This window comes from Cryptotermes secundus, unplaced genomic scaffold (assembly GCF_002891405.2).
Source record: "Cryptotermes secundus unplaced genomic scaffold, Csec_1.0 scaffold641, whole genome shotgun sequence".
NCBI lineage: Eukaryota > Metazoa > Arthropoda > Insecta > Blattodea > Kalotermitidae > Cryptotermes > Cryptotermes secundus.
Genome location: NW_019720713.1, coordinates 380,569 through 452,657, shown reverse-complemented (window position 1 = coordinate 452,657; position 72,089 = coordinate 380,569). Strand labels below are relative to the sequence as shown.

Genomic DNA, 72,089 nt, shown 5'->3' with positions numbered 1-72,089 from the left:
GGCAAACAATTTTTCGCATTCATTCTCATGTACATAATCGAATTCGCATTGGACAGTGGTTTTAATAAAAAGGGAAAACGGGCAGAATCCAATACAGTACTTTTAAACGAGGAATATTTGCCTGGCTAATTTCAAGTACATTAGCGATGACCACAAAAACATAATTAACTCCATTCTAGTCCGTCATACTAGCGAATTAAATATAGAATAATTGTTGACACCGTCTAGTGATTGTAGATATTTATTGCCTTTACATGTTTCGGTCAGCTGACCAGCTTCAGAAGGCATAAGACCAACATATCCAGGAACTACTGTTACAAAGTTCATAATACGTACAAACTCAGAAGATTTTATATAAAAGTTATTTACAATTATTTGGATTAAAATCTTATTAATGTTTAATATCTAAGCCCTTGGACCGATTTTTTTATCCTTGTGCCTCTTCTGTTAAAAATGAAATGTTGGGGTGTTATTCGGTGCCCTCAGTGGCCCTCGCAGTGATAGTCTCCCTTTTTTTGTTTGTTATGGTTCTGCAGTTATATTACGGGTATTATACACTCGTTGTACTTCTGTACCCGAAATTTATTGAGGTTTATCTTATGCGTTCCTATCTGTATCGTTGTGATGTCTGTCTGTTTCCGTTTTACCGTGTTTTGAGGCAATACGTATCTGTAAATTGAACCACACTGGACGTTGTTAACAATTATTATTCTACTATAATTTAAGAAAAACAGAACTAAACAAATGAATCATAAAGAAATAAAGGCAAGGAAAACAAGAAGGAAAATGGAACAGAAAATGAGCATAATTGATAAACATATATGGAGGCTCTTATGTACATAATTTTCTGTTTCAAACTCCTAGTCCAAACGTAAGAAAGGCGGATGCAGTCCCACCTGGTGGAAAGTAGCCACATCCTCAGCCGAAAAATTATCAGAGCTTATTACAGCCTGCCGCAATCTAGATTTCTTTTTTTGGCATTTCTAATTGGCTGTGGTAACCCGCAATTTCCTGTTTATTATTGCCAATAAACAGATTTCCTGCTCGTTATTAAACATACCTTCAGAACTGCAGCTTCTCGTTGCACGTTACCAAGAGTGACACTGTTCATTCGTCGCAAATGTGAAAGCATGACTCCTCTGAAACAATCAGCGCTCCCTTCTGTGCTCTTATTGACAGCATTATCAGCTTACCAGAATTTTCCAGACGTCCAAGCAACAGAATTTGGTAAGGAATTTCTTGATTTTTAAAACTAAGGATCTGTTAATAATGTTTTAACAAGTAATACTATTTCAGACTTCTGTGTTTTCTTGCTTGAAACATATTAAATTAATTAACCTATTTTGTCTGGGGCACGCTGTAGTTCAGGTGCCTGAGACACAATGCTACAAGCCAGAAGGTCGTGAATTCAATTCCCGATGAGATCACTGGGCTTTTCAATTTACCTAATCCTTCCAGCCACACTATGACCCTGAGGTCGACTCAGCCTTTAACAGAAATAATTAACCAAGAATCTTTCTGAGAGTAAAGGGTAGCTGGCGTGTAAACTGGCAACCTCACCGCCATCTGTGAGTCGATTATCTAGAAAATGTGGGAGCCTTCACGTCTCACAACCCCATGGGCCTTTAAGGCCTTGTCAGTTTTATAGTTTGGCTTACATCTGAAAGTGAATCTACTTTCCGAATCAGGCATGATACGTCGTTTCTTGTGTAGGCAACTTTGAGCAGGGGATTCCGTGTGTTGGTCTCAATTTCCCACTGGAGTGCGAATAAAGGAAACGCGTTTAAAATAGAATTTAGTTACTCTCTAATAATGACGTAACGGTCTACATCACTGACTGATGATGGCGCAACTGTTTTTCATAGTAAATGGAGTATAGTATTTTCTACTTATTAAAGAGTACTTTATTAATATTTATAGAGTAGATTGTTACGTTTCTATAACAGAGAACTTTATATGAAAGTAAGTTAGAGGGTAGAAAGTCAAGCAGCTTCTTGTTACTCGATAATTTTAATAAAACTGTTTGCTTTTTCTGTATGGAATATTTATTATATTATTACTAAAATTAAAAGTATTATTTTTTTCCCTGGCACTACAGCCCCAGTGGGCCTAGGCCTACCTCCATGAACTTCAAAAATATTATTACCTACTATTATATATTTATTTTTCATCCTTTGCTGAGCACAGGGGCCACTCACCCTGAGGCGTGTATTGTCCTCTCTCTCTCCTTCGCATTCGAAATCTGGTATCATGGGTCCGAATTCCACTCCGGGCGTGAGTGTATATGATCTCTGTTTGTGTGTAGGTGTGTTTTGTCTTTTTTATATAGAGAACTTGCGACAGACCGATCCTACCAACTACCTATACAAATATCCCAAAATCTGGAAAACCGGAGGCCTTGGACCTCATAGATCTGTAATACCATACAAGAAGATGAATTCTCCGTAATTTTGTTAAGCCTACTTTTATATTACAACAAAATTTGCATACATCTGCTTATCTCTTAAGAGAACAAGTGAAATTTCAAGATGAAAAATGCAATGGAGTAACTTTCAATAAATTATCATTTCGTCATAATTTCTAAAATAATTTCCTCCAGTGCGTCTCTAAATCTTAATGCGATTCCGTAAAGAGTGATCTTCAGTTTTCTTTTCTGATATTGTATTTGTCTTAATATTTTGAATAAGACATATTTTCTGACCGGAGTGAGTGGTGTGTGCTTGTGGCGGAGAGACCCAGTTAGAGAGTGAATGCCTGCTCTAGTCACTCCCAGTGGAGGAGTGACCAGTAGTAATCGGACCGCTTCTCTCGTCGAAGAGGAGGCCCCATTTCAAAACATAAAAGCCTTGGAAACCAAGACTGACTCTACTGGCGAATACCAGTAACATTTTACTCGACCGAGGTAGAGTAGCCGTGGCTCAGCCCAGGCAAGAGGATTTGCCGACAGGTGTCTCGTTGTTCCCTCCGTCTCTCCAAGCAAATGACAGAATATTATTCAGATTTCACCATGAGGCCTTCTTTCTCATCTCTAACCAATGTACCATTCACCATACACCATAGTTAGAAGCTGTACGTGTAAGGTCTAGATACTGACAGCGTCCTAGAAACACACAAACCAAAACAGCTATGATCTGTTTGGGATTAAGAAACTAAATACACGGCTCAACGGAGAAATATTTCTCAAGACATCAGGACGTACTTTGGTGAACTCAAGTATTATAAACATACAACACACACGCAGTCACAGGAGCAAGACACAACACAAAGCACAATACACACGAAAGTAGGAAGAGTGTTCCGATAGAAGAGGATAGGTGTGACTCGCGTATTGAGATGCGACGTAGGGATAACAAATCCTGAACAGTTTTAATATTTTTAATATATAATATTTTTCAATATATATGATGAACATATATTTTAGTTATTTTAGCATGAAGACGGCAAGGCATGAAGTGAAGTAGTTTAACGTAAATCGAAAAGCACCTGAAGATGGCACCTTTGTGCCGAAACATGTAGTGCAGGAGTGAAGAGTGAGGTGGATCAGTGTATGCACTGTAAGACGGCTGGAATAAATCATGGACATTGTAAACATATTTAATCTTCTAAGACATGGCAAATATCTTAATATGAGACATTAGCGGTACTTCTGAAACGTAAGTGCATAGTCACCTTTGATAATATGATAGTAAACTAGTTAGAAGAAGAGTTTAGCCTTCTGGGATATGATGCCGTGTAGTCTGGTGAACATGTGGTTTCCATCTTCAGAGTTTAAGAGTGAGGGCACACCAAGGAAACTGGCAACCGCAACGCAACCACAATTTCCGAGAATTGTTATCAGCCTGAGTTGAATACGTGTTACTGAATGGAGAAGCGAAAATTGAGGAAACGACAAAGCAATTCTCGGAAATTGAGGTAGCGTTGAGGTTTCCAGTTTCCTTGGTTTGCCCTCGCCCTAAGAGTTAACCAATTAAGAAACCAGCATGAAAGAGGTAGCAAACAGAGTCTCATCCTAAGGTTTTCCCTGAACAAGGAGGCATACATTCCTCCGAAAAGTCAATGAACTTCTACCGAACTACAACATACCCCGTCCCAGTAGACAGTGCTCTTCATAACCACCGTTGCAAGAACCTGAATCCTACACAATATTACGACAACTGAGGTAATCATGACTGTGAATGTTAAGAACAAAGTCTTATGGAACCTAACTTAGTGTACTTTGGAATATACGTGTCTTGACAGCGGCATTTTTTCCGCGCCATGCAGAAACGGATATAGAATTTATAAAAATCGTGACATGTTCCCGGGACTTAATGCTTATGTTTCACAACATCTCGGGATGCTAGCGGTTCCATAATTTTGCTGAAGGCCGTGGTCTACGAAAAGTTGATAGTCACTGCCTTCTGAACCCTGTTCCAAGTTAGCATATTCAAGTTGCATGTAAGTTTTCCAGTCACCGCAAATCAGCGGTTTTGCCTTGCCCTTCTACAGCCTCTCATTACCGCATTTACATGGCTTTTCATAACTTCCAAAAAGAAATGCGAAATCTGAGGTCCGCCGACCACATGCAACCCCCGAAATAATGTTGTATTGAATTCATTATTGTTATTTTAAGTGTAAGCCCTATTCTTTTAAAATTGTGTTACAGGTCTCATTATCCGCACTTACTAAACCAGTTGTAGGCCAATAAGTATTTTGCTACTCTTCAATACACAATGCACACAAACTTTACTTGACTCAAGTAAAGAGGTTGGTCTAGAAGTAAACACAGAGAAAACTAAGTATCTGTTACTGTCTCGTCACCAAAATGCAGGGCAAACCCATGACATAAAGATAGGAAACAGATGTTTTGAAAATGTGGCACAGTTCAGATATTTGGGAACGACGGTAACAAATCAAAACCTAATTCAGGAGGAAATTAAGAGGAGACTGAACTCTGGTAATGCTTGCTACCATTCAGTCCAGAAACTTTTGTCTTCTCCGCTGCTGTCCAAAAACATAAGAATCAGAATATACAACACTGTAATTTTGCCTATAGTTCTGTATGGGTGTGAAACTTGGTCTCTGACGTTAAGGGAGGAACATAGACTGAGGGTGTTTGAGAACAGGTTGTTCGGGAGAATATTTGGACCGAAGAGGGATGAAGTGACAGGAGGTTGGAGAAAACTGCATAATAAGGAGCTTCATAACTTGTACTCTTCTCCAAGTATAATTAGAATGATCAAGTCAACAAGGATGAGATGGGAAAGACATGTAGCATGCATAGGAGGGAAGAGGAACACGTATAGGATATTTGTGGGAAAGCCAGAAGGAAAGGAATCACTGGGAAGACCAAGTCGTAGTTGGGTGGACAATATTAAAATGGACTATATATATGAGACAAACTCCGTCTTAAGTGCAACAGTTTAATTGTAGTTCTTTCTTCTTCCCTTCCTCCACACTACATGTTTCGGCCCTAAATGGCCATCATCAGGTGTGTATTCTTACGTAGCTGCTACACTGCCCGTAGTTTAAAATTTAAGATCACCAGTCTTTCCAATTGTATGTATGTATAAAATCTTAGTTAACCTACAAGCGTCAATTTGATTTCTAAAATTGACACTTTTTTAAAACTTCAATTCAAATTAAAATGTCTATAAATTTTCTGTTCTTTTTCTTTTTCCAAATTTTTAAAAATTAAAATTATCTTATCTTTAATACGTGTGCACACGTATTAAAGATAAGCAGCGACACACACAGAGAGAGCCTACACAGAACAATACCTGAACAGCGATAAAACAAGAAGTGGCCGCTGCAGAAATATAGACAAAGGGCGTGTACCCCGAGAAAATTTTATTTTTTAAAAATTTGGAAAAATAAAAAGAACAGAAAATTTATAGATTTTTTAATTTGTATTGAAGTTTTAAAAAAGTGCCAATTTTAGAAATCAAATTGACGCGTGTAGGTTAACAAAGATTTTATACATACACACAATTGGAAAACTGGTGATCTTAAATTTTAAACTACGGGCAGTGTAGCAGCTACGTAAGAATACACACCTGATGATGGCCATTTAGGGCCGAAACATGTAGTGTGGAGGAAGGGAAGAAGAAAGAACTACAATTAAATTGTTGCACTTAAGACGGAGTTTGTCTCATATATATTGTGTGAGTGTAACAGGATGCTTAAATATAATATTAAAATGGACCTTAGAGTGATAGGATGGGATTGTATGGATTTCATTGATCTGGCTCAGGATAGGGACCAGTGGAGGGCTCTTGTAAACATGGTAATAATCCTTCGGGTTCCATAAAATGCTGGGAAATTCTTGAGTAGCTGCACAATTGGCGACTTCTCAAGAAGGGATCAGCTCCATATGCGGGTGAATACCTAATATTAAGAATTTCATTTTTAGTGATTTATTCTCTATAAAATATAATCTAATTTATCTTAATTGTGTAAGGACTGGAATAATGGGAAACAGCCATGTGCTCAGTCCAGTTATATGAAAATGCACAGTGATTTCGAGGCCAGCCGCTCATGTTACCCACCATGAAGGATACGTACAGTTCACTGTGGCAATGTTGCAGGTTGCAGTGTCCCCATCTCCAGCATAAGTGTGGACACTCCGCTGATCCTCCAACACCGATACCGCAATGGGATGGCGCCCTTCCACATGCCAAGTAACCCGGGATCTGATTCCCTGACCTTTGGTAGTGGAGATGCCGTCAGGTTCGCTTGTCCTGACGCAAACAAGAACCTGCTGCTGATCCCCAACTCCCCGCTCACGGTCTATGAAGTCATAGCCTTCTGCATTAAAGGTGGGTTCTACGAGTGCCTTGGTGGAATCTGTTCATGCTTCTTCCCGTTCTTAACTAATTGAGCACTACTCCATGAAGACATAAGGGAGAGTTGATATATAAATGCATGCTTTCTTGATCTCAGCACTAGTTGGAAGTGACTGGGCAGCTTAACGCTCAAACCGATTTACACCAGGGAAAAGAGCCCAAATTATCCATCGGGTAGGAGGACGAATAGAGAGAATAGAGAGGAGAAAAGTCTTGCTCCTACTGGGACTCGAACTCCGACTCCTCGGGTCGTCAGGCCCGTAGCCAGTCGCTATCACGACTGAGGTATCCCGGCTCACATGTTCAGTAGGGTATCAAATCGTTAAGACTCATTAAGTCAAGCGCGCTGGGATGGACGGGTTTGTGGCACGCATAGGAGCAATAACAGGCACATATGGAATTTCAGTCAGAGAGCCTGAAGGGAAGCCTATAACAAAGAGGCATGAGGTATGGATTAGATTTATGTAGATGTAGATAATGTAGAGAGAAGTGGCGATTTCTGGTGAAGGGCTTAAGAAGCTGACGAATCTCTGGCTGGATACAAGATGGCGACTTTCTTGAACGGGCGAGAGACTCTTAGCTTCTCGAGAAGGACTACGTTCTACGGAATTAGTTAATTGACAGCTATGACGGTGATGATGATAATAATAATAATAATAATCATTGGGCCAAAGCCTTTTTTGAGCCAATGCCTTCCTTGGAAAACTGCCAGATGGGCAGTGAAATAGGCTACCCAGCTTGCATTTCTTTCGATTTCGCAACAATAAAGTTTAAAAAATTAGGTCGTCAGCCTTGCGTCCAACCCCCAACCTGGAGGGTCAGGTCTTTGTACATACGTCCCGCAGTGATAGGGTTGCCAAGTTAGACCCCTTGGCACCGGGATCACTTTACATCGCCTTCTACACCTCACAGGGCTACAGTGGAGGTACTCTAACCCTTCCTCCACGCGAATTAATAATAATATGCATAATAATGATTATAGGAAATTCATACGTTTTTGCAGGTTTCCCACAGTTACTATAAGTTCACTTCAGTTGAGCATTGGCCACAAACAATGTAAAACAGTAAGGACTTATCTAATCACAATACATTTGATAGTTCTTGGTTCGACTAAATAATAGAAATTATCGTAATTTTCCTCAGTTCCTCGCCATTTAGTTCCTTCTTTATCTCCTCCACGGCCTACAGTCCTCGCTTCATTGAGTCACAAAATAAAGATAACCGTTAAATCCCTCTTAAATTCTCGACACTCGCCGATGCCATAAGTAGTCACCCAGGTACATGTCTTAAAGTAAGAGTTAAGTTTATTCCGCGAATCAAAAGAGATTTTTGAGTCTAGTTAGTAACCAGTACTTTCACAAAAGCTATCTTCTCTGTAATGATCTCAGAAGCTGCTTTTAGTATGAGACCAACACGAAATTATATAACTTTTTTTCTTCCTTGGCACTACAGCCCCAGTGGGCCTAGGCCTACCTCCATGAACTCCGTTCACTTCGGTTTTTCTAGATCTAACACATACGGTAGGACTCCTTGGGCGGGTGATCAGCTCGTCGCAAGGCCTCTACCTGTAGACAAACACAGAAAAACGCACACAAATATCTATGCCCTGAGTGGGATTCGAACCCACGATCCCGGCTTCCGTGCGAGCGAAGACAGTTCATGCCTTAGACAGCTCGGCTACCGTGACCGGCGAAATTAGATAACTGGGGACGCCAAATTTGTATTCTGGAAATTTTACAGATAACCTCAAGAAACTACGAGGCCATAATAACCAGTATAAAAACTGAATCTTTTTACAGGTTCCATCTTCAGTATCAGTGGAACTTCCCACGACTTTAGCAGCATCAGGTGCAAGAAACCGCCGCAACCAACAATTAAACAAGAAAAGCGATGTGCTGTAGGAAATGGGACCCAATATAATATCGGATTCAATCTCAAACGAAAGTTCCTGGGACTTATCGAGATTTGCTATGACATTGCAAAGCACAGCACTATAAGCACTAGGTATATTTTAAGTAAAAGTGTTGGCAATCATGATGTTAATGATTATACAAACATCAGTTTCTCCAGCTCCAACTTCGGCAGCGGTAACACAGGATCACCTGAGGACTTATACACCTGCAAGAATCAAATCAGAACACTAGGACATATATTAGGATCAATTACTCAGGCTAACAAATATATTAATTGTGACTACAGAAGCAATAAGTATCTAGATAGATGCCATCTTGCGCCATATGAAGACTTTTTATTCGGATACCAAAAGAAAGCGGCTTCCTTTTATATCAACACAGCACCTCAGTGGAAAGCGATTAATATCGGAAATTGGGATATTTTAGAGAGAAGAATAAGAAGATACGCAAGCAAGCAGAAGGCCGATCTGACTATCGTAAGTGGGACGATTAATGTAACAACACTCCCAGATATATTCGGCACCGAAAGGTATGTTTATCTTCCTGAGGACCCTAGGAGCAGTTCCGTGGTACCAGTGCCCGCTTTGTTCTGGAAACTGGTTCACGACAAGGCTAGAAATGCTGGTATAGTGTTTGTAGTTGTCAGTAATCCGTACCATCATGACTTGCTTACACGTGGATATGTTGCTTGTACCGATGTATGCAGCAGCACACCATCCTGGTTTGGTGGCTGGAACAGGTTGGATGTTAGCTCTGGTTACGTGTACTGTTGTACTGTGAATGAATTTGGAACCAAGTCTGGCATTAAACCTTTCCCCTTCAGGGCCAAGCATGTCCTTGGTTAATACAACAAACAGGGTCAGGTTCTCCTTAATAGCTTCCTTTCTTTCATTAATAATACAAAGAAATCAAGGGCACACAGTGGCGTATATGATTGAGGAACTTTACTACAAGCCGGAAGGTCACGGATTAGAGTCTCGACGAGGTCATAAGACTTCTTTCTGTTTACCTAATACTTCCAGCCGCACTATGGCCCTGGGATCGGTTCAGCCTCTAACAGAAATGAGTACCAGGAATCTTCCTGGGGGTAAAGGACGGCCTGTGCGTAACGCTAACATCCTCACCGCCATCTGTGAATAGACTGTCTAGGAAATGTAGGAGCCTCGTCGTCTCACAAACCTATGACGAACTGTAACAGGGACAGTTCTACCTTTTTATCTTCTTTTTATTTCTAGTGGGGTGGGACTAAGTCCCTTGTACTGCGGCCACTTCTGGCCTACTGTACCTGTCTCAGATGATAGGTGAGGGTGATTGTGGAGCAATTGGTGGAATGAAGATTGGCAAGGGAAACCGAAGTACTCGGAGGAAACCTGCCCCAGGGCCATTTTGTCCACCACAAATCCCACTTGACCAGAACCGGGATCGAACCCGCGCCGCCGCGGTGGGAGCCAGGGACTAAACGCTTGAGCTATGGTGCGGCCACCTTTTTATCTTACAAATGAATGAAATGGTGTAACTGGTCTAGTGCGTGACTCTTTGAAAGGCCAGAGTTCGAAACTCTGACTTCGTTACATCATTGTACGATTAGCGGTATGCATGTCTACTTCTGGAAACATATTGGAACTTGTTCGGCATATGTGGGAGGTTTGAGTAAGGGGGTGAATTTCGAAGAGTTAACACAAAAAGACACACGCCAAAACCCCTCCTTCTGCCCAGTCAAGATACAATACTCTACTGCAATATTGGCTGGGACCTTATTGGCAAGGCCACTGCCGAGGTTAATATACCGAACCCTCTTGAATGAGAGTTCCAGCGATTTTATGAACTTCACATTCAAAAACGTAAAGCTGTGACAGGCCGTGGAGGCCCATAGAGTTATGGACGTCGAGGCTCCCACATTTTCAAGACAATAGGCTCACAGACGTCGGTGAGGTTGTCAGTCTTACCCGCCGGCCGCCTTTTACCCCCAGGAAGATTCCTGGTACTCATTTCTGTTAGAGGTTGGGTCGACCCAGGGCCATAGTGCGGCTGGAAAGATTAGGTAACTGAAAAACCAATGACTTAATCAGGAGTCGAACCCGCGACTTTCTGGCTTGTAGCACAGTGCCTCAACCAACTACATTACCGTGTGCCCATTCACAGTTATAAGCACCAAATCAGTGTGTCCGCTCCCAAAGACAAATGGAAGCCTGCTACAAGATCTGATTCAAGCTACCTTCAGATTATGTATTTTCAATATTAAGCACTTTCCGTGCATAATTGCACATACAGTTTAATAGAGTTCATTGTGTTTACGTTAAATACATGCACAATAGTGAGTGCTGCTTACATCTTACAGTAAAGAGAAAAGGGGAAATGCTTTGACTAAACCCTCCTATCATTTCATCCTGCGTTAGCCTATATCCACGCATATATTTCCCACATCCGTGAACCACCCCTCCACCGCTATAAGCTACGTAATCTTCTTCCAAAGTCCCGTCCGACCCTGAACCCAAGAACTCGTGCAAGGATACCGCTCAGTGAAGAGAACATCTACAGTTAACCAAGCACTGAAATGCAACCAGTCCACTGGCGCCCATCCAAATCTAGAAAAGCATACAAACAAGCCTAAGCAGGAAACGAGAACGTTGCAACGGGGCGCAACGTGCAGAGGGTTTTACTGTTCTGCTAATGTTCCGTCACCACAGAATATGTATAGTTACACCATACGTCATATTTCGGCCATTATCAGGTACACACAACCTCAATACCGTTATACTGTTCTATTAATGTTCCGTCACCACAGAGTGTATATAGTTACACCATACGTCATATTTCGGCCATTATCAGGTACACACAACCTCAATACCGTTATACTGTTCTATTAATGTTCCGTCACCACAGAGTGTATATAGTTACACCATACGTCATATTTCGGCCATTATCAGGTACACACAACCTCAATACCGTTATACTGTTCTATTAATGTTCCGTCACCACAGAGTGTATATAGTTACACCATACGTCATATTTCGGCCATTATCAGGTACACACAACCTCAATACCGTTATACTGTTCTATTAATGTTCCGTCACCACAGAGTGTATATAGTTACACCATACGTCATATTTCGGCCATTATCAGGTACACACAACCTCAATACCGTTATACTGTTCTATTAATGTTCCGTCACCACAGAGTGTATATAGTTACACCATACGTCATATTTCGGCCATTATCAGGTACACACAACCTCAATACCGTTATACTGTTCTATTAATGTTCCGTCACCACAGAGTGTATATAGTTACACCATACGTCATATTTCGGCCATTATCAGGTACACACAACCTCAATACCGTTATACTGTTCTATTAATGTTCCGTCACCACAGAGTGTATATAGTTACACCATACGTCATATTTCGGCCATTATCAGGTACACACAACCTCAATACCGTTATACTGTTCTATTAATGTTCCGTCACCACAGAGTGTATATAGTTACACCATACGTCATATTTCGGCCATTATCAGGTACACACAACCTCAATACCGTTATACTGTTCTATTAATGTTCCGTCACCACAGAGTGTATATAGTTACACCATACGTCATATTTCGGCCATTATCAGGTACACACAACCTCAATACCGTTATACTGTTCTATTAATGTTCCGTCACCACAGAGTGTATATAGTTACACCATACGTCATATTTCGGCCATTATCAGGTACACACAACCTCAATACCGTTATACTGTTCTATTAATGTTCCGTCACCACAGAGTGTATATAGTTACACCATACGTCATATTTCGGCCATTATCAGGTACACACAACCTCAATACCGTTATACTGTTCTATTAATGTTCCGTCACCACAGAGTGTATATAGTTACACCATACGTCATATTTCGGCCATTATCAGGTACACACAACCTCAATACCGTTATACTGTTCTATTAATGTTCCGTCACCACAGAGTGTATATAGTTACACCATACGTCATATTTCGGCCATTATCAGGTACACACAACCTCAATACCGTTATACTGTTCTATTAATGTTCCGTCACCACAGAGTGTATATAGTTACACCATACGTCATATTTCGGCCATTATCAGGTACACACAACCTCAATACCGTTATACTGTTCTATTAATGTTCCGTCACCACAGAGTGTATATAGTTACACCATACGTCATATTTCGGCCATTATCAGGTACACACAACCTCAATACCGTTATACTGTTCTATTAATGTTCCGTCACCACAGAGTGTATATAGTTACACCATACGTCATATTTCGGCCATTATCAGGTACACACAACCTCAATACCGTTATACTGTTCTATTAATGTTCCGTCACCACAGAGTGTATATAGTTACACCATACGTCATATTTCGGCCATTATCAGGTACACACAACCTCAATACCGTTATACTGTTCTATTAATGTTCCGTCACCACAGAGTGTATATAGTTACACCATACGTCATATTTCGGCCATTATCAGGTACACACAACCTCAATACCGTTATACTGTTCTATTAATGTTCCGTCACCACAGAGTGTATATAGTTACACCATACGTCATATTTCGGCCATTATCAGGTACACACAACCTCAATACCGTTATACTGTTCTATTAATGTTCCGTCACCACAGAGTGTATATAGTTACACCATACGTCATATTTCGGCCATTATCAGGTACACACAACCTCAATACCGTTATACTGTTCTATTAATGTTCCGTCACCACAGAGTGTATATAGTTACACCATACGTCATATTTCGGCCATTATCAGGTACACACAACCTCAATACCGTTATACTGTTCTATTAATGTTCCGTCACCACAGAGTGTATATAGTTACACCATACGTCATATTTCGGCCATTATCAGGTACACACAACCTCAATACCGGTTATGCTGTGCTATTAATATTCCGTCATCACAAAGTGTGTATAGTTGCACCATACGTCATATTTCCGCCATAATCAGGTACACACAACTTTTTTTATATTCACCTTCTTTTTCGGTCCTCTACTTTCGCTGCGTTGGACAATGCCTACAGAATGGTAGCGTTTATTTTCAGTCTTAAAGTTTTATGTAATGCCTCTTTTGTGTAAGGTGAATTGTATATTATGTTATTAAAAGTGAAGTTAAAATATTCATGTATTAAATATGAAAGCATAACATTACAAAGTATTAAAACATTAATACTTTTATTACGATGATGTGTCTTGTATCTCGATTGTGTCAGATTCAAAGTCTGTGCTCTGTGTCCTTGTGGAACTGTTCTCCGTGCAGTCCGGCTCTGTTGGTCTAGCTGTGCATTCCACTGATCTGATCTGTTCGATGTTTATCTACGTGTCCTACGTTCCTTTCTCTTCTGATTTTGTCTCATTATGGGGGATGTGACGAACAAGTCAAACACATCAGTGACATACATTGTAATATGGTTCATGTCGTACACCGTACAGTTAAAAATTGTGAGAGGACGCCTGAAAGCCGGAAGAGCGGAGCCAGAATAGACGTTCATTTCTAGGTATGGACTCTATAAAATTTTCCGCGGCAACGAACATGTAAGCAACAATCGAAGTAGTATTGGGTTATAACGATGGAGACAGTGTTTTCTGCTGTGTCCGCCCCGAGGTTATATAGCGAGGACCTCAGGTGAGCTCTTGAGAGAGTCTCTTGAAGTGGCAGTTGAATGACTAAGAAGGGACGGCAAGAAACGAATTAGACTGTACAAACAAGACTTCATGTGTGCTGCAGTTACAGTGAGACTTGTACAGTTACTGTGACGAAATCAGTTGCCAGGATACGACTAGTGAAGACTGAGAACCTTAGTGTGTGTGTGTCTGAGACGGTGAATTGTATTAGTTCTAGTTACGAGTTCGGTGTATAAGTGCAATAAATACAATAGTTCATTCCAAACCCCGTCTAATAGCCACACATCCCTGAAAATCGTGATAATACATTGCTGAAGTGCCTAATTTAACCGAAGATGCCTGCATCTGGAAACGGATCTATCGCTATACTGGCAGTGTTCACATTAGTGTTATAATGGAAAATTTTCTTCTGTGGACTATCGTCTCTATTAAAATATTAATGAAAATTTGGAGGATACCTCTACCTCCGTGTTCAGGTAAAAGAGACGAGTATATGCCATTCGGTACCTGTTGGATATCTAGTGATAATAATGGGCTTTATGCAACTGCCCCAATAAGCAGCTGCCCTTTGCTTTCCACTCATTTGTGGCGCACTATGTAGTCCTGCTTTTAGTTTGTAAACCTTGTAAAGACAGCTTCTGCATCTTCTAATTCAGAGAATGGACCACGTTCTAAAGGCAATTGTGCAGCACTTTAACGTTCATGGCCCTTTAAACCCCACCTGTTAAAAATCTTAGCATCAAAACTTCAAAAAAAATTATTTCCCATAATTGTAATAGAAAATGCATATATGATATTGGTGGGAAAGCCAGACGGAAAGAGAGCGCTAGGAAGACCAAGAAGTAGGTGGGTGGATAATATTAAAATGAATCTTAGAGAGATACGGTAGGATGGTATGGACCGGATCGATCTGGCTCAGGACAGGGAACGGTGGAAGGCTCTTGTGAACACGGTAAAGCACTTTTGGGTTCCATAAAATGTTGGGAAATTCTTGAGTAGCTGCACAATTGGCGGCTCCTCATGAAGGGCTCGGCTCCATGAGTGAGTGAGCGAGTGAGTGATTTATAAGAGAAATACTGTTAATATAATTTAATTTTAAGAGTCTGGAGTAAACTTATGAAGTATTTTAATTTCAGTTTATACCTCACAAGGAACACACTGTGGGTCCAATTTATAGACCAATCTAAAAATGACGTTTAAAGAAATAATACTGACGTCCCACTAACAGACAATACGCTAATGGCAACATTCGCGATGACACAGCAATAATGTCATCAGACCAAGATCCAAACACAGCCTCCCAAAAACTGCAGCAACACCTCAACTTACTCCAAAACTGGATGGAACAATGGAGAATCAAAGTAAATCCTGCAAAATCCTCCAAAATAACATTTACAACAAGAAGAGCTGTCTGCCCGCAAGTTAGTATCAACACGCTCATACCCATCAAACAGGAAGTTAAGTATTTAGGACTCCACCTTGACGAGAAACTAAGGTGGAGAACGCATATAAAAGCTAAGAGAAGACAACTAGAGCTCAAAACCAGAAATATGAATTGGCTGATCGACAAAAAATCACAGCTATCTCTTGAAAACAAGATAATCCTATACAAAACGATAATCAAACCAGTCTGGACCTACGGGATAGAGTTATGGGGATGCAGCAAACCTTCCAAATCAAAAATTCTCGAAGCGTTCCAATCAAAAACGCTAAGAAACCTAGTTAATGCTCCCTGGTACGTACCAAACGCTACCTTACACAATGATCTAAGCATACCACATGTAACAGAAGTCATCAGAGCATACGCGGAGAAACACAAAAACCGGACCACTCAAAACAACAACCAACTAATAAGAAACCTCTTCAACCAGCCAGCAATAGAAAGAAGACTAAATAGAATGTGGCCAGAGGATCTCATTAGATAAGCACCAGAGAATCATCGGAGGATGATACCTGCTTCATTAATACACACACCCATCCCTTTTACTAATTACTCTATTTATGTATATTGAGTAGATTGTAAAATTATTTCAAGATAAAAATAATAGTTGTTTATGCTGAGAATTATATGAAACACACAAATACATCATTGGGGCCGAAATGCAGGCTGTGTATGCGCTAAAACAAGTAGCCCATATAATTTAAATGTGATTTAGATGGTTAATACTCCCACTTATAACTGATTGTGTATTTCGAGGAGTATGGATTTAATTAAATTTATGAGAAACCATTACAGTCCACAAAGTCATATGGAACAGTAGGGCTACGTTTTCTCCCTGTTGAATTTAGCATCATAACATGAGAACTATGGAAGTGTGGAGGTATAGTTCCACATGTTCCTGACCTCAGAACAAGATTCACAAGGCTCCACGTTTCTTTTAAATTGAAGATAACATTTTTGTTTCTAATTTCAATACCAATAATACTGATCCTCAAACCAGGCAAAAGTCCTAATAGTGTGTCATCTTGTCGTCCTATAAATTTATTACCCATCATATCTAAGCTCCTCGAAAGACTTCTCTTAAAAAGAATAAGGACTGACCCAAATACAGAAGAATGGATACCATCACATCAATTTGGTTTTAGAGAAAACCACTATATTGTACAGCAGATACATAGAATAACATACAAAATACACCAAGCAATAGAAAATAAAGAATACTGCACATCGGTCTTCCTCGATGCAAGTCAAGCCTTTGATAAGGTATGGTATCTAGGACTACTGTACAAAATCAAAAAATGTTTCATAAACCTCCTTTTCCTATATAACAAGGAAGGAAGCGTATATTCCGTTATTATGCTTATCATGCAACCAGATACAGGAAATTAGAACTGGCTTGCACATATGAATATGATTCATAAACTTAGACGGCCACCGCAGTTTCCCGGAATTATACCACTGTTTGGATGCTATCTCATCAAGGTCAGTACAGACCGACACAGAAAAGTTAACTTCGAATTTTAGAAGCTGTAACTGATTATTGTCTTACAGTGTTTGAATGTTCAGATCTGAACTTAATGGAACTAGTGGAGAAATAAATATAGGTGTACAGAAATGATACGGCTTACTGAGTCCAGTTACTTAAAGTGAGCATAAAATTGTTCCTGTGCTTAATTAAGCGTCATATTATGTAGAGATATGGAAGACAATACATAGCCCCCGCGCTATTCTCAATTTTTTTCACTAGATGGAGAGGAGCGGTTAGGTTCACGCTTCGGCTGCTTTACCTTTGGGCAAATTGCCACTGGTACCCATTGCAAGGAAAGCTGGGTGGCCCTCAGAACATGTTTGGGGGCTGTGAAGAAAGGATAAATCTCTTGAAGAATGCCGTCTTCTGGGATGCTGCGCCGTGTAGATCCTGTGTGAACCGACATTTCGGAGAAACGTATCGTCTCCATCATCAGGGTAGAACTATCCGTGAAGGAAGAACCAGCTTGAGCAGGTGGTAGCAGAATTCTTCATAGTCACCGCCGTGAAAACCTCAAATCTTACATAGATAAATCACTTGTTCAATCAAGATGTCAAATTGCATATATTTATCGTATAGAAATAAATTGTTCTATAGTTAATACAGGCCTATCTGTATATCAAGACCGCCTCTGTAGTCTACAGAGTTTCTGGCTACAGATCCAGAGGTCCCGGGTTCGATTCCCGGAGCTACCAGATTTTCTGAGAAGTAGAGGGTCTAGAACGGGTCCACTCAGCCTCGTGGGGATAATTGAAGACCTACTTCGAGGAAATAGAAGCTCCGGTCTAGAAAACAGAAATTAACGGCCGTGAAGATTCGTTGCGCTGATCACCCGACACCCTCTATCCGCTAAAGTTGGCACTAACTTCGCCGACAAGCGGCAGTCGCTCGGTCGGTATATTTCGCTTGCGGACTACAGGCCGCGGAGTTTTCTTTTTTTGTTTTGACTAGGGCCTCTAAAACGTTGCACAGGCCGGGTCGAGTAAAGCCAGTGCTGTTTGTATGCAGCAAACATAGACTCCACACTTCCCTTCATTGGAAATACAGTGGACATTATCATGCACACCACTCTTGCTCGTTCATTTGTGTCTGAGTGAAAAGCTGCGCAGGCGTCTTCTCATGAAACGCGTGACGGAGTACCTCCGCGCCATCAGTACGCCGCAACAAGTGAGCGGGTAGGGTTAGTGTCTTAAGGAATCTCCATTCTTAATTGCATCCTTACCTTCACATGACGTACTCCGGTAAACACAAACAAGCTTCAGCAACCGAGTCGTACCAACATAACTAGCACAGCAACAGATCAAAACAAACACGTCCTTTCGAAAGGATTTCGATAGTTTGTATTTTATATCAAACCCATGTATTTAATTGTTACTTTATTTATTTGCTTGTGGTTTATTTAACTACAATGTCAGCAAATCAGACCATAAATACATAGTGTGAGTGATGGCATGTTTACTGATAAAGAATTGAAGAGGATGTAGACAGAAACTGTCGAAGTATAATCAGGGTTACTGCCCCGGTATTTTCCCGGAAGGAAGAAGGAAAACCACACGAAAGCCGGTCTTTGTGTACGATGTACTAATGTTACTCTTTTTATCGAGAGCTTCGTTAAATTATATTACAACTACGTTCCACGTAGGGTGAAAGGTAAGGTAAAGTTGTCCCTGCGCTTAATTCGTTAAGCACTGTGCCGTGAAGGCGTATGGGGCAGTGGAGTTATAGCTCCAACTTCTTTGACCTCGGCACTAGTTAGAGGTGAGTGGTCGGTTTCACGATCCTGCCGCTTTAACCCCAGGGAAAGAACTCCCGATACCCATCAAATAGGAAACTGGGTGTGACCCGGATTCCGTCTGGACGCTGTGGAGAGGAGGAAAACCTTGCACTGAGCAAGAATAATCCACCGCTACGTAATGGACGGTCTGCAAAACTTTGTCATGCTTCCTGTGATGCACTGACGCTCAGGAAGTCAAAACGAGACAATAAAATAGAGCGAAAGCAACGACCGGATGATCAAGCAGATATTTTCCTGCGAGAGTTCTGATAAATAGAATTGGAAATTCTGCTTTCATTCCACAAAATTCGCAGACTTTTCTATTAACGTTCGAAAATTATTTCAGTTTCGGGTTAAACTGTAAGCAAAGACTACACATAAAGGGTATGTAGGAACACTGGTGTTATTAGAAAATGTGAGACTCATTACAAACAAATTTTTAAGTTTCATTACTAAATGGTGTATAATATAATTACAATAGGCCTATATGTAAGGTAAGTTAAAAGTGAACTTAATTCGAAGTTTAATTAATTAAGATTCAAATTAACAGATCGAAACCTGATTCAGGAGGAAATTAAGATGCAATTGAACTCGGGTAATGCTTGCTACCATTCAGTCCAGAACCTTCTGTCTTCTCGTCTGCTGTTCAAAAACATAAAAATTAGAACATACAAAACTATACTTTTGCCTGTGATTCTGTATGGGTGTGAAACTTTGTCTCTGACATTAAGGGAGGAACATAGACTGAGGATGTTTGAGAACAGGGTGTTGAGAATATTTGGACCGAAGAGAGATGAAGTGACAGGAGGTTGGAGGAAACTGCATAATGAGGAGCTTCATAACATGTACTCTTCTCCAAGTGTAATTAGAATGATCAAGTCAAGGAGGATGAGGTGAGCAGGTCATTTAGCACGAATGGGGGAGACGGGGAATGCGTATAGGATATTAGTGGGAAAACCAGAAGGAAAGGGATCACTGGGAAAACAAAGTCGTAGTTGGGTGGACAATATTAAAGGGGACCTTAAAGTGATAGGATGGGATTGTATGGATTTCATTGATCTGGCTCAGGATAGGGACCAGTGGGGGGCTCTTGTAAACATGGTAATTATCCTTCGGGTTCTATAAAATGCTGGGAGATTCTTGAGTAGCTGCAGAATTGGCGGCTCCTCCAGAAGTAAGTAATTTATAGAGACGTATGGGAGAGTGGAGATATAGCTCCCCCATTCATGACCTTGGAACTGGATAGAGGCGAGTGATCAGCTTCATGCCCCGGTTGCCTTATCCCCGGGGAAGGGGCATCCGTTATCCAGTGGACAGGATGCTGGTTGTGACCCAGAGTCGGTCTAGACGTTATGGAGAAGAGAAACACTTTCTCCTGATGGCGTACAGATTGAGGTACAACGGTTTCGCCTTTATTTTAGGTCTAATGCATTTTTAGTGCCAGCAAGTCACTTAGTAGATACAGCCGTAGGTAGAACGAGACTTTGATATTAAAATAAATCTTAAGAATTATAGGATGAGAAGGTGTGGAGTGGATTCATCCGGCTCAGGATAGGAGCCAGTGAGGGGCGCTTAATATTAAGTAGCCCGAGTGTTCCAAGGAAAAAGGGGTATGTGACTGGTTCAGCTTCTCAAGAAGGACGGTGCAAATACAGTTAATTAGCTGAATTGACTAACTTAATTACGCTTAAGTGATCAGTCATGACATGTCTGCCTTGATGTTGAGAGGAACTGCTCCTCGTATCCGAACACAGTCCGTCAGGACCTCAGACCCCCTCGGACGTGTCTCTCTGTGCCGTGACGATGTGTAGTCCCGAGGAGAAACTTGTCGCCTAAAAGTTCAGGGTCGAAAGGTAAACCGATGAAGCAAGGTGCAAGTATTCGTAAATTTCATTCAGTGTACACGGCGTCATATCCGAGAAGATAACACTTTTCAAGTTCAAGACTTTTTATATGGATAGACGACCATTTTACCTAATCCTTCCTGCCTCACCTTGGCCTTGAGGTCGACTCAACCTCTAACAGAAATGAGTACCAGGAATATTCCTGGGGGGTAAAGGGCGGCCGGTATGCAAGGCTGACAAACTTACCGCCATCTGCGAGTCTACTCTATATAGAAAATATGAGAGCCTCGACTTCTCGAAACCCCAATGGGCCTTCACGGCCTGTTACAGGGAGAGCTTTATGTTTTTTTTTTTTTACAATATAATTCTAAATTATTGTCGGGGTTTCCGTGGCCTATACTGTTCAAACCAAAAGCAACACTGTGCTACTAAAGGCGAGCAAGTTGAAGATGTTTGACATTCTGTAGTATTGATTCTATAAGTAAGGAAACTGTTTTCAGTTACGCTTTCACATTCTATAAGAAAGTTTATTTGTTCCTCACGCTTTGTAAAATATAGTCCATAGAAAACCCGACAATAATTTAGAATGACCCTGTAGTTTCGTGAATTTAGCTTCGAGGGCCGAGAAATGGCCTGTGACAGGAATCACAATTCCGTACTAAACTCTCGTAGAAGGGGAGTCGATATATCTCAGCTGGTATAGTGGTTAGACTACGGGACGGAAGAACGAGGTATTTGGCTTCGATTCCCGAAACGGGCAATGTGGTTTTCTCGTCTATGAACTCCTCGCATTCATCCTCCTATCCAAAGTATAAGGGGGCCTTTTTACCCGGAGAAAAAACAGCCGAAGCGTGAATCGTACCACTCACATCCATCTACTACCTAGATTACGAATGCATAGAACTATACAGAAACCTTCCCATACGTCTTCATGGAGTGGTAATTGCGAGTAATTAAGCCACAGAAACAAATATACATTTACTTTACGTACATATTCGTAGATCATCAGCTGAGTTCCTTGTACACTGAAGAGATTATGTCCTGCATTCATTCTCGCAAACTTTTCCTAGAGTATCTTTCAGTGAACGTCACATTGGGCATGCAAAGTTACGGAAGAATAAATCCTATGATTTCAACGAGATCTCTGTTATAAAAATATCGGCCCACATCACATATTTAAAATATAATTTAGTAAGTTTCTAATGATGATGTGACAGCCTGCCTCACTGTAAGATGACGACGTAGGAACAGAAATGCTGAGACAGAATTCAATTGGTTAATCTCTTTAAGTACTCCGTCTTTAGCCTGCAGGTTATTAGCAATCTGCAATAAGTTATCAGAAGGCCAAGAACTTCGAACATTCATGCGCGTCTAGTAATCAGACAGTACTTATTCTCTGTTAACAAACAGTTTCGCAGTTAACTGTAAGCCTATTACATGCAGTTTTCTGCTGAAACAACTGTGACCACTGTTTTCTCTCTGCTCCAGAAATCAACAAATTTCATCGCATATTCATTAAGTCAAGATAATAAGAGAATATGGTGGACTTACAAGCAACAGGAGGAGTGATAACCATTCTCATTATCCTCGGTATATACGTGGTCCAAGGAGAATCAGGTAAGATATGGTCACGTGATTTGGTGACTATAGACGGGGTTTGGATTAGTAACTGGATTTATTAAACTCTTGCAGGTCCATGACTACAAGTATTTATAACGTTTCACTAATTCACACACTTTACAGTTCACTAGAGCACACACTTATGTCTTCTCAGCCTGCTATGTCTTAACCAGTTTTCTGGTAACGGCTTCCAACTTCCAAAGTTCCCTTCCTCTGCGTTCCCAAACTGTCTCCGGTCTCAACTACAGCACCTCGCCACTTACTGACTCAAATCACCAATGAACTTACACCACTCCACCAACTGTCTCTCACTAACTGTCCTTATAATATCTCGGCACGGACAGAAGGTTAAACAACATCCATTACTGCTGTGCAATTGATGACATGGAAACATTCTGGTTTACTCGGCCGTTACTTAGCAGCGGTTGTTGCATAGTCATTTATTTCGATGTCGTTGCCTAGCAATGGGTCTACATTCCACAATATTGTTTTATTTGTATGTCGCAACAATACGCCTTATTAAACAACTAAAATAATAAGATTTCTTTTTCGACTACAATTGTTTTTGTCACAGAAGATACTTCTTATATAACATTAATTTTGCCTTCAGTGATGCATAGAACTTCCAAGGATTTTATTAGAAGATATTCTCTTTTCGATCTTAGAATTGTGTTGAAGATTCAGATGTAAATAGATTCAAGGGATGTTGTCTTTCTTCGGTTACGTCGCTGAGGTCTTACCGACAGAAATATCCGGAGATTAACTCAATATTGCGAATATGTGCAGTATGTAAACACAGGCAAACTGGAAGAGTAGTCTTTTCGAAAGTGACACCGTGTAGTCCTATACATACTCGCGGACTATTCGTAAGAAAGTTCTACCTACATCTTCAGGGTTAAAAATAAAGCCAAATAACAGTAAACAGTATGTAAGATTTGAGGCTTTCACGGCGGTGACCATGGTGTTAACCGACGTTCCTCCGAAACGTCGGTTAACACCACATGTACACGGTGCCAAATCCCAAAAGACTGCTTTCTTAACAGTAAACAGAGCTGCTACCTGGTTGCTTACTCATTTACGTACTTACATATGGAGCTGAGCCCTTCTGGAGGAACCGCAAATTCTGCAGCTACTCAAGAATTTCTCAACATTTTATGGAACCCGAAGGTTCATACCGTGTTCACAAGAGCGCTCCACTGGTCCCTATCCTGAGCCAGATCTATCCAATCCATACCATCCCATCCTATTCTCTCTCTCTACAATCCACTTTAATATTGATCACCCACCTACGCCTTGGTCTTCTCAGTGGTTCTTTCCTTCCGGTTACCTGGTTGCTTGCTTAGTTTAATATTCGACCCTAGAAATGGGGGCAGTTTCTCCAAAACGCCTGCGAAATTCTACCAGACTCTATGAATTCTCATAACAGAAGACAGTGTGCATCACAGTCATTGCTGTGAGAACCTCAAATCATACAAATGTCTTGCCACACTGGCTCCTTTCAAAATGTTATGTTGTCTGTAGAGTGCATCGTGAACGTCGGGTCTGACCTCCAGTACAAATCTCCGTTACTAATCAGTCCTGATGATGAAATTGTGCTGGATGGATCACGATTCGTGCTGCCAACTAAAGCATCACGGAGAGTCAGCTTGCAAGAAGGAGAAGGGGTGGAGTTGTGGTGCCCCGGAAACAGCAATCAATTGAACATCTCTGGGACGACAAGGGATTTCAAAGAAACCAGCATCACTTGCAACTCAGGTACATACTAAATCGGCTATACATTTGTAATTAATGACGTAAATATTTATACGTGGGTCCCTTGTCACCATGGCAGGGCGCGTCCTCAGGTTGCGGAAGGAGGACACGCACTCCAGGTATGGAGGGAAGCTGCGAATATATTGAATAAGTAGTCGCGGACAGCCGACAAGGAGTGGTCCTCCAGCTTGGGGGTTGGGCGTGGGGCTAACAACTTCTCGCCATTCAAATTAAACTTGTTACGAAAATTCTCAAGAAGCCTCGGACCTGGATGCATTCCTTGGATTAACGACCTAAGAGGTAAAGCTATCCCTGTACCAGGCCGTGAAGGCCCATAGGGTTGTGAGATGTTGAGGGTCCCACACTATCTAGACAATCGGCTCAAAGATGGTCTTAAGGTTGTCAGCCTTAAGCGCCAACCACACTTTACTCTCCAGGAAAAGTCATTTAATTAATTCCCGGTACTCGTTTCTGTTGGAGGCTGAGTAAACCCCAGGGCCTAGTGCGGCCGGAAGGATTAGGTGAACTGAAAAAATCCATTAGCCTCATCGGAACTTGAACCCGCGACCTTCCGGCTTGTAGCATAGCCCCTCAACCATCTTGTTGAACTTATTCAAGCAGGAGGCGAAATATTACGTTCTAAGATCCACAAACTAATTACTTCTATTTGGCATCAGGAAAAATTGCCTGATCAGTGGAAGGAGTCTATTAATATACCAGTTCACAAAAAGGGTGATAAAACTAACTGTAGTAATTATCGAGGGATATCACTGCTATCAATTTCATACAGAATTCTGTCCAATATTCTTCTCTCAAGGTTAAGTCCATATAGAGATGAAATTATTGGGGATCATAAATGTGAGTTTAGATGTAACAGATCAACTACAGATCAGATCTTTTACATTTGTCAGATATTGGAGAAAAAATGTGAGTACGATGAGACAGTACATCAGCTATTCATAGACTTCAAGAAAGCCTATGACTCAGTTAGGAGGGAAGTATTGTACAATATTCTTATAGAGATTGGGAGACCCATGAAACTAGTTAAGCTGATTAAAATGTATTAAAAACGAAACGTATAGTAAAGTCCGTGTAGGTAAACATTTGTCTGATAAATTTCCTATCCAGAATGGTCTAAAACAAGGAGATGCTTTATCGCCACTCCTTTTCAACTTTGCTTTAGCATATGGCATTAAGAAGGTTCGGGGAAACCAGCTGGGACTGAAATTAAACGGGACACATCAGCTGTTGGCCTATGCCGATGATGTGAATCTACTGGGTGATAATGTAGATACCATAAAGAAAAACACACAAACTTTAATTGACGAAAGTAATGAGGTTGGTCTAGAAGTAAACACAGAGAAAACTAAGTATATGTTGCGGTCTCGTCACCAAAATGCAGAGCAAAATCATGACATAAAGATAGGAAACAGATGTTCTGAAAATGTGGCACAGTTCAGATATTTGGGAACAACGATAATAAATGAAAACCTGATTCAGGAGGATATTAAGAGGCAATTAAACTCGGGTAATGCTTGCTACCATTCAGTCCAGAACCATTTGTCTTCTCATCTGCTGTCCAAAAACATACAAATCAGAACATACAAAACTATACTTCTGCCTGTGATTCTGTATGGGTGTGAAAGTTGGTCTCTGACATTAAGGGAGGAACATAGACTGAGGGTGTTTGAGAACAGGGTGTTGAGAATATTTTGACCGAAGAGGGATGAAGTGACAGGAGGTTGGAGAAAACTGAATAATGAGGAGCTTCATAACTTGAACTCTTCTCCAAGTATAATTAGAAAGATCAAGTCAAGGAGAATGAGGTTGGCAGGTCATGTAGCACGAATGGGGGAGACGAGGAGTGCGTATAGGATATTTCTGGGAAAACCAGAAGGAAAGAGACCACAGGGAAGACCAAGGCGTAGGCGAGTGGACAATATTAGAATGGATCTTAGAGAGATAGGATGGCATGGTATGTATTGGATAGATCTGGCTCATTATAGGGACCAGTGGAGGACTTTTGTGAACACGGTGATGAACCTTTGGGTTCCATAAACTGCTGGGAAATTCTTGAGTAGCTGCAGAATTGGCGGCTCCTCCAGAAGGGCTCAGCTCCGTAGGTAAGTAATATACGTATTGACAGCCTCTGTGGTCTAGTGGTCAGAGTTCCTGGCTACAGACTTAGAGATCCCGAGTTTGATTCCCGGCGCTAACGGATTCTTTTTTAAGTAGTGGGTCTGGAACGGGTTCCACTGAGACTCGTGAGGATAATTGAGCTACTTAAATGGAAAAGTAGTGGCTCCTGTCTAGAAAACCGAAATTAACGGCCGTGGGGATTCGTTGCGCTGACCACGAGACACCCTATATCCGCTAAAGTTAGCACTAACTTCGCCGGCAAGCGGTAGTAGTTCGGTGTAGTTCGCTTGCGGACTAAAGCCAAGGAATTTGATATATATACATTTGTTTATTTAACGACGTTGTCAGTAGTTAAAAAATATGGCGTCAAATGGTACGATGATAGATGAATGGTGAAACGGAAAACATCTGGAAGGAAACCACAGTAACCTGAGCGAGGTGTTATCCTAGAATTTGCAGGAAGGGACTGAATAAAACCACAGAAAACCTCAGGATGTCCGATGTTGTAAAATATTTGAACAGAGAACCTATCGCTTACAGAGCGTTACCACAGCGATAACATGTCTTGTAAGTTTCCAAGACAGGAGAGACGTTAGAATTAAAATATCTTAGTTTCGGCAGTTCGGAGCCTATGGAGCTGTGAATGCAAAGTTATGCGTTGTTAGAGGCCGAGTCGACCCCAGGGCCTAGTGCGGCTGGAGGGATTAGGCCAATTGAAAAAAATCCAATGACCTCATCGGGATTTGAATGCGCGACCTTCCGGCTTGTAGCATAGTGCCTCAGACAACTAGGATACTGCGCGCCCCAACAGAAATGAGTACCAGGAATTAATTAAATAATTCTCCTGGTAAGTAAAGCGCGGCAGGCGCGTAAGGCTGACAACTTTACCGCCATATTTGAGCCGATTGTCTAGATAATGTGGAAGCCTTATGGGCCTTCACGGCCTGTTACAGGGATAAATTTACTTTTTTTACTTCAAAATTTTTTCACTTCTTGACAAAGTACTCAAAAATGATTTCTTTAAGATTTTCATTGAGGTAAAAATAAAGCTGTTCCTGCAACAGGCCGTGGAGGCCCATAGGTTTTTGATACGTTGAGGTTCCCATATTTTCTCTAGACAATCGGCTCACAGATGGCGGTTAGTTTGTCAGCCATAAATGCCGATCGCCCTTTACCCCCAGGAAGATTCCTGGTACTCATCAGAGGCTGAGTCGGCCCCAAGACCCTAGTATGTCTAGAAGAATTAGATCAATTGAAAAAGAAAATCAATGATCTCATCGGGAATCGAACCCACGACTTTCTGGCTTATGTCATAGCACCTCAACCAACTAGTACATCGCGTGGTTCCTTGTATAGGAGGGTGACTGTTGAAATTCATTGATACATATAGTAATTAGTGCAATATCGCTAAATTTTAACATAATATTTATTTTAACTTTTACGTTTACGGGCTCAGATACTTTAAGTTCTCCATGTTTATATACACAGTGTGACTGAAATGTGTGGGCAACGTTCTGGAACAAGTTCCACATAACAAAACGAGAAAAAAATGTCCATATTAACACGTGTCCCGAAACATTTAATCTCTGAGTTATAACTGAAAGAGCACATTTAAAATAAGTGCTCACAATGTCCTCCAAGAAATTCAATGCACGCCTCCACACGTCTCGTCATGGACCGACGCATCCGTTCACAGATGTCGGGGCAGTTGCAGATAGTCTGACAGGCATCCACAGTGCGGTGGTGAGGTGGTGAGGTGCCTCTTCGTTGCCAACACAGAAACCGGCTAAATGCTTCAGTCATCTTTGAACGGATGCGACGGTCCGTGACGAGATGTGACGAGTCGTGCATTAAACCTCATGGAGGACATTTCGAGCACTTATTTTAAATGTATTCTTTCAACTATATCTCACAAATTAAATGTTTCTGGACACGTGTCGATATGGATATTTGTTTTCGTTTTGTTATGTGGAACTCATGACCAAAATTTTTCCGCACTTTTCTGTTATACTCTGTATATAAATACTAAGTTCCATTTAATATGGCACACTCCCTGAAGATGATCTTGTGTGACCGAAACATATCGGGATTTTAATATTGTAGCGTGTACAGCCGTTGTTAGGAAATAGACGGAAAAACAAAGGTGTTACACCATCCGTTTCCAGGTAAAGGTTTGGTAAAACACAAGTTCCCGCGGCAAAGAATACGCTCATAATAATAGAGTTACTGTTGTAAATGGTGTTTTCTAATGGGTCAGTGCAAAGTGATTATTTGGAAAACAATTGGGGTGATCCAGTTACTGTCCATTCCCCACCTTTAATGACACCACCTTTAGATATTTTATATACATTTATTAATATGTCTAACATGTAAAATGTAAATATCCTTTACATTAGGACACATCACTTACTACTGTAATGACTCTGACAAAACACAGACCAGTCTTCTAAGCAGAGAGGGTGCCCAACAATAACAAGTCCGTAACTGTCAAACGGTAACAAATATCTGCTTATGGACCCAAGATGGAGCTAGGAACCAAGACTGACTGACTGACTCAGTGGCGTAAGTCGCAATGTGACTTTGACTTTGACTTTGACCCAGTTAGTTGTCAGTTGAGAGTTGAGTTCTGCACGAGAGGCTGTTAAGAGAGGACCTGAGCGCAGGAAGCTGAAGAATCTTCACCATAAGAAGCCGTTGCTAGGGAATGGCTCATGAAGCCATAAGAATCTGGGAAAAGACTTAGCGAGTGCTGTAGTGATTCGTAAGTGATGGAGACGAGCGATGACACTGTAATTGTAGTTCNCGCGAGCGTTACGTTACCGCTGAGGGGTGGGAGGGGAGCGCTGACTCACCAACCGCGTCACTGCTGGTGTGTGGGGGGGGGGCTCGGCTTTGCGCGACATGTCACAATATTTTATATACATTTATTAATATGTCTAACATGTAAAATGTAAATATCCTTTACATTAGGACACATCACTTACTACTGTAATGACTCTGACAAAACACAGACCAGTCTTCTAAGCAGAGAGGGTGCCCAACAATAACAAGTCCGTAACTGTCAAACGGTAACAAATATCTGCTTATGGACCCAAGATGGAGCTAGGAACCAAGACTGACTGACTGACTCAGTGGCGTAAGTCGCAATGTGACTTTGACTTTGACTTTGACCCAGTTAGTTGTCAGTTGAGAGTTGAGTTCTGCACGAGAGGCTGTTAAGAGAGGACCTGAGCGCAGGAAGCTGAAGAATCTTCACCATAAGAAGCCGTTGCTAGGGAATGGCTCATGAAGCCATAAGAATCTGGGAAAAGACTTAGCGAGTGCTGTAGTGATTCGTAAGTGATGGAGACGAGCGATGACACTGTAATTGTAGTTCTGAGTGCTGTTTATAACTGGCCAATAAATCCATTCACCAGTACTTTCCCCGCCTTCAATGGCACCCGTAAATAGTGACAATACAATAAATACGAGGAAATAAAACAGGTATAATGAGATAAAAATCTGAATCTTATATAAAAAAAAACTCCGTTGCTTTGGCGTCAGTCCGTAAGCGAACTATATCGACTGAGCTACCGCTTGTCAGCGAAGTTAGGGTGTCGCGTTGTCAGCGCAACGAATTCCCACGGCCGTTAATTTCGGTTTTCTAAACCGGAACCGCTACTTTTCCATTCAAGTAGCTCCTCAATTATCCTCATGAGGCTGAGTAGACCCCGTTGCTGACCCACTACTTCTCAGAAAATCTGGTAGCGCCGGGAACCGAACCCAGGACCTCTGGATCTGTAGCCAAGAACTCTGACCACTATTCATTATTTAAATACTTTAAAATAATTTCGAAATTAATTTATTCAATTTCTTAAGAGGTTATTCGCACAGGCGCTTACTCTCATAGATTCGTTCATCACCCATCGTCACTGATATGTATTTGCACACTCTCTGCTAGACTCCTGGTCCCGAATTCTCTCTTCATGCTTAGTCATTCAGACAATGAGACTCATAAATGTCCTTCATGAAAGTGAATTTCGCATTTTCAGGCATTGACTTCGAGTTCAGAGGAGCATCTGCCCCGATAACAGAGTTCCAGTGTACAGATGTTCCACAGTCAACTATAAGAGAGGTCGGAACATGCTCCAGTGGTCATAGAAGATTACAAATCGGTTACGAAACATCATTTGGCAAGTTCGTTCGTCTTATCGATATCTGCTTCGATGACACAAACTACCGGGCATCTTACGTCAATTACACACTAGTTGATGGCATTGAGATCCGTCAGAACTTTCAACAAGTCAGCAACTTGAATCAGGACGATTATTTTACCGGACTTCCCGATTCACCGGACATGTATTACACGTGTTCAAATCAACGCAGAGTAATTGGGAAGCTAGTTGGTTCCTCGCGCGTTGGTCAGTTTATTACATGTTCAAATAATATTAACTACTTAGTTGAAGCTCATTTAGCAACCCCTTTAGATTTCGTTTATGTTGCCCAACAAAGATCTACGCAGTACCATGTAAATGTTGTACCAATGTGGCGCAGTATCAGACATGGCAACTGGATTAAGTTAGAGGAGGAAATAAGGAAGTACGCAAGTAACACAAGTCGAGAAGATTCTCACGTTACTGTCTACTCCGGCACCCTTGGCGTCACTGCTATCGGGAGTCGTAACCTTTTCCTTGGCAGACACAACAACGGCAATGACGTATTACCTGTGCCCAAATGGATCTGGAAGCTGGTTTACGAACCCAGTACACAGGAAGGCATTGTATTCTTGGTCGTGAATAACCCATACACGCTAAGCTTCACATGCAGCTGTGTATGTGCCCAGACAAAGTGGACTCTAGCTTGGAACAGAAGAGATAAAAGTAGTGGTTACGTGTACTGTTGCTCAGTGGATAATTTCAGGAGGGTGTTCAGCGGGTTGCCTGATTTTGAAGTTACAGGGTTACTCACAAAGAACAGGCCTTACACACGTGTGTTTCCTGATATTCGAGCAGAATAACATGTCATGGTCAGGATTCCAGAATCAAAGCAGAAATCTGTAAGCCAATAGTGATTGCTATATGCGACATTAGCGCTAAATTTTTGGGCTATAAGCTGTATCAATGCTGAAATAAAAATCAATGTTTCAGAGATCGCGGTCTCCAGTATCGGAGTTGACGTGGTGACTGGCCTTGTTTCGCTAATATTTGTACCATCTGTCAAATATGATGCCTATTCTTATCGGACAGGAGGCGGTCACCCATCGGAATCTAACTTCTCGCCATTTTACTTAACATAGATTACCTTTTGTCAGACTATTTTGTTTTCTTTTTTTCCCATGCTCATCTCAGTGTCTTCTTGAGATTTTCGTGATGTCCTATGTACATTTTTCCGAATGAATGTGAAAAAAAAATATTTTCGCGTGTTTCCTAGGTAACGCGACAAGAAACGATGGTTCTCGAATTAGACGGATACGTGTATTGGACTATTATTTGGTTACACTCGCAATTGCAACCTCTCGAACTTAAAGCGCTTTCAGACGTTTCCTCTACAGCGGCTCTGCTCTTGCGCCGCTAATCTCGGTGAAGCGTCTTGGCTCTTCTTTTATTCCTTGTCGGATCTGAACTGACTTCTGCTCTTGTCGAAGCTGAATTGACTTGGTCAAAGTCAAAGTCACATTGCGACTGACAGTCAGTCAGTCAGTCAGTAAGTCTTGGTGTCGAGCCCCATTTGGGTCTCATGACCAGATATTAATTATTACCGTTTGACAGTTACGGTCTTGTTTCTGTGGGGCGCCTTCTCTGACGAGAGGACGGGTCTGTCTTTTGTATATGTTGCTCGCCCTTGCCAGCGCAGTCTTACTCGGATCCGAGTCCCTTGGGACTCGCGACCATATTTTACTGTCTCAGAACTGAGACTTCCCTTTTCGTCGCCTCCTACGACTCGCAGGGTCACGGTGGAGGTATTCGACCCCGCCTCCACACGGGGTCCAAGTCCAAGTCACACTGCGACTGACAGTCAGTCAGTCAGTAAGTCTTGGTGTCGAGTCCTCTGAACTGTTCTTCGCTTATATCCTACGCTCGGACCGGATAGAGAACACTTGCCGAAAGCTTCAGTTTCGCTGTTGTCATGCAAACGACTCTCTCGTTGCTACGGGAACAAATGTCTGCCTAACTGGCGCTGTTGTAATGCAACTGCCTCAAACAACTCGTTGCCTAGGCATTGTTAGCCTCTTTGTAACGTTAGAAACCCCACTGTTAGGCTTTCGTGTTGTTTAAGCGATTTCCTATGCAACAGGTTGCTTATATTTCGTTGCCTAGGTATTCCTAACCGTTGACCAGCAATGGACACCTTATAGTCCGGCTTTCCTGGCGGCATGTCACAATAGGACAGACAGGCGGATCCATTGTAACAATGTGCAAAGAACATGAACGACTCGTACGTGTGAATCAACCGGACAAGTACACAGTGGCAGAGCAGGGCAGCGAGTCAGGCGTCGGACCCTGTTCCATCAGACCGAAGTACGTACTGGCCGAACCATCAGGCTGCATGAACCGACTTGCCAAAGAAACAATACACATAAGAGTACACCCGGACAATATAAAGAGAGAGGAAAGTTCAAACTCAGCAAAGCAGGAAATCCTATCACCAGTTTATGAAGGCACTCCAACACACACATATCGCGAAATTCCCGAAAAGCAACAAAGAAGATCATGCAAAAAAATAAAATAAATATTTTGACAACAGGGACATCAGGTTAAGCGACAGTGCGTGATTAGGTTTGGATGGATGACCGCACAGTTTGACTCCACCCCCCTGCTACATTATATGCCGACATGTGTTACATGTGTAACACCTGTTTCAACGTCAAGAGTCTACGCATTTTGCCAGTAGACTGCACTTACTTTTGAATTTCGTATGGTTTTCAGAATAAACAGGGATTATTTCCCTGAACATCATTAACAATAAGAATATGCTAGTGTGTTTCCTGTGCGGTAGGTACTGAATTCTTAAATAATATTTAGAATAATGTTTTGCTTCAGTATAATTAGAATGATCAAGTCAATGAGGATGAGATTTACAGGGCATGTAGCACGAATAGGGAGAAGAGGAATGCATATAGGATACTGGAGGGAGAGCCAGAAGGAAAGAGACCACTGAGAAGAAGAAGACGTAGGTGGGTGAGCAATATTAAAATGGATCTTAGAGAGATAGGATGGGAGAGTATGGACTCGATTAATGTGGCTCAGGATAGGGACCAGTAGAGGGCTCTTGTGAGCATGGTAATGAACCTTCGGTTTCCGTAAAATACTGGGATGTTCTTGAGTTGCTGCATAATTGGCGGCTTTTCAAGAAGGGCTCAACTTCGTGAATGAGTTTTGATTCAAAGTTTAAAGCTGTTAGGTAATATATTAGCAGAATGATTCCAAAATATTTGCTATAGTACACCGCTCTGTCATATTTAAAATATCTGGGAGCTATCTTTTGTCCATGGGCTATTCGTTGTATATTTTATCTACATAAACTTTGTGGACTGTCTCGTCTCGTCCTTAAGAGGCTGCTTGGTCTGTTACAGAATGCAGGTTGTTTCCAGTTTTACTTTGATGTTATTTTTAGTCGTGCTTTTCAGACGCATATTTTGTCCCATATGCGCAGGTTGGCGCACTCTCTCTTCCACGAACCCAACACGTGACACTATTTTAGTTTAGGGAGCCATATGTGTAAGGCTGGTTGTTAAACTTGCTTATTGTGAACGTTGTTGCGGAAGATATCTGCGTGGAAGTCATAAACACATGCCCCTCCTTCAAAAACAAAACGAATAAGAAATACGTCGAGAAATGCGTTCATGGTGCAATTTAAAGTACAATTCGGTATTTACATTGAAGGATTTGGAAGAACCGTAAAAATTTTCCTTCAGGATAGACGATTTTCGAAGTCGGGACTTGAACTCAAGACTTCCCAAATATGAATCGCGAAGCTTAGTTTATAGGAAAACAACTTCATTGCTTAACACGGCATAAATTCTCAAGCTGTAAATGTAAACAAGGACACAGGGTTTTATCAATCGGAAGTTTGCTAGTACGAAATGAGGGCACACACTTGACAGTGCGTTATGTTTGGAACTGCGGTTTACACACCGCTCTAGATATCACAGAAACCCTGCAAACACTCACATAACATAGGTCTACGTTTACTGTAGAAGAAAACGTTTTCATCAAGATGGCGTGCTCCTCTGACGGGCATATACACCTGCTTTCATTATGATAACACATGATACCAATGGCAAAGTTGTGAAAGTGGAATACCAAGCAGTGTAAATTCTTCTTTCAATAATACACAAAATAGCACTGGAATCAAATTTAAATGGATTGAGAATCAAGAATCGATCACTATAAAAACAAGAAATTTTTTACTGAAACGCGGTTTCTGTCATTTTAATAAACATTTATATTCAGAATTATTGGGTTTTCGGACTTTATCCATCTACCTGTAACCTAAAAACTAGAAAACACGACGTTTCGGAAACTTGATCTGTTTCCGTGCTCAGGTGAGGAAGGGGGGGAATCCTACTCAGCTGGGTCCCTTAGAAAAAGCTAATCTCAGTCACTAGTCCAGTATTTCTGAGTCTTATACACAATCGTCAGAACCCTTCAGAAACATTTTTATATATTTACTGTTTATGTAACTCATTGGAGACGAGTCCTTCTCGAGAAGCCACCCATCGCTCAGCTACGCAAGAAATTCCCACAATTTTATGGAACCCGAAGTTTCATTACCTTGTCCACATTGCCCCCCTACAGACCCATATCCTCTATCAGATTAATGAACTCCATATCACCCCTATTCTCTTTTCCTAAGATCCATTATAATACTATCCTCACACTTACGTCAATGTCTTCCCAGTGGTCTCTTTCCTTCCGGCTTTCCCATCAAAATCCTACACATATTCATCTTCTCCTCATGCGTGCTATATGCCCTGTCTAGCTCATCCTCTATTGTAATTATAAGTATTTGGCGAAAAACTCAAGCTATGAAGCTTCCAATTATACCGTTTTCTCCAGCACCATTTTAGTTCAAATATTCTCCTCAGCGTAATAAACAATACGTAAACCTACGTAAGTATACGTTTACTCGAATAACAAGTTCTACTGTAAGATACATAGCAGTTATAAGCCTAAAGAAATGAGGGTTATAAACATTGAAAATGTATTTTAAAAATATGTATACTTCAAATAAAGAGTTCATCTTTTACTTCATTCCATTCAGTTTACATCACTTGTAAATCTGTGTAGAGATTATATTCAATACATTTACAATTGTGTTACAGACTTGTAGCACATGTTGCCTCATCTCCTTTTCTTGTTTTCCTTCACACTCCTGTCTCTTGAAGTGAGAAGTGTGGAACCATGTTCATGCCTCCTTTCCCAGTCTACTCATTGCATTAGAGTTCTCTAAGGTTCGGCCACACAGAGCGCTACGCTATGTTCGCTACGTATGCTACGTACGCTGTGTACACTCTGCGACGCAGCTAACATAGGGAACATAGCGTACGTAGCGTACGTAGCGTACGGAAGTCTGTGTGGCCAGTCACATTGGTAATAAAGGGAGATATTTTTCTGTTCGTATAGCGAACATAGCGTACGTAGCGCTCTGCGTGGCCGAACCTCTACACTCACGCCAACTTTCGCAAGGAAATAACTTTAACTACCCAAGGAGACTTACTGGGTATAATATCACTTGCTCATTTTCACCATTTTCTGCAGTTCGTGTTCTTCACATTTCAGAGTGAGACAGTTAATTTCCCATCATCATCATCATCATCATCATCATCATAAAAATATGATTGATTAATCACGTTTGGACCCAAATACTTACGATATAATCTTAAGGATTATAAACATATGACTAAGAAAGGCATTTAAACCCTCCTCAACACTAACAAGTGCCGAGATCACGAAAATGTGGATCAATACATCCACTTCATCATACGCCTTCATGACGTGGTGCTTGATTAGTTAAGCACAGAGTACTTTACCTTCTTAACATATTTACATAACTACAGACGTTTAAATCTGGTAGTTCCGTGGCATTCATGAATTTTTCAGGCATATTTCCTCTTTTGGTCGAGATGCATAAATTATCCTTGGCAAACGGTTTTACATTCTTAGAAATGTTGGAACCATTTTATGTATGTTAGTATCCACATATCATACTTAATAATATTTAATGCTTTTACTTGAAATTCTTGTAAAAAAACAGTAACATTTTCACATGAGCGTTAAAATTTTACCACGGACACATCCGTGTAGACGGAAGTTGTGTTTTTAGACTGACATGCTCTCTTCTGGAATGTTATGACGTCAGTGAAGCGGTCTGGTTTCTCTTATGAGATGAAGGCGCTCAGTAGACTTCCATGTGTTCTGCAGCTTGACTGGGCGTAAATTTTCGAGCGCGTGGTTGTGACTGTACGTAATTATATTAACATAATGACATATGAGAGAGACATGTACAGGCTTGCAGTCAACTGAGGCAAGGACAACAGACATTGCTTCAGAGCTGAACTTACGCTGATACGGAGCAAGTTATGTCGTCTTCACTTCTTCTGACTCAACTGAGTCTATTTGTTTTATTAATCTGTTTACTTTATGGGCACCATTGTGCAGGTATGTACGAGTATTGACCCTGTCTGTAGATTAACTGCCAGTGGTAGAGCTAATCCTAAAATAAGCCTGCAAGTGGAGCAATTCAAGATATTAGTGCATTCTGGTAAGTACTTTGAAAGAACTTGCTGTCTCGAAATGTATTTCTACCCCAAAGTTGAGGTCTTGTTACTCATTTTGCCTGTGATCCAGAGACTTAGTGCCTGCTGTTGTCAAGCGAAGAGTAAAATGTGTGAATTAGCAATAGCGTTATAGTTAATTGTAGTTATGGTCTGTATATACTCAATAAATCCAATTACAAAATCTGGACCCCTTATATATTTACTTCGTCACGTTAAGATATAATGGATTTTAAAGCAAATTGGATATCTTAAATTACATAAAACCCTTGTGAATGAAATTTAAATTATACGTACAACTAATAGGTAAATTATTTTTTAGTTAAATCAGGGATTCATTTTTAGACTGTTAAACCTTCCTGTAATAACTTCCTTTTGACAGGCGCTGGGGGAGTTTTAGGAAAAGCCGACATAAGCGGAAGAGTGAACAGGAGATTTGGAAGAAGTGGACCTTCGGAAACTAATGTAAATCAAACACAAAATCAAGTACAAAATGCAGGTTAGTACTAGCTCTACAACAGCCATGATGGATCCCTCCCATAGGGTATGCACAGATGTTCAAGCTTTGTCAAGATGAGGGAAGCTGGTGCATTGTAACTTTCCCAGGGTCAGCACCGGCATTCATGTGAAGAGCAATGGTTCAAATTATACTTTTGTAATTCTTAAAAAAAAAAAAATCGAGCATACTAAGTTTTTCTTAAGGAATTTCTATCTGTTTCAAAATCAAACAGAACAGAAACTTTCTTTAACGTAACCTAACCTGTACATGTAGCGGGAAACAAAGTTCATAGTTCAGTTATTAAAGGTAAAGTTGTCCTGGGCTTAACTAATTAAGCACTATGCCATGAATTAATATGGAGTAGTGGATGTTAGATCCACGTTTTGTTGACCTCGGCACTAGGTGGAGCACTAGCTTCACTCCCCTGCCGCTTTACCCCCGGAGAAACTGCTCCCGGTATCCACTGGATAGGATGCTGGGTAGACGCCAGAGCTGGTCCGGATGACGTGGAGAGAACAAATTTTTTACCCTACTGGAACTCGAAATCCGCCCTCTCAGTAGTCCAGCCCTTAGCTAATCGCTATACCGACTGAGCTATCCCGGATCTTTACTATGATTTGATATTTACGTCAAAGAGAAACAAAAAAAGAATTGCTCAAACATCATTTTACATTTCTGTGTAAGATGCACCAAATCAGATTAGTAGAAACATTAGTTGTAAGTTGCACAAGTCTTGACCCTATCTTTCCGAAAAAACAAAAAGAAAACCGTACTTCGAAATCAATTCGGATACAAGAGAGAAGAATTCACAGGACGATGGAAGAAATCACTCCCTGAAGAGTCTCGAGGTTTATACTATTCGTCAAATGTTGTTGCGGAGATTATAGTAAGGAAGATAATGAGATAAAGAAGTAAAGTATGTATGAGGAAGACGGAAAGTACACATAAAATTTTGGTTGAAATTTTCAATATGGCATGCAATTTTGGAGCCCTTAGGTTCCACTGCGATGGTAATACTAAACTGGATCCAAAATAAATATGAGGAAATTTACCTACTTACTTACTCATGGAGCTGAGCCCTTCTGGAGGAGCCGCCAATTCTGCAGCTACTCAAGAATTTCCCAGCATTTTATGGAACCCGAAGGTTCATCGCCGTGTTCACAAAAGCCTTCCATTGGTCCCTATCATGAGCCAGATCTATCCAATACATACCATGCCATCCTATCTCTCTAAGATCCATTCTAATATTGTCCACCCGCCTACGCCTTGGTCTTCCCTGTGGTCTCCTTCCTTCTGGCTTTCCCACCAATATCCTATACGCATTCCTCGTCTCCCCCATTCGTGCTACATGAACTGCCCACCTCATCCTCCTTGACTTGATCATTCTAATTATACTTGGAGAAGAGTACAAGTTATGAAGCTCCTCATTATGCAGTTTTCTCCAACCTCCTGTCACTTCATCTCTCTTCTGTCCAAATATTCTCCTCAACACCCTGTTCTCAAACACCCTCAGTCTATGTTCCTCCCTTAATGTCAGAGACCAAGTTTCACACCCATACAGAACCACAGGCAAAATTATAGTTTTTTATATTCTAATTTTTATGTTTTTGAACAACAGACGAGAAGACAAAAGGTTCTGGACTGAATGGTAGCAAGCATTACCAGAATTCAATCGCCTCTTAATTTCCTCCTGAATCAGGTTTCTATCTGTTATCGTTGTTCCCAAATATCTGAACTGTGCCACATTTTCAAAACATCTGCAAATATAAGGTTATAGAGCGAAATTTATTCGCCCGACTCAGCTCAGTGGTGGGCCCGTTCGTACATGGTAACGAAACTTTGGGTTCCGTAAAATGAGGGAAACTTCCTTAGCAGCCGAGCGACTACTATGATTTACCTTCTGCAGAAGGTATCTGCTTCATTGCTTTCAGTCTGCACCTTCACATTCGCCTTGCAATGCTATTATGTGAGCAACTGTCTGTTACATTTGGACTGAAGGGGCCACGCGGTAGCGTAGTGAGTTGCAGCATTTTGCTACAAGTCGGAAGGTCGCGGATTCGATTCCTGATGTGGTCATTCGAGGTTTTAAATTAATCTAATCCTTCCAGCCGCACTATGGCCCCGGGGTCGACTCAGCTTCTAACAGAAATGAGTACCAGGAATCTACCGGGAGGGAGGGGGTAAAGAGCGGCCTGCGCGTAAGGCTGACAAGCTCACCGCAATCTGTGAGCAGATTGTCTAGTAAATGTGGAAGCCTTAATACCTCACAACCCTATGGACCTCCACGGTCTGTTTCAGAGATAGCTTTACCTTTTACCTTTTACTTTTGGACAGAAGGGACATGAAGGGACAGGAGGCTGGAGAAAACTACATAACGAGAAGCTTCATAACTCGTACTCTTCTCCAAGTATAATTAGAATGATTAAGTGAAGGATGATAAGATGAGCGGGGTATGTAGTACGCATGGGAGGGAAGAGGAATGCAAAGAGGGTTTTGGAGGGGAAATGAGAAATAAAATGGCCAATAGGAAGAGACAGACGTAGGTGACAGTATAATATTAAACTGGACCTTAGAGAAATAGTATGGGGTGGTATGGATTGGATTGATCTGGCTGAGGATATGAACCAGTGGCGGGCTCTTGTGAAGACGGTAATTAAGCTTACGGTTCCATAATATTTCGGGAATTTTTTTGAGTATCTGAGCGAGTGGTGGTTCCTGAAGGAGGACAGGACTATATGTTTGTTTGGTTTGCTAATTTGCCCACCACCACTACCACAACGGAAATTTGATAAGCACATGGAACGCTCTTGTTTGCACACACCTACATTACTTTTATATTCGTGTACTATCGAATTATATTAACTTCTCCTGAAACTGTTGACTGCAACTCCTCATGTCTACATAAATGTAGGTTGCAGTACTCAGAGTGCAGTTCATCCAGTATCGCATTTTGAATGAATGTTGCAGGCTGCACGTTGCGGATAAACTCTGACCTTGACAAGGACTCGCCGTTGCTCCTGAAGTCTTCTGGGTCGCTTGATGGCAACCGCTTCTTCCTACCGACACCAGAGTCGGATATTCTTCACTTCAGAGCAAAAGAGAAGTTCTTGCTGGCTTGTCCTGGTACCGGAAACAGTCTCGTTGTTAACAAACGACAAAAAACCTTCAAAGAGACATCAGCATCCTGCGACTCAGGTACGGTACAGCGGCAACTGCAAGAGCATATACGTACTCGTATTATTTTCTGTTCATTTCCAGACTCTGTGGCCCATTCATCTTCCTCTATTTGGGCGGAGACAGACTTGATGGCGGCATAGAACTAGTGTCTCAACTCTGTAAATTAACCTTTTGCTCTCAGGATAGTGTAGCCTGCATAGCGACTGGCTACGGGTTGGATGACCGAGGGGTCGATGTTCGAGTCCCGGTAAGGTCAAGAATTTTATCTTCTCCGCGTCTTCCAGACCGGTTCTGAGATCCAACCAGCCTCCACTCCAATGGAAAATGGAGTTATTTCCCGGCGTTAAAGCGGCAGGGGCGTGAAGCTGACAACTCATCTCCACCTACTGCCGAGGTCAAGAAAATGTGGATCTATATATCTATTCCCCCATACGCCTTCATGACGTAGTGCTTAATAAGTTAAGCACAGGGACAACTTTATCTTACCTTATTTTGCAGTGTTCTGGACTGTGGCGCAACAGAGTTTCTTGGGCGACTATTAGCTGCTTGGAGGAACACGCCGTTTCCACGTTCTACCCTGAATATACAGGCAATCAGTTCCTCCTAAAAGTTGATAAGTTCTTACTACATTACGTAGTGTCTCTTTTATGGTTCATTCTGCAAATCTGTCAGACTACACGGCGTCAAATTGCAAGATGACATAAGTAAATAATTAGAAAATGTTGGAATGAAGCGATAGTGGTCTAATCGTTGTACCGTTCCAGCATTTACCCCAAGTGACTGAGGAAACTTACGAAAGAATTCGGTGAAGATAATGAATGTTTTCGAAATGTGAAATACCGATCTCCAGAACAAAAGCTGCTCAGCGACAGGAGATCGTAGCCCGGGAGATGACAATAAGCTATGAATTTTCAACACCGTGAAAATCTTAGGTTTTATGCAACTCCTGCTGCATTTTATCTCCATGTGCAAAATTATTACGCTCCGATGTACCGAAAGTAAAATGAGATACAGAGGCAGATGTAAACAGACGAGAAAATATAAAACGTATAATCCACAGGATAATGCGACCCCTAGGAAGGAATTATCACTAATGTTTTAAAAATCTATAATTTATATTCGTATGGAGCTTCATTTTTTAAATACCAAGTGAATACGGACAACAAAATTGTTGAATACATGATAACATAACCTCACAGATAGTTTCACAATTAGCACTGCTAGCATCAGAGGTCAGTACACACACTGTATGAAATTTGTGCTACTAGAGGGCAGCACTGGTACTGAAACAACTGCACTTATTTGGAATGTCACACGTATATAATTTTATACGTTATTTACAGAAACGAAAGTACTGTGGCATATAGACCCGTTGCTAAGCGGTGTATCTGTATACAGCGTCCGTTGTTAGGTGAGCCCGTAATATACACGCACGCAGCAATAGAAGTACTGTGTTTTCTATGTGGTCCGTGCAGAGATGTTTAAACCTGAAGGTTCAGAACTTAGGGTAGTCAGTTCTGTACGGGAGTCCGTGAAGAGAGGGCTGGAGCCAGAGGCATTGTTTGAGCCGATACCAGGAAACGCCTAGTAACAGACTGAGAACACTAGACTGTGTCCTCTAGTGAACTGTAAATTATGGAGATGGCGAGAGTGTTATAATTATTTATAGTTACGACCTGTAAGTTGTCAATAAATCTATTAACCAATCCAAACCCAGTCGAGAGTCACCAAATGCGTGTCAGTACTCGTGCATAGTGCATACACCTTTTGTCCCCATGACAACGCAATCATTATAGTCGCCATCTGCGTTCTGAACAGAAATATCATTTGTTTTTAATTCCTTAATTGTAGCCTGTAATCAGAAGAGTTGCAAAGTAAAAAAGCACGATTTAGATTTTCCCAAGTACGTGTGCAAAGTTTCGGTTTTAGAAAATTCTTCGTTCTTGCGTTAGAGCGTTAACATACAAACTACGCAAATTCGTTTGTATTTTCATAATGACTACCTCAGATTATGGGAAATTCGTTAGTAATAATTTTGAAAATACTTTGTAGGTGTCAGCTTAGGAACTGTTGCAGAGAGGGAGATGGAGAGGGGCAGTGTGTGTGTGTGTGAGTGTGTGTGTGTGTGTGATTCCATTATGATAGTTGTACATCCCTTCATAATTCTCATAGGAAGTCATTCCAATCACAGTAAACTAAAGTTGTCCCTGCCGGTCACGGTAGCCGAGCGGTCTAAGGCATGCACTGTCTTCGCTCGCTTGGAAACCGGGATCGTGGGTTCGAATCCCACTCAGGCCATGGATGTTTAGTTTGTGTGTGTGTGTGTGTGTGTGTGTGCGTTTTTCTGTGTTTGTGTACAGGTAGAGGCCTTGCGACGAGCTGATCAACCGCCCAAGCAGTCCTACCGAATGTGTAATATCTAGAAAAAGAGAAGTGAACGGAGAAGTTGATGGAGGTAGGCCTAGGCCTACTGGGGCTGTAGTGCCAAGGGAAAAAAAATATCCCTGTGCTTAATTAAATAAGCACTGTGCCATTAACACAAAGAGGGTAGTAGAGGTATATGGCTCCAACGTTCTTGACCTCGACTTGATGGAAGTGAGTGGTCAGCTCACGCCCCTGCTGCTTTACCCCAGGAGAAAGAGCCTCTGGTACCCATTAGATAGGAGACTGGTTTGGGCCCAGTGTCGGTCGGGACGCTCCCGGGAATTGAACTCCTGCCGTCCAGCTTTTAGTATGCTATACCGTCTGAGTTGCTTCGAGTCCTTCCAGTTTCAGTGAAGAAAGAAAAACGGAGCACTACAGTGAAGTCATGCATGCTTATCAGTATTGTTGCTCTTTCGTGATACTGTGACATACTGTTTGAAGCTGTTACTTTGAAGTGTGTCCATCATCGGAGATTATTAAAACGTCAGCTTTTCAGACATTGGTTATTTGTGTTTTCAGGTGAGCCATTATCTATGGTTTCAAAGTAGTCCTGGTGAGGGATCCAACAGTTAGGTTTCTTTTGCATCCTATTCACCTGAATACAAAATACAATCAATTTCCGAAGAGTGTTTACCAAATGGGGCAGTCAACACAACTATAACCATAATATTCAATAAGACAAAATATTGTGACGTGGATGGCGGAACAGGTAGTAGGTGTCACGTGAACTCTGCGTTTCCACGAGTGACGTCACGTACGCCCACTCCTCCCATCATTACGCAACATTCGGTAAACCCCCTCCCCACTAGGCTGTGACATCACGCAACAGGCGAGTCCTTGCAGCGACTATTGCTAGGCAATGAGTAGGAAGCAACACCTGACAACAATACCTCAAAGTCAAAGTCACATTGCGACTGACGGTCAGTCAGTCTGTCTGTCTTGGTGTTGAGTCCCGACTGGGACTCATGACCAGATTTTTTCTTTTCTTTATATGAAAGTTACTGTCCTGTTCATTTGGGGCGCCCTCTCTGACGAGAGGTCGGGTCTGTCATTTGTCAGTCATAGTCTGTGTTAGTAAGTCTATTGTCAGTATTTACATATATTTACAATTTAATCTTAATTCCTATTTCTATGTACGATATATACAAGTCCTCTGTCAATCCAGGCTCGGTACAGCAGATTTTGCCCTATTTCTAGTAATATTCGCTACCACAGTAGCCTAGTCACTTGAACGGTCGTATGCCTGACCGTCGCCAAGTTTAAGCCTCTTATATTTTCTGTGTCGGGCTTCACCTTGTCCGATGTTGCGGACATCAACAATACCTGATATCTGTTGCCGAGAAGCAATATATTCTCTATGTTGTTCGTGCCGAGCCTAAATAAGAAGCACCACGGACAACATAGAGAACTGGAGGCGGGGTAGAATACCTCCAACGTGACCCTGCGAGTCGTAGGAGACGAAAAGGGAAGTCTCAAATCTCAGACAGTAAAATGTGGTCGCGAGTCCCAACGGACTCGGACCCGAGAAAGACTGCGCTGGCAAGGGCCAGCAAAATATGCAAAAGACAGGCCCGTCCTCTCGTCAGAGAGGGCGCCCCACAAAAATAAGACCGTAACTATCAAATGGTAATGAATAATATCTGGTCATGAGCCACAGATTGGGCTCGATACCAAGACTTACTGACTGACTGACCGTCAGTCGCAATCTGAATCTGACTAAATAAGGAGCAGCGAACACTATTCAGTAGTAGTGAGTATTGAGTTACGAGAGAGTTACTAGTATGGAGGATTGAGTATTCAGTATGAGCTGAAGTCCAGCAGCTACGAGTCAAGTTTTATCGAGTGCATTGCAGTGACTCCAGCAGGAGAAGCAACTGTGATACTGCCGATGACAGTAACTGTGAAACTGTGAATTGTGTGACTGTAAGAGCGAATGTGCAATAAATGCGCAAGATTCAAAACGGCGTGAAGTTATTTGTCGCGTTACACACCCAACACGTGACAATATATATTATCGTATCAGCATTTATTTATTGTGAAGTTCCTTTTGCGATATGTTTCGACATTTTTAAGTCATCCTCAGGCAATACACAACCAATAGAATAAGTCCATGAACTGTGTCAAAGCATTAAATATGGATCCATTTTTTATAGAAATTTAATTAATAAAATTTCCAACTTATAAAATTAAAATTACAAGTTGTGGTTAGAAAGAATGAAAATATTAAATTATTAAAAATATTTTAAATGTTAAAAATATTAAAAGGTATATTAAACAGGTTATGAGTCGGCTAATGATTGAAATGTTCGAACTGCTAGTGTTGGAGGCTTGTAGTGTTGTGGTCCATCTCAATTTCTGTTGCTATGTAAGGTCTGTCTCTGGTATTTTTCTTATTGCTCTGTGAAATCTATCCGCAATGTTTTGGATAGAAATCCCATTCAAGTGTATTTTATGCGGGATTGCGTATTTCGTGGCTATTGTGCTGTGTATTTTCTTAAGTTCCCGTAGTGATGACCGTAATACCATGGCAACGGTTCCGTCACCTTGACGGAACAAGAAGAGTGTAAATTAAAACACGATTTAAAACATTGAGAAGGAGCCCAAAACAGCAAGTCCCCACCAATAGCAGTTCCACCATCTCAACCACAACGAAAGAAAAACAAACAAAGAAAAACTCCGTGGTTTTAGTCCTCAAGCGAACTATACCGACTGAGCGTCCGCTGCCTGTCGGCGAAGTTAGTGCTAACTTCAGCGGCTAGAGGGTGTCGCGTGATCAGCGCAACGAATCCCCACAGCCGATAATTTCGGTCTTCTAGAAACGAAACAGAGCAGACCAAAATTTGCCGACGTATAACGTGTTTTAATATCTTTTAATATTTCCAACACTTTTAGTACTTTTAACCTTTTTAATCACAACTTGTAATTTTTATTGTATAAATTGAAATTTTTAATAATATAATCTCTATAAAAATATGGTCCCATATTTAATGATTTGACACACTTCATTGACTTACGTTATTAGTTGGCTATAATCTGAGGATCACCTAAAAAGATCGAAAAAATTCGCAATAAGAACTGCACAAATAAATACACGTTGATACGATAGCGTATATTTTGTCTAATTGAGTATTATTGTTATTTTTGTGTAGATTGCCCCATTTGGAAAGTATGGTAAGACACACAACGAGATGCATATTGAAGTTCGGAGAAGGAGCGGTTTTAATATTCTCCTTCAGATGAACCTAGAGGAGTTACCACAGGCATGTCTGGATTACAGGCAAGAAGTTCAAGATAGATGGAACATCTACCAGTTTCCCTAACATCACATGTAAAGACACGCCTGAGTCCTCAATTGTAAAAACCGGTAAGTGCAATATGAATCAATACGATAAGCACTCCATCGGATTCAAGGTGAACACAGGGTTCATCGGACTAATGGAGGTGTGTTACGATCCTCAGCGCCACACCACACTGTACATCAAGTTCATCATCGTGCAAGGAGTGGAGAACCGCCAGAGGAATGTACCCAGGCAGAACTACTTCAGAAAAAGCGGCTTCTTTAAGGGTCTTAAACCACCAATTGAATCAGTTTACAACTGCAGAAGCGGGCAGTATGCCATATTTGCGAACTTGCTTGGCTCTGAAGAGCTAGCACAGCGATATATCGATTGCAGCAGTCGAGGAGGAGAGAGTCTCGAGAAGGGACACTTGGCCGCTTACGCTGATTTCGTGTATTACGCTCAACAGAAGGCAACGTTGCATTACATCAACACAGTGCCGCAGTGGCAATCATTCAATGCTGGCAACTGGAAAATTCTGGAAGAAAAAATACGAATATATGCCAAAGTCCATAGTACCAATCTCGTTGTTTATGCTGGATTTCACAAGGTGGCAAGACTGCGTGATAAAAGCAATAAAGAGCATCCGATATTCCTCACAAAAGATCTGAATAACAATGACGCCATTCCCGTACCGGAGCAGATGTACAGAATTGTGTATGACCAAGACATGAGGCGCAGTATCGTTTTCCTTGGAATAAACAACGTCGAGATAAACCCTAACGTTTCGAAGTCCATGATCTGTGAAGATGTATGTGAGCATTCAATGTCATTCTTCACCGGTTGGAACAGAAAGAATGTCTCCAAAGGTTACATCTACTGCTGTAAGCTTCATGATTTCCTAACCTCCAGTGGCCTCAAGTCAGCATTTCCGGTTAACAATGTGCCTCTTCTTAACTGAATCTTCTGTGAACACGACATTCTCTGAGGAGTGTTAAGTAGACTTATTGCTCTTCAGCTGTTCGTAGCGATGATCCTCCAATGATTCTTTTAAGTTACAGCCAGGAAAGGAAATGGTTCCTCAGACTCGATAGCCGCTCCAGACAAGCAGAAGAGGCATGCAAAGACAAGCACAGGTTACGTTCGAGAATTCGCTCTGACGTATATCGTAGTTAGGGATAAGAGTTACGGCGTCTTCAGGCTTCTTTAAGAAGTGGCACTCTGAAACTTAACTGATGGTGTCTGCCTGCACCTGCTTCAATTTCCATTTCTGGTTACAGCCTATAGGCGTGCTGTCCCTCGCAGTCCCAAAAACGGGGGTCTTACATTAGTGAGACATTTTGTCTCGCTTCTGTTGGATCTCTCTGTAGGCTACATAGAATTTCAAACTGAAACGGACACTCGCTGTGTTTAATGTACTGTAGAAACATAATATTAACCTCATGATAATTCAATTCAGTTCTTTATTTACGTGCAAATTTAACAGAGAAGATGCCAATTGCAAAGTTAGCACATGTAAGAAGAAACAACAATAAAATAATGTGGCCTATAAAACCGTTGCTAAGAGGTGACTCTGTAAACAGCAGCCGTTGCTAGGTAAAGTCCGCTACATACACGCAGGCAAAACTGAAACAACGTGATGCAACCCGTTGCTAGGTAACGGATTGGAAAAACATGTCTACAAAAACAGAATGATTGTTGGAAACGGTGTTTCCTCTTTGTCCCGTGAAAAGTGGTGAAGGGAAGAAAACTGGAGCGATCAAGTTAGTTGAGGGTTGGCAATTCGGTGAACAAGAGTTCTTAAAGGGAGACTAAGTAGGGTTAATGCTATGGTTGAGTGAAATTGAGATGGTTCAGTTGTGGGGTAGTCGCTGGACATAAAGGACCTGAGCGCGGGAAGCTGAAGAATCTCCGATGTTAGAAGACGTTGTTAGGGAACGGCTGTTGAAGACTTTGCAGGCTGGAGAGACTTAGAGTTCGCAGCGCTGATTTGTAAAATTTGGAGATTATCAATGACTCTGTAATTTATTATACGAGTAGTTCCTACTTGTGTCAATAAATTCTATCCAATCCGTACCCTGTCTACAGTCACACCCTAAATCGTGACAATAATAATAACAACAATAATAATAATAATAATAATAATAATAATTTTCTCTATTAGGGTCATGGAGAATTTATAAATTGTTGAATGGAGCAATGATTCTCAACCTCTTTGATCTGAATATATGGTCTATCTTTAGTAAAAACTGGGTGAATCTTTTTCCAAGCAGCATATTTAGTGATTATGTAAACATAGTGTAATTTAATCACTAATGGAAGTTCTTAAGGACTTGAACATTGTAAGATATTCTGATAATATTGTTTTGTTGTTAATAATTAAATTTAACAATATAGTTTTGTTGACAGTAAAGTGCAGAGAATATTTCGTGTAATTGAATTTTATGTGACCGAATTAATTGCTATTTTCAATGCCTCACTTCCCACGCAACCAAGCATCAAGTCTCACGAGTGAGACGCGTTCCACAGGTTAAGAAATACTGATATTGCATTCATCGTTTGTATTAACTACAGGATGCTGTAAAAATAGCAACAGGCCATGAAGGTCCATAGGGTTGTGAGACGTAGAGGCCCCACATTTCCTAGAGAATCGGTTCATAGATGGCGGTAAAGTTTTCAGCCTTACGCGCCAGCCGAACTTTACTCCCAGGAAGATTCCTGGTACTCAGTTTTCTTAGGGACTGAGTCGACTACAGGCCATAATGAGGCTGGAAGGATTAGATAAATTGAAAATATCCACCATATCGGGACTCAAACCCGAGACCTTCTGACTTTGCAGCATAGTGCCTCAGCCAACTACGCTACTGCGTGCCCCAATAGGATAATAAATTGCATACTAATTTCAAAACAAGTTTGAAAATAAATTGCATTACGATCCAGGTTGTGGTGTTCATAGTAACAATATTGTTAACGGTGAAGCTAATTATCTCTGAATTCGGCACTTCAAATTTCATGTCCATAATCTGTCATGACAAAATTACGGGATGTTGTTCAGACAGTGTGAATTTTTGAATGAAGATACGTGTAAAACATTCGAAAAATTAGGCTCTATTTCTGTATCCAGTACTAATCACGCAACAAGAAAGTTAGCTTTCAAGAACAATTCATGCTAGATTTAAGGCTAAGTTCATGTAAATAAACTTCCTTTACCAAATGTAAGACGTCTTTACTAAATCAGTTTGTTTGCTACAAGAATTTTCTCGCTTTGTTCCAGCTGAGTACTATCAAAGGCCATAAATTAGAAAGATCTCAGTCCTTAAATGTCGTAAAGTCCTTCTACATACAAACATTCAGTAAATAATGACTCACCTGAAGTCAAATAACTGTGTAATTCTATAATTAGATGATATCAAAGCTTGCATAATTTTAGTCATATTTCTTGTCCGTAGAATTTACATGTAAACAGGACAATGAAATGAAGATATGAGTACAATATAGTATTACTATACAGGAAGATCTGGGAAGAATGACTTGCCAACTTGACTTCGATGCGATATGAACCGCATAGAAAACGACGCCTCCAAAAATTCTTGGTTCTCGCTGGGACGTCTTCACCGAGTTGTTGTCTATTAAAGACAGAGGGTTAGACAGACCCACAGACTCTCATATGATGAGACACGGACGGCACAGAAAGAGTCCAGCAATTCTTCTACTGTTACGTATATTCGTTGTCAGGGGGAAAGTGTTTACCGCGCCGTTGTCTAGCAACATTTCGAAGGATGTACTTTACCCAGCCGTTGCCTACCGACGGTAAGAGAGGTACACATAAAAACACACAGACTGTTGGGAGGGATTTGTGATATACGCCTTTAAGATGGGCTAACTTGCCATGATATACATACCAAGACTCAAATATTCAAAAGTTGATGGGGACACAGATAGCATGGAGATCGCATAAGCCTACTTTAAGAAAGTAGGCTAGCAAATCAAGAGGACTGATCACTGCAACATTACGCATTTTAATAACTTCATGCTTATCCGGAGGACAGTAAAATTACGACCATGCGATTTAGATCTGTCCACTGGGTCACCCTGCTCTTAATGAACCTCCCTGAGATGGTCGAAATATGCTCAAAAATAGTTTCAGTCATTACAGAATTGAATTCAATGGCGGATTAAATAACACAGGCCCATGGGCATGGGAAAGTCGGGGACAAGCCAGGCATCTCTCTCATTAGAATTTTTAGAAAAAATAAAAATTTAAGAAGAAACACCAAATATTAACAAAAAAATTATCAAGAAAATATTCTACCCTAGGTGCTTCAGGGTGGTCAGTAAAACAGCCTCAAATATTGTGTAGGATTTCAAGTTCTCGCGACGGTGGTTATGAAGTGTTCTATTTTTTATTTTTTTTAATTCGCTTAGTGGGGAGTAGAGTCCAGCTGGGTCCACTCGGTACGGCGGCCACTGATTGGCCTATTGTACCAGCCCCAGATGATAGGTGAGGGTGATTGTTGAGCAATAGGTGGAATGAAGATTGGCAGGGGAAACCGAAGTACTCGGAGAAAACCCGCCCCAGTGCCACTTTGTCCACCACAAATCCCACTTCACCAGACCCGGGATCAAATCCGGGCCGCCGCTGTGGGAAGCCAGCGACTAACCTCTTGAGCTATGGCGCAGCCATATGAAGTGTCTATCTTCTGGGTTTCAACTCCGTGTATTCCGTTATAAATCAACTGCTTATCACCTTCTTTCATGTCGGTTTCTTTGTTCGATATATTCATCGAACTTGAATATGGAGGCGATATGTTCCTCCGAAATGTCGGTTGGCTTTCAAAAGACTACACGACGTTATATCCCAGAAACCAGGAACTAGTCTTAAATATTAGCTTCAATCAATATTCTGGCTGTCCCACCTCCTGGAAAAAATCCTGGCAGTACTTAAGCATATGTTTCCGCATGTAGAGGAGCAGGAGAACAGGAGAACAAGCATTTTAAGACTCCCCAATTTGCACCAGATACAGACACACATTGAGCAGTGACGAGACACACCAACTGCTTCAGCTGAAGAACTCTGAAGAAGCGTTTCTCTCTGTATCACTCGCGAAGTCGAGAATTGGAATATAATCTCCGCACGAGTCAAACAAAATTCAAAGAATATTCTCACTTTCAAAACATGGAACAAAGCAGTTTTTGATCATTTACATAGTGTACACACGTAATCTCCTTGCCTGTAAGAATCTCTGTTTGGCAAAAGCCTACCTTACTGCACAATGTCGACTCTGCGTTCTTTGTTGCATCACTTCCTTGAACATAAACATGAAGCCCTTAAATCTAAGACAGCTCAACGAATTCTATGGAATTATCTGACTGCAGATATATCCCACTTTAACACATGATCGAGACATGTGCCATTTATGTCCAAGTAAGAACACACCAGCAACAGAGAACACTGGCGACTTGCTCTGCTCGCGTTAGAGTGTCACTTTGAGGGTTCATAACTCAAAATTGGAACCAATAATTACCTGTGTATTCCACACGAGACTGCGAAATTCTAAACCCGTTAAACGACCTATTCTATTGCAAATTAACTCTCCTTCCAAGCCGTCCTACAAACAAAATTTGCCGTATTTTCCTCCTCGCGACAAGGCATTCCGCACAACACTCAGTGGGCTTGCTGTCACGTGCTCACCCTGCCTGGCGAGGCATCATGGGAACGGACGCTGCCAACATACGAAAAGGCAGGGTGCTTTCAGCCTAGTGCTCATGTGTTTTACAGGGAAGAAAATACAGCTTATATGACAATTACATTGATAAAATACTCAGACATAAATATGAAAACTGACAGATAATATTTCAGAATTCACGTGAATTCGTTTGTACCCACTTTCCTGTAACCGTCCAATAAACAACCAGACATCACACACCCGTCTCTTGAGAGCTCAGTTGATTTCCAAAATGCAAGACAACTCATCCCGCTGAGATACAGATCCACCCTCTGTGTCCGTGTTGCAATATACCGGTATGAGCTCGTAAAATATATTGAACGAACTGAGTGACTTAAGGAACTCAATAGAATTACTATTAATATGTTGTATTAATATACCTTAATTCAAAATTTAAAGACAATGAAATCAAAACGTAAGATAAAGACAGAATATGTAAAGGTGCATGGGATGACAAAATCACACAAAGTTTATTCGGAAAACCTGAGCGTAAGAAAATATACAGGAGACCTAAGCGTAGACGGGAGGTAAAAAAATATAAAGCTATCCCTGTAATAGGCTGTGGGGGTCCATAAAATTGTGAGACGTCAGGCTCCCACATTTTCTAGACAATCAGCTAACAGATGGCGGTGTGGTTGTCAGCCTTACGCGCCGGCCTCCCTTTACCACCAGGAAGATTCCTGGTAATATTAAACTGAATTTTGAAGAAAGAGCGACTGAATCCATTTTGCTCAGGATTAGAACAAATGAGACAGGCTTTCGCGGAAATAGCAACATACATTCCAGTTCTATAAAAGTCGGGCAAATGACAGACAAGCTGAGTGATTATCAGCTTCTCAGGAAGGTCTTTACTCCGTAAAGTATCAAGTATCATCAGTCCGATCGGATGAGTAACTTTGTTTTGGAACATATTCAACGATTTCATTTTGTTCCCTCCGCCCTATAATTCAAATTCTAATTAGAATAACATCTGCCTTCGTCTCCTTACGCCTCGCAGCAAAAGCTGATCTTGCAGCAAAGAAAAAGAAGAAAGTTGGGTTCTTCATATCACGAGCGATTCATGATTGATGTGATGATAAAAATCTTTTTGCATTTACAAATATTAGCAAACCGAGTACGGGCTGAACAAGGTGTAATTTAATATTCTCTCCGATAAAATCTTTAGTTGGGTACAGTTCAGTGACGGGTTCTTGTAAACACAGTAACGAAACTTCGGGTTAGGAAAAGGACGGGGATCTTCTTGACCAGCCAAGATCAGCTCCCCAAGAAGAACGCCACTCCACGAGTAAAAACAAACAAATATTGGTTTTGCTGAATTCCTCTCCACAAGCATTTCTGAAGCGTCGTATTGGACAAACGAGCAATGAACAGACTCTGCAGGAACAGTTCCATTTAAATCAACATTTTGAGCCACATGGACTGGCGTCCCAGAAACCCTAGCGGGAAAGGAGCCCTTGCAGTATAACCTCACAGCCACTGAGGGAAGCAGAGCCACACTGAGTCCACACGTGCAAGGTGCAGTAAGGACGAAGCTACAAGGCGGAAGGTCGCGGGTTCAAGTCCCGATGAAGTCATTGGATTTCTTCAATTGATCTAACCCTTCCAGCCGCACTATGGCCATGGGGTTGACTCAGCCTCTAACAGAAATGAGTACCAGAAATTAATTAAATAATTTTCAAGGGGAATAAAGCGCTGCCTGCGCGTAAGGCTGACAACCTTACCGCCATCTTTCAGCCGATTATCTAGATAATGTGAGACCCTCAACGTCTCACAACCCTATGGGTCTTCACAGACTGGTACGGGGGTAATTTTACTTTTTTGCCTACTTTACGAAGAGAGGTAAAAATAATCTTGGGCTCATTTAATTAAGCACCATGCCGTGAAGGCGTATGGGGAATGGAGGTATAGTTCCACAATCCTCGACCTCTGCACTAAATGAAGGAAAGTAGTCAACTTCACGTTACTCCCCTTTTACCCCCTGAAAGACAGTACCCGGTACCCATTTTATAGAAGGCTCTGTTGACCCCAGAGCACATCTGGACGCAATGGAGAAGAGAAAAATCTTGCCCCTGCCGAGAACTGAACCCCAAACACTTGCTTGGTCGTCCAGCTCATAACCTAGTCGCTATACCGACTGAGCTAGCCCGGACGGATAATATTTAAGAATAGTAGGAGATTAAGACAGAACTCTTTAACTCAGCGAAGAAACTCCATCCACCTTGATATTTTAGGACAATACGGACGAAGTCACGCTGGCGTTCGGAAAATGTAATCCGTTTTGGAATGAGGACGAGGCATGACGTAGTGGACGGGACGCAGAACACCTGTATTATGTTCGGCACTCAGTTTCCGGTCTGTCCATGCGCGAGTTTCGACCCAACGAGCAGATTCAGAAAATATTTCCTTGAGCTCTGTCTTTATTCATTGGGCCCCCCTCCCCACAATTCCTTGAATTGTTCATATCAACCCTCACAGAAGATAAAATGTATAAGATCTCCTTTTCTACCCTCGGTAGCAATTCCTCTAATTGATTTCCTACTTCTGTTGAGATGGGGCCAACTGCTCAGTGTCTTCGGCAAAGCTACTCACTTATATTCCGGAGATATCTGATTCGTATCTCTGCCTGGGAACCGAATAATTTCGTGACTTTCCTCAGCCCCTCCAATCAGATGTCCTGATAATACATCGAAATAAGCCAGACCACTTCAGTCTACAACTTTTGCTATCCAACATTTAATAATTATTCTATCATTCAATACAGTTTAGTCTGAGATATTGACTTACTTACTTAACATGTTCCTCTTATACCTTAACGGTGTCGAGGTTGTTTTCTCATTTTCATAGCTTTACAGACGGTAGGACTCCTTGGACGAGTGATCAGTTCGTTGCAAGGCCTCTACCCAATCACAGAACAACACAAACACAGAATATAACAAACATGGATGCCTTGTGTGGGATTCGAAGCCATGATCCCTGCTTCCGAGCGAGGGAAGACAGTACATGCCTTAGACCGCTCGGCTACCGTGACCGAGCGAGATATTGACAACTTAACTAAATAAACTATTGATATAGGAGATAATGCCTCGTATACCTGATTGGTAAAATATGACATGACGTTCACGTAATATTGGTCGTTTGAATTTTTGTTTTCATCTCGTTGTTCTCGGTAGTTTTAGAACAAAATTATATAATTGATAAAATGCCAATGTGTTGCCTTCCTTAAGAAATTAAAGTTAAAGGTAAAACTTATAATTTTCCCTGTACTTAATTATGTGATTTAGAACTATATCATGAAGGCATATGGTGTAGGGGAGTTATACCTCCAGTGTTTATATCCTTGGCACTAGATGGGGGTGATGGTCAGTTTCACGCCCATACCGCTTTACTCCCCTGGGAAAGAGCCCTAGTACCCACACGGTAGGAAATAGGGCAGACTCCAGAGACGGTCCGGACGCTGTAGAGGAGTGAAGAATATTTTGCTTCTGTCGAGAATCGAAACCCAACCTAGTCGTTATACCAAATGAGATATCTTGGCTCCTTTAAAATAAATTAAATAAAAATTAAAAAAATTAAGCTCAAATTAGCATGAGTTATGTCTAAAGAATTCCATATTTTCGTAGTTCGGAACTTTATATCATTAGGAACTAGTACCTAAGATGTATTCTAATTGAAGCATCTCATCTGTGCTGTAAAGCCGCATCTCTTCTCCTTCAGTATACGTGGCCACTTTGACGGACTACAGCCCTTCTGACTGCTGGATAATTTAACATCCTTTCCTGAAGCCACGTGTCACTTAATTAACACCACGGGCCGAAGTCGCTCTTGTGAAACCATAGCCCTATTCAAGAAATCCCTCCCCATTAATGGATTCAAAGTTTCATAGCATATTCACAGAATCTTGCCTCTGGTTTCAGTCCTGAACCACGTGACTCCACTTCCTACTTTCATATACTGCTTCTTTAGGAAAAAAAATTATTCGAATTCTCCCATCGATTCAGGGGCTTCTCATACTGTCTCCTCCTTTTGAGTTTTTATATTAAAATTCTGTATAAGAGTTCATTAATTCCATGCGTGTTACATTCCCTGCTTATCACGTCTTCCGTGATTGGGTCTCCCTAATAATATTTTGAAAGAAAAAAGTGTAGACTTCCTCATTAGTTTTTAAATTAAATTTCAAATACAAGTGACCTCTTCAGAACTCCACGTAAGAATTCTCGCATTTGTGTTTCAGAGGTTGTAGATTAATAGTAACAGTTTGCACGTGGCCTTCTTCTGACGCCAGGCATATGACGACTGTCAGACTGACATAGGCATAACTATAATTTTCTGAGTCTGGCAGCCATGCCTGTTTCTAATATATCGCGTTGATTTGCGTGAAATGAACTTGCGGAAGATGAAATATTTTGGCACGTAAACTGGCTTGTTCCTTAACTACCTTTTCGTTTCATTATGAATTCCGGATACGTAACCATGTTAATGTGTAAACGTGNCCCGTTTAGCGACCTGATTGATAGTCAGTACTGATTTTATTCCCCCCCCCCCCCCAGCGTGTTATATATGCCTTTATTTATTTCAAAACACAGTTTTTACATATCTGTCGGAGATTAAGCCGTTGATTGGTATTTAATGAATATTTCGTGACGAAGGCGAAAGCCTTGGCTTCCCACAAGATGAAGTATGCTGCTTAATTCTATGCAGATACTCTTTCAGTTCAACCTCTCCTTAGGAACGGAAAATTGATACTTCGTGCGCTTTTCTTACTACACCGTTACTCATAACTTCTTTGCATCAACTCGACCAACTTGACAGTGGGGCATATAGCCATCGACGGTAACGCGTCTCTAACCACATACACGCATTGACACCGGCTTCGTACACGCAAACAAGATGGCTTCTTTCTTTCGCTTCCTTTTCCTGTCAAAACTGGGCAAAAGGAATGAAGATAAACAACTCTGTTGTGGTAAGCGCCTCTGGCGGGCAGCAACCGCAACTACGGAGCAAACAAGGCATTGGACAAAAAAAAACTGGATATGAAAAAGACAACAGGATATTAGAGCGCTTCGTTAAAGAAACAAAGCAAAATAAAAGTAACGAAATTATGAAAGGACCTTGCGATGTGAAGTAGCTGGTACAAAGTAGATAGTTTCTTTCAAACGCTCACTTTGGATCTGGACAGGAAAAGTGGTATTCTTTTCTTCTTATGAAGTAGCAATTCTACGCACGTGGAAATGATAAAGTAATATAAATACGGGCTTTTGTAACATACATAGTTTTCTAATTATTTTAAGTTATACATTGCGGTAGCGCAGTTGGTTGAGGTACTACGCTACAAGCCGGAAGGTCGCGGGTTTAATTCCCCNCCAGGAATCTTCCTGGGAGTAAAGGGCGACCTGCTCGTAAAGCCGACAAACTTACCGGTATCTATGAACCGATTGTCTAGGAAATGTGTCTTAGAAAGTTTATATATATATATATATATATACATTTTATTATCAATATAAAAGTTTAATCTCTAAACCGTTTGCATAACACGTTTCCAAAAAACTATCTTGACTCAAGCGGTAATGCTTCTGACTGTCAAGTGACCGATTCGAATCTCGGTCGAAACATCAATTCTCCTGACTGAGGCTTTTGGTGGTTTTGCGCAGTCGCTCCAGCCAAATGTAGGGTTAGTGTTCGTAAAATAATGACAAGGTTTCGGGAGGCGTTGCCTACAAATACACAAAAAGCATTGCACTGAATATTGAACCTTTACATTCCTCAATGTTAAGTGTTTCACCAGCGACCACCAACAAGATGGCCCTCGGTCTCATTTCTCAAGATATGTTACGGAAGTTTTTAGAGCTGCATTCCATGGAAGATGGATCGGCAAGAATGGGCTAATCCTGTGGCCAACTAGGAGACCTGACTTCACGCCGCTTGTATAAAGAATTACGTTCATATGAACACAATTCGAGACCTGAATCCTGTGAAAGCAGGAAGAAGAGAAGCCATGGGCAGGTAACACCGGACATGCTGCCACAGGGTGTATTGCAAGAAGTGAACATATTGACTGAACATACGCAGATTCACAAACAGTACACGTTTCGGAACTTACTAATTATATTCAAAACTGCGCGACATGAACATCAAGGTAAAATACTAATTTCTTGAATATGTTCCTCTTTTTTTTCAAATATTGGTTGTCCGATACCCCCACACCTATTATTTTTCCGAAATTCTGTATGCCAGAGTAGTCCGCGAAAACTTCCTTCTAGATCCATCATTATTTACTTATCATTCTACCAACTGAACGATATACAGCGTGTTTCACGACTTTAGGGCATAACTACAGGAAGTGATTTCCTAGGTCTTTATGATCAAAAAAGTTCATATAAACATGTGTCCGATTTTGGACCGTTACGGAGTTATGACCATTTTTTCATTCCCGTGCACGCCCTCGTGTGAACCGCGTCTGTCAGCTGGCGGGTCGCTATTTTTAGCCAGCTACAGACAGAGCGTTCTCGTTATCTCGATATTTGAGAGCTACCTAAGGCGTCGTGGGTTGGTATGTCCGGCGCGGTTCACAACCGAGCGGCAGCCTGTGTTGCGGCCGGCGGTGGCATTTTCGAAAATCAGCTTTAAGCACCAATAAATTCAAATTAAAGGTAATTTCACGAAGTTAACTTTACATTCGTACTTTAAATGTATCATGTATTATGCTGGTTTATTATTTTGTTCCGTTTATTGTGTGGCCTAGTCATTATACTGAATGAGCTTCCCGGTTCTGACACGAGCTCCATGTGATACATATTCTAATGTATTTGATCAACGCGTTGCCAGGCAACAGCTCTGTAAACACGATCCAACACGCAACAATAGAGGAAGCTGTGTTTTCTGTAGATCCTCCGACGCGCCAATAGAGTAGTTGGATATCAATCACGTTATATATGTTTACTGTGGGCTCATGTCCGTTCCGAGGCTACATAACGACAGCGTGAGCTGAAACTTCGGATCGAATTGGAACTAGGAGTACAGAAGCGTACACGAAGTCAGCCTGTGAAAATTTCGCGTAAGTTTTTAAGATTTCGTGTTTGCTGTAGGACAGTGATATTGGGAGTGTGATTTAATGAGACTTTTATGGTTATAAATCCATGAAGACTAGTGGAGATACACTGAAGAAGTTAGTGTGGAGCGATTGTACATTGTGCAAAGCAGCAACAGTGTAATAATTGTTTGTAGCTACGACCTCAAGGCTGTTAATAAATGCAATTATCAATCCGAAGCCCTGCCTCAATCACTGTAACACGTGACACTATCTAGAGAGATAAATGTCTATTCAGAATTTGGTGGGTCGGTTGGATATGTACGAAGTGGTATGGCAGTACAAAGAATGTTACCGCCGTGATAACCACAAGTTTTAAGCATATCTGAATGCTGACGGATTCACTGACTGCAATTTTCTTGTCAAGTAAACTTCTTGGGATCTCGACGAATACATTAGGTGTAGTCACTTGGATTTCTGTCGATTCCAAATTGCAAACACAGTTATTATAATGGAACTAAATATATTAAATTTAAATTATAGAATTCGGAATAATTTGACTTAATTGGATCCATCTTGTTGAAAGACTAGGACCTGAATGCATGCCAGAACAGTCAATGAACTCCGCACCTCGAGAAACAGGATGCAATGGACGCCTGAAGTTAAGCTGGAAGGAGCAATTTATAGAGGAACGGAACCTACCGGAAGTTCCCAACCTTGATGCTGATGATTATTCTTACATTTATATCCATTTGGAGTCTGGGAAAGGGTTTACACTTATATCGCTAATAGATAACCTTCAAAATCCATGACTCATAGCCCTCCTTCCGTGATACAGATATACACACATCTCATCTGTATTACAAAATGCCGATAATTCTCAGTCTGAGACAGACCTAATGTTTGTTGTTTACCACAGTTTTTGTTTTAACCAGCAGTGAGGCATGAGGCACAAATTATCTTCACCCTCTCGAACACTGGGATCGTGGTTTCGCATCTCCCATCACGTATGCATGTCTGTGTTTTATCTGTTTTTCCTGTGTAGATAACGGCCTTGCGAAATGGCTGATCACCCATCCAAGGAGTCATAGCAACCTTCTATAAGACTCAAAGTGTCAGGTTATTTCAGAATATATGGAGAAGATCAGTTTGGATTTAGAAGAGGAAAAGGAACCAGGGATGCAATTGGGATGATGAGAATTATAGCGGAACGAACTTTGGAGATAGATGAAGAACTGTGTGTTTGCTTCATAGACTGGCAGAAGGCATTTGACCGGGTAAACTGGACCAAATTAATGCAGATCCTAAAGGAAACAGGTATAGATTGGCGTGAAAGAAGATTGATTAGCAAATTGTACACGGATCAGAAAAGTTAGAGTATGACTGGACAGAGGGGAGACAAGAAGTGTGCAGATTGGAAGAGGAGTTCGAGAAGGATGCTGTTTATCACCAATTCTGTCCAAATTGTACAGCGAATGCCTTACCAAGGAAGCTCTGGATGGGCTCGGAGACTTCAAAGTAGGAGGGCAAATTATTCAAACTGTGAAATATGCAGATGACCTTGTGTTAATGGCTAAGGAAGAAACTGTGCTACAGGGCATGATTGATAGACTAATTGAAATTGGAAGGTGCTATGGCATGGAAATGAATGTGGAGAAAACAAAAGTAATGAAAATTTCGAGACAACCAACCCCAGTCACAATAAAGATAGACCAAAAACAACTGGAGAATGTGAAATGTTTTAAATATTTGGGTAGCTTGTTAACAGATGATGGAAGGTGTACTTGTGAAATTAAATCCAGGATTGCCATGGCAAAAGCTGCATTTAGCAAGAAGAAGAATCTTTTTACCAGCAAATTGGACTTAAATTTGAGGAAGAAACTAGTGAAATGCTACATTTGGAGCATAGCTCTGTATGGGGCTGAAACATGGACACTTAGGGCAGTAGATCAGAAACATCTGGAAAGTTTCGAAATGTGGTGTTGGAGAAGAATGGAGAAGATCAGTTGGACCGATTATGTGAGAAATGAAGAAGTGTTAATTAGAGTCAGTGAGCAGAGGAATATCCTACATGAAATAAGAAAACGGAAGGCTAATTGGATTGGTCATGTTTTACGCAGAAACTGCCTTCTAAAAGAAGCTATCGAAGGAAAGATAGATGGGCGGATAGAAGTGACAAGAAGACGAGGAAGAAGACGTAAGAAGATGCTGGATGACCTTGGGGACAGAAGAGGATACTGTCATTTGAAGGAGAAAGCTCTAGATCGCCTTAAGTGGAGGAATTGTTTTGGAAGAGACTGTGGACCTGTCGTCTTGACAGATTACTGATGATGATGATGATTTCAGAATGGGAAAAGCCCAGAGGTCATAATCCGTTATTTTAGTCAGGTCCGGAAATATATGTGGATTAATTAGCCATTTTACCACACTCATTTTCTATTAACACTTACATTTCTGCAGACTCAATGAAACAGGATCTGCAGTAGGGGGTTATAAAAAGTGTGGTGTAAAACTACCCTTGCAATTATCCTTCTTCATAAGGTCTTGGAGTTGATGAGTTTATCAACATTACGAGCCGGCCGGCCGGCCGCCCTTTAACCCCAGGAAGATTCTTGATACTCATTTCTGTTAGAGGCTGAGACGACCACAGGGCCATAGTGCGACTGGAAGGACTCTAACCCGCGACCTTCCGGATTGTAGCATAGTGCCTTAACCAACTACGCTACCGCGTGCCCCATTCGTTAAAGTGTACGCCTGAAAATTATTATCATCATTACCTCGATATCGCCATAACGACCCTGGCCTTCTTCAAAAGCTTTTTCCATTTTCCCTTTTTAATGCCAGGCTCCTCCAATTCCTGTCTCCTAGAAATCGGATGTCCTTGTCTACATTATCCCATCTCTTTTTAGGCCTTCAGATTCTTTCCGCCCCCCCCCCCCGGCCTTCTGGCCCTGTGTCAAACCTTCTCTTCTTTGAGCCATTATTATCCATTCTTATGACATGACCTTCCCACTTTAATATGTTATTTTATTGTATTTAGCCAGTTTTGGCTTATAATATAATTAATTAATTAACTAACTACATAGAGCTAAGTCCATCTTGAGGACTCCTATCGCTCAGTTACTCAAGAATTTCTCAGCACTCAACATGTAATTGGTATAGTTCAAAATTCAATTTCCCTCTTCACTGAGCTTCTCTTTGCAGACTCCCAAACATACTCTTCAAGATCCTTTCTTTTTTCAAATAGGCCTATTGACCCTTCATCTGCGCTCGTAAGTGCCCGAATCTCGGAAGCACACGCTGTTGCTGCTTTCGTACAGTTTCGTCTTTGCAGGCCTGCAAATTACGAGCTCCAAACTATAAAATGTTCTCCAATCTCTTGTTTCTTCGTCTTTCCCAATATTGTTCACCTAAACTGGACTAATTTTTCCGGCCCAAGAGCTACAGGGGTATTTTCCATACCGTGGGACAGCCCCCAATTCTTCTGCTTAATTTTCTTTTTGGTTCCTTGGCATGTGGTAAGTCCGAGTCCACTTGGTACGTCGGCCACTAATTGGCCTATTGTACCAGCCTCGGAAGATAGACGAGCATGGAGGAGGTGGTGGAATGAGAATTGTCAAGGAAAATCGAAGTATTCGGAGAAAACCCAGTGTTACTCCGTCCATCACAAATCCCACATGAATTTATCCAGGATAGAACCCGGGCTCCTGTGGTGCAAAGCAGGACAATAACAGCCTGAGCTATGGCACGGCCTACCCCCATTCTAAGAAACACTCATTTTATTTTAACAGCTTGCTGCCTCTACGGACAGACATATTATACAAGCAAACCGCACGCTCATATTTAAACATTTCTGTCACACTCTTGTTCAGCAGGTACCTAGCAATGGCCAGAACATTTATGTCATACCTTGGGCAGACAGCCTTACGGAAGAAATTGTGTGAGTCCAACAGCTTATGGTGTGGTGATTTTCTTCATCGTGTATATGACATAAAATCTACTACATTTCTAATGATGGCACGTAGTAGCGTAGTTGGTTGAGGCACTATGCTACAAGTCGGAAGGTCGCGGGTTCAGGTCCCCACGAGGTCATTGGATTTTCTTTTTCAATTGACCTAATCCTTCCGGCCGCCCTATGGCCCTGGGGTCAACGCAACCTCTAACAGAAATGAGTACCAGGTATTAATTAAATAATTTTCCTGGGGAGTAAAGCGCGGCTGGCGCGTAAGGCTGAGATCTTTACCGCCATCTTGGGCCGCGCCATAGCTCAAGCGGTTAGTCGCTGGCTTCCCACCACGGCGGCCCGGGTACGATCCCGGGTCTGGTCAAGTGGGATTTGTGGTGGACAAAGTGACGCTGGGGCAGGTTTTCTCCGAGTTCTTCGGTTTCCCCTGCCAATCTTCATTCCAGAAATTGCTCCACAATCACCGTCACCAATCATCTGGGGCTGGTACAATAGACCAGATGTGGAAGCAGTACAAGGGACTTAGTCCCACACCAGTAGAAATAAAAAAATTACCGTCATCTTTTAGCCGATTTTCTAGATCAGTGGTTCTCAACGGGGGCCATATGGCCCCCCAGTGTGCCAAGCCGTATTTCTGTGGGGCCGCAGACAAAATTTGGAAAAATGGAAGGCCATGGAAACTGTTAAGTGGGCCACAAAATTTTCACTTCTAAAATAAAATTATTAATAATATAAAAAGAAATAAAAATGCCAAACGATCAGTACATATAATAACACAATAACTCAATATCCTTGTTTCTGTGTACCTCACTTAGAAGGGACAGAACCTCTTGTACTTAAACCACAACCTTAGATCTTGGAATTCCAAGTACCGGTTAACAGGTACGCGCCTTCTCAGAGCGGGCAGAGCCCTAACGAATTATCCTTTATTTTCCTAAATATCTTCCCTTCCTCTCACGAGTTTTACCGCCCGCTTTTCAGTAAATTTCAGGTGTTCTTCAGTTCAGTATTCGAAGTGTCTGGAAGAAGACATTTTTCTGCGCAAGTTCTATTATTGTGGCAGTTCCCTACTTACAAACTCCAGCTACTATTTTTTGACAAATAAGCATTACATTTCATAATAACTTGAACTTTCATTACAAATAAATTATTAGCTTTCAATAGAATTTGAATACCCTACCTCTACAAGAAAAAAATATTGTGAATTGATTACAGCAGTTTTGTATTTATTTGAAGTAGAATGGCTTTCAAAGTAATTTTTATGAATATTGACTTCTAAAATTTTCCACATCTTCAAAAAATTTAGAAATAGGGCAGTCATAAAATTTAGAAATTCAAGCTGCCAGAAATTGTTTGTTCCCATGGACCANTTATCAATATTCCTTATGCTATAAACAAATAATAATTGTTATAAATAAAAGTACAGTTGATAAAGTACATATTTATAATCAATATTACATTTATTATAATTAAACAATATGAGGGGTGGGGTGGGGGGTCACAGAACTGAATGAAAGTCAGAAGTGGGCCACGAGCAAAAAAAGGTTGAGAACCACTGGTCTAGATAATGTGGGACCCTCAACGTCTCATAACCCTATGGGCCTTCACAGTCTGGTACAGGGATAACTTTACTTTATTTTTTTAACACAATGATCTCAATCAATATTCGATGATTATGCACCCTCATATATATATTTTAGACACATTATATGACTACATAACAGTGTTAATGATGTGTACTTGAGATATATTTCATGTAATATGATATATTTGAAAGGTACCATGAATGCGAACCGTTTAGAAAATACGTGTAGTTTTGTATTTGAATTAAATTCATGTGTATACAAAAATTGCCTAGGAATGCCCGTCCTGCCCTCTGTAGCACATGTGTATAAATAGATGCTACAACTGGAAACATCTGCCCTGAAATTACAATAAAATTGTACTGCTTAATATTGTATACGCATCATGATTAAAACGCCTCTTTAACTATTCCTGAATGTTTTAAACATAAATAATTTAGTTACATGATCAGAATTCTATGTTATATTGCCTTTATTAAACGGCCGAAAACACTGCGGTATCTACATCAAAGAAAATGTTTGCTCGCCTAACTCTGGTCTATCCGCCTAATCTTACCAGATGTCTGATATTCTCACAGAAATATTTTGATTTGTGGCTTTCATAGACTGACATCTTTGTTGTGAAGTTTTTCATTTATCACACAAGTAACAAATTTCCTCCCCCCTTCCATTCAGAATACAGTTAACTGTCAAGATGGAGCATCAGAGACCCCGACATCAAATACACTTTTGATTAATCCAACTGCACTGCTCACGTTTTTCTTCCCGTTCGTCTCTTCCCACATGTCCTCCCTTTTGCTCCACCTAGTTCCATTCCCTTGCGAGGGTTCGTAATTCCCACGTCTCTCTCCTCTCCAAAATATAGTATTTTAGTTACGCCCGAACCCCCTCCCCCCTCCACAACTTTAACAACAAGCTAAACCCCAACCACAGAAAACCAGCCGCCCATTCGGGTCCATTTCGATAGACGGACGGAATTGCTGTGGTCCTGGTATATTAATTTATAGTAATGACAGCTTGGGCCACTCCTCCCCTACAGGTTTGAACATAAATAATGCAACCTTTATATTCTTGTGAGCATCTCCAGTCCGTAATGGAGACATAGCATCAGAAGCAATTGTTAGTGTTCATGTGTAAGCAGTGGTAATTATCTCATGTATATATAATTTCACTGGCAGAGGGAGAGTGAAGCAAGAATGGAGCTTCTAAGACACTCCGGTATATTCAGGGCCGCGTCATGTTGACTGACGTGAGGCCGTACGTAGCAGACGGTGTGCTAGCAAGCAGACCCCAAACATTCTGTTTCAACGGATGTAAGATGTTCTGTTTCTCAAATGTCATATTCCAGTAAACGCCTACTGATATGGACAAGTCTTCGTTTTCATAGTGGCCGAATTAATTAAATTTCTGTCAATAAACGAGCATCATGACCTGATATAGGTCATTCGCAAATGTTGATCCGAACTCTGCTGATGGATTGACGCTGGGGATTATTCGAGCGCTTTTTTGATATCTTCTTTGTTTGTTTGTCTACTTACTTATGTGTTTTGATAGAATTGACACGACAATTATTCCTCAAATTCTTCACTGCCAAGTTTCATGAAAATCCGTCAGGCGGTTCTAGAAATTTTCCGTGGCTAAGTGTGAACGGACATAGGCGTTCCAGAAGGTTGCAGAGGCATGAGGTAGTGTAGTTAGTTGAGGCATTATGATACAAATCGGAAGGCCGCGGGTTCGATTCCCGATGAGGTAATTGGACTTTTAAATTGACCTAATCCTTCCAGCAGCACCATGGCCCTGGGATCGACTCGACCGCTAACAGAAATATGTACCAGGAATCTTCCTGGGGGCAAAGGACGACCGGAGCGTAAGGTTCACAACCTCACCGCCATCTGTTAACCAATTGTTTAGACAATGTGGCAGTTTCGACGTCTCAAAACATTTGAGCCTCCACGACTTGTTACAGGGATAGCTTTAGCTTTACCAGAAGGTTGTGAATATGACTAAAAATATTTTAGAACCTAAGAATGACTAGACGAAAGGAACCCAGCATCGAATATTAAACATTAGATTGTGGAGTAAGTGTAACCTTGAAACGACTTCTCCCACAAAAGAAAATGTGATGCTCATACGAACTAAGTGATTTTAAGGCCACGCCATAGCTCAAGCGGTTAGTCGCTGGCTTCCCACAGCGTCGGCCCGGGTTCGATCTCGGGGTTGGTCAAGTGGGATTTGTGGTGGACAAAGTGGCGCTCGGGTAGGTTTTCTCCGAGTACTTCGGTTTCCCCTGCCAATATTCATTCCACAAATTGCTCCACAATCACCCTCACCTATCATCTGGGGCTGGTAGAATAGGCGAGAAGTGGCCGCAGTACAAGGGACTTAGTCCCACCCCACTAGCAATGAAAAAAGTGTTTTTAAAGTTGTCTTCTGGAGTATGATGCCTTGTAGTCTGGTAGAAGTTTACGGATGTTTCGGAAGAATTTACTGTCTCTATATTCTGCCCTGGAAGTTTGGATATCTTTCAGACTTGCGGTTGCTTACATACATAACGTTTCTAACGAGTACTCATGTGGAAATACTATGAAAATCTATTAACACAGTAACCGGAGTACGAACTGGAACCATCCTGAATGCAAGCCACGAATTTGTGTTCATCTGCATCCAAGTGCTTTTCATATCCCACAAAAGAACTTGACGCCCTCACCATATAAACCTGAAGAAGATATGGGTCACTGTTCCAAGTAGTACCACAGGGAGGTCCGTTTGGATATAGGGAGCAGTATATTATTGTGAAGTATGAACTGCTAACCTTTACTGCCAACATCCTGCATACTTAGCTTACAGAGACAGCAGATTCATCCCTCCATGTGAACGCCCTTTTCCTTCTGACATGAAAAATTTAAGAATGGAAGGACAGTTTCTGTATTTGTCAGTCAGCATATTTGTGCCACCGCTCGAAGCCTATTATTTTACTATTCATTTTAATATTATCCTTCCATTTACAGCTAAGTCTCCATAGGGTACTCTTCCTACCAAGATTTCCAACCAGAGCTTCGTATACACTTCTCGTTTCCCACCTGCGTGCTTCTTACCTGCCACATCTACCTTCATTTCATAACCCTAATAAAACTGAATTAAGCGACTCGAATTTCTATACTTAGAAACATACATTTTTCGATATTTTTTGGAATGCTAACGGGAATCATATTTTCTTATTCCATTTTTGCTATAACTAGTCAATAAGCATAACCTCAGATAACCGAGACATTTTGGACTGGTCGAAACAGTAACAAACAGAGAAGATCAGGTGGCGTCAAACAAATAAGAGAAGGTATCGAACAGACAAAGCGACTCTTGGAAACTATATTTAGGTTTATCAGAACATGGCTTGTTACTGTCGAAGACAATGGCTCATTTAACAGCAGTCAGGAGGCTATTACTCAAACCTGTAGTAAAGTCTACCCCACAAGAAATGGAAGTCCACAGCAAAAACTAGCTGCTTGGCCGTTGTTTTGCTTGAATCCAACCGAATTTATTGTCTGCCTTTAAGAAAAGAAAGCATAACATAATTTTTATTATTACAACTAAAGAGGGGCACGCGGTAGCCTAGTTGGTTGAGGCACTATGCTACAAGGTGGAATGTAGCGGGTTTGATTCCCGATGATGTAGCTGGATTTTCCAGTTGACCAATCCTTCCATCCGCATTATGGCCCTGGGGTCAATTCACTCTCTAAACAGAAATGAATACTAGGAATCTTCCTGGGGTTAAAGGGCTGCCGGCGCGTAAGCCTGACAAAATTACCGCCATCTGTGAACCGAATTTCTAAGAAATATGGAAACCTCGACGTCTCATAAAACTATGGGCCTCCACGTCTCATCAAGGAATACATTTACTTTTACTTTACTTACTTACTTACTTACTAGAATTAAAAAACACACATAAAACATTACATAACTTACATGTAGTACGGAACGAATTAACTTTGCAGAAGATCTCTGGATCAATTCCTATGAGGCTCTATCACGAATGCACTGCCTCTTGCATTTCCGCATCACCTCAGGGAAACGACAAAGCATCTCATTACAGAAAACTTTAGGTTGTTCAGAGACTATACGAATTCTCTTTCTGAGTGATGAGAAATTGTAAGTGTCGAGTGTTTGGATATCTTAACCGTCGCATTGAAGAGGATAACGGTGAAGACCTCCGAAACATCATTGTCACATAGCCTAAAATATGACCCATACGGAAGAGTTCTAGCTCTTTAGTGTAATCCGGTGAAAGTAAGCCGGAATTTCGAAGGAAATGTCGCCTCCGTGTTCAACGTGGAATGGCAAGGCAAGTAAGAGCAGTGTGAGGCAGAGAGCAGGCAAGCTTTGCAGAGCTCCACAGGACTAAGGAGGACATTGCGTCACAGAAAACAGAGCTCCTCTTAGCCTCCTGTTCAAGATCCGCCATTTTGTTATAGTCTTGAGGACGATTCAGATTTCGAGAAGGAACTGACATCATCGAATTTAAATGCATTTCTCTTTATTTTAAGGCGATACAGCACAGTAATCTTACATCTGAGTGCCATGCTTAGGAAGACAACGATAAACATCAGTCAGGATTGCCCGTGACTAAGTTCCGTAATTGGTTTGCAAGAGGGAGCCTGGCCGTTGTTATGCTCTAAATATTTCTTTAATTATTTGAAAAAAATTTATAATATTGCGGCTTACAGACATGTTGCTAAGCGGTGACCCTGTAAACAACGGCCGTTGCTAGATAACGCTCGCAACATAAACGCACGCTACAATAGAACAACGAAGTTATGCAATCCGTCTCTAAACAACGGTTCGGTAAACACGTTTCCGTGGCAACGGACACCAACGCAACAAGAGAAGAATAGTATTTTCTATGTGGTTCGTGTCGATATATTATAAGAAGGGCAGTTTGAAGCAACGATTTAAACCGTGTGGAGGCAGGGTCCAATACCTCCACCTTGATCCTGCTAGTCGTAGGAGGCGACGAAAAGGGAAATCTCAAATCTGAGACAGTAAAATATGGTCGCGAGTCCCAAGGGACTCGGACCCTAGAAAGACTGCCCTGGCAAGGGCCAGCGGCACGTACATACAAATGGCAGACCCGTCCTCCTGTCAGAGATGGCGCTACACAAAAACCAGAATGTAACTCTCAAACAGTAATACATATCTGGTCTTGAGCTCAGAGGGGGCTCGACACCAAGACTCACTGCCTGACTGACCATTAGTCGCAATATGACTTTGACTTTGACAGTGATTTAATTGTTGGTTGGAGTTGTCAGCAGTTTATTTGACAGTTCAGTTGCGGACAACGGCGTGGTCACGAAACCTGAAGAGTCTCCATTGTTACGATTCGTTACCGGGAAACGTCTAGTAAAAACATTGCAGAGGAATAACCTTTGCCGATATCTGTTACCAAGCAATGACTAGTGAAAGTAAGTCTTAGAAGAGAGCGTGGAGTGATTTGTAGTGCGGAAATTAGCAATATTTGTAAAGTTGTTTGTAGTTACTGCCTGCAAATTGTCAAAAAAATAAATTAACCAATCCATACCCCGTCTATAGTGACACACACACAAATCGCGACAATATCAATACTGTCCACTGTCTAAGGCATGTGTGTATATATATATCGGGAGTCGGGATAGCCCAGTCGGTAAAACGACGGGCTGCGGACTCAACGACCGGGGGTCGAATCCCGGCAAGGACAAAATTTTTCTCCTTATCCGCAACGCCCAGACCGGTTCTGGGGCCCACCCAACCTCCTATCCAATGAGTACCAGGGGATGATTATCCGGGATTAAAGCGGCCGTGGTGTTCAGCTGACCGCTCACATTCATCTAGTGTCGAGGTCAAGAGTGGTGGAGCTATATTTCTCTCTGCCCTATATGTCTTCATAACACAGTGCTTAATTAAATAAGCACAGCGACAATTTCATCCTTTTTACCTTGTGTATGTAAGGTATATAACATATATATCAAAATATTGTCACACATCTGTAAAGATACAAAAGACAAATGACAGTCAGTTCTACCTAGTCAAGCAGCGAACATTGAGAAACATCCTCACAGCTTCGTTTATCTCATAGTAGAATATAACAAACGCTTTATTCCAAATTAATTTATTTGTTTTGACGTTTAAGTACTCTTGAAGACAAGAGCATTTATTTGCTAACAAGTCGCTTTAAAAAAGTAAAACATTGAAGTTATTTTCGAAAAATAATTCTACAGCAAAAACGTTAAGTTGAACTTGACCAATGGGCATCATAGAAAAATTTAAAAACACGAGAAAACGGCTGAAATAAAAAGAGAAAATTTAACAGAAGAAAGAACAGGAATGTCTGCTTGACGTCTGTCATTGCCGGCGAAGTCAGACGAAAACATCAAACAATATGGCCGCCGACATGGACGCCTTTGCTTTTGCTAGAGACATTCCGCCATTTCACAGAGCCCAGCGGGGGTACAGGAGGAAGAGAGAGCTCAGGTCTCTACTTAGGTTTGTTGTTGGATGTTGGGATATGAAGGTGTTGGAAATCAGGGCCGGACTGGTTCATGGTTCCGCTCACGTCTGGCACAAAAAGATTCATTTCATAATTGGTTCAAAACAAACGCCTACTCCTCCAAAGTTCCTTTACGTACGTCCATGTTCTCGCTGCGATGTTTTTGAAGGGCCGAAACAGTCAACACGAACACTCGCCATTCAGCCTTATGAAGCTAGCTCAATTCAGTTTGAACTTTCACAAATTATTTCTTAAAAATTCATTTTAATGAGACTCTCCCATCTCAACACTGAATTTCCAAATTGTCTCTTTCCTTCAAACCTATCCTCAAAGGATTACGTCTCCTTCGTAAGCACTGCATCACTGATATCCTTAGACTTTCACTCTACAATCGCGACTCAAAGAAGCCCAGCTACGAATATTCTTCAAAGTTATTTGCACTTTGCTAAATTCCTGTATTTATTTAACAGATTTAACCCTTCATGTAAGTATTTTATTTATTAAGCCGATCACAGTGGCCGCGTGATCTAAGGCGTGTACTGTCTTCGCTAGCTCGAAAGCTGAGTTCGTGGGTTCGAAACCCAATCAAAACATGGATGTCTGTGTGTGTATTTATCAGTGTCTGTGTTGTCCTGAATGTAGGTAG

General features: G+C 41.3%; 2 protein-coding genes across 2 annotated transcripts in view; both read left to right on the top strand.

Moving 5' to 3' along the window:
- Window positions 1-9,808, top strand: part of LOC111871958 — a 19,067-nt gene extending 9,259 nt beyond the window's left edge. The window contains exons 5-7 of the mRNA XM_023865399.2: window positions 1,036-1,227; window positions 6,567-6,797; window positions 8,624-9,808. Coding sequence (XP_023721167.2) covers window positions 1,036-1,227; window positions 6,567-6,797; window positions 8,624-9,582 — 1,382 coding nt within the window. The 3' untranslated portion in view covers window positions 9,583-9,808. The remainder of the gene's footprint in view (window positions 1-1,035; window positions 1,228-6,566; window positions 6,798-8,623) is intronic.
- Window positions 9,809-19,387: 9,579 nt separating this feature from the next.
- LOC111871907 lies at window positions 19,388-49,042 on the top strand. The gene is made up of 8 exons (XM_023865305.2): window positions 19,388-19,524; window positions 22,473-22,601; window positions 24,126-24,359; window positions 30,527-31,489; window positions 37,034-37,135; window positions 37,634-37,750; window positions 40,718-40,945; window positions 46,629-49,042. The coding sequence occupies exons 2-8, from the start codon at window positions 22,523-22,525 to the stop codon at window positions 47,588-47,590; spliced, it is 2,685 nt and encodes an 894-aa protein (XP_023721073.1). The 5' UTR covers window positions 19,388-19,524; window positions 22,473-22,522; the 3' UTR covers window positions 47,591-49,042.
- Window positions 49,043-72,089: the final 23,047 nt, after the last annotated feature.

Excerpts from the sequence above, each read along its gene's own strand:
- LOC111871907 (XM_023865305.2), top strand. The coding sequence starts at position 22,523 with ATGGTGGACTTACAAGCAACAGGAGGAGTGATAACCATTCTCATTATC. Across the intron at positions 24,360-30,526 it reads CAGCATCACTTGCAACTCAG|GCATTGACTTCGAGTTCAGA; the intron begins GTACATACTAAA and ends TCGCATTTTCAG. Across the intron at positions 37,136-37,633 it reads TTATGGGCACCATTGTGCAG|GCGCTGGGGGAGTTTTAGGA; the intron begins GTATGTACGAGT and ends TCCTTTTGACAG.